The sequence below is a fragment of the Carex rostrata genome, chromosome 23 (assembly GCF_964058835.1).
Source record: "Carex rostrata chromosome 23, lpCarRost1.2, whole genome shotgun sequence".
Taxonomy (NCBI): Eukaryota; Viridiplantae; Streptophyta; class Magnoliopsida; order Poales; family Cyperaceae; genus Carex; species Carex rostrata.
In genome coordinates, this window is record NC_135940.1 from 1,038,925 (window position 1) to 1,110,428 (window position 71,504).

The 71,504-nt window shown below is 32.6% G+C and overlaps 6 protein-coding genes and 2 long non-coding RNA genes across 13 annotated transcripts; 2 read left to right on the forward strand and 6 right to left on the reverse strand.

Moving 5' to 3' along the window:
* Nucleotides 1–392: 392 nt before the first annotated feature.
* LOC144574580 (ethanolamine-phosphate cytidylyltransferase-like) lies at nt 393–6,941 on the reverse strand. Of its 2 annotated transcripts, XM_078324569.1 has the most exons (9): nt 6,442–6,941; nt 5,055–5,290; nt 4,117–4,298; nt 1,995–2,066; nt 1,786–1,853; nt 1,544–1,664; nt 1,298–1,363; nt 1,091–1,213; nt 393–811 (listed from the first exon to the last, which is right to left on the reverse strand). In XM_078324569.1, exons 1-9 carry the CDS (start codon nt 6,747–6,749, stop codon nt 740–742), a joined length of 1,248 nt encoding a protein of 415 aa, XP_078180695.1. In that variant the 5' UTR covers nt 6,750–6,941; the 3' UTR covers nt 393–739. The 2 variants fall into 2 exon arrangements, with proteins under 2 accessions (XP_078180695.1, XP_078180696.1); XM_078324570.1 differs by lacking the exons at nt 1,091–1,213; nt 1,298–1,363 and having other exon boundaries at nt 6,442–6,879.
* Nucleotides 6,942–13,383: 6,442 nt separating this feature from the next.
* On the forward strand, nt 13,384–17,346 carry LOC144574929 (uncharacterized). The gene is made up of 3 exons (XR_013518312.1): nt 13,384–13,861; nt 15,369–15,477; nt 17,078–17,346. It is a non-coding gene; the product is annotated as an uncharacterized LOC144574929 (long non-coding RNA).
* A 7,120-nt stretch (nt 17,347–24,466) lies between these two features.
* On the reverse strand, nt 24,467–28,939 carry LOC144575011 (vacuolar protein sorting-associated protein 32 homolog 1-like). 4 transcript variants are annotated; one of them, XM_078325125.1, is made up of 7 exons: nt 28,767–28,938; nt 28,363–28,482; nt 27,292–27,391; nt 26,976–27,061; nt 26,420–26,511; nt 25,813–25,930; nt 24,467–25,433 (listed from the first exon to the last, which is right to left on the reverse strand). In XM_078325125.1, exons 2-7 carry the CDS (start codon nt 28,450–28,452, stop codon nt 24,870–24,872), a joined length of 1,050 nt encoding a protein of 349 aa, XP_078181251.1. In that variant the 5' UTR covers nt 28,453–28,482; nt 28,767–28,938; the 3' UTR covers nt 24,467–24,869. The 4 variants fall into 4 exon arrangements, with proteins under 4 accessions (XP_078181251.1, XP_078181250.1, XP_078181253.1 ...); XM_078325124.1 differs by having other exon boundaries at nt 28,363–28,939; XM_078325127.1 differs by lacking the exon at nt 28,767–28,938 and having other exon boundaries at nt 27,292–27,375; nt 28,363–28,499.
* Nucleotides 28,940–30,148: 1,209 nt separating this feature from the next.
* LOC144575164 (cation/H(+) antiporter 15-like) lies at nt 30,149–33,821 on the reverse strand. Its single transcript, XM_078325280.1, has 4 exons — nt 33,112–33,821; nt 31,608–32,609; nt 30,860–31,475; nt 30,149–30,765 (listed from the first exon to the last, which is right to left on the reverse strand). The coding sequence occupies exons 1-4, from the start codon at nt 33,379–33,381 to the stop codon at nt 30,149–30,151; spliced, it is 2,505 nt and encodes an 834-aa protein (XP_078181406.1). The 5' UTR covers nt 33,382–33,821.
* A 2,575-nt stretch (nt 33,822–36,396) lies between these two features.
* Nucleotides 36,397–40,463, reverse strand: LOC144575038 (cation/H(+) antiporter 15-like). The gene is made up of 4 exons (XM_078325157.1): nt 40,103–40,463; nt 38,572–39,573; nt 37,744–38,353; nt 36,397–37,649 (listed from the first exon to the last, which is right to left on the reverse strand). Exons 1-4 carry the CDS (start codon nt 40,370–40,372, stop codon nt 37,039–37,041), a joined length of 2,493 nt encoding a protein of 830 aa, XP_078181283.1. The 5' UTR covers nt 40,373–40,463; the 3' UTR covers nt 36,397–37,038.
* A 1,857-nt stretch (nt 40,464–42,320) lies between these two features.
* LOC144575224 (bifunctional bis(5'-adenosyl)-triphosphatase/adenylylsulfatase FHIT-like) lies at nt 42,321–44,892 on the reverse strand. Its single transcript, XM_078325332.1, has 4 exons — nt 44,641–44,892; nt 43,363–43,510; nt 42,866–42,964; nt 42,321–42,773 (listed from the first exon to the last, which is right to left on the reverse strand). Exons 1-4 carry the CDS (start codon nt 44,859–44,861, stop codon nt 42,654–42,656), a joined length of 588 nt encoding a protein of 195 aa, XP_078181458.1. The 5' UTR covers nt 44,862–44,892; the 3' UTR covers nt 42,321–42,653.
* A 12,624-nt stretch (nt 44,893–57,516) lies between these two features.
* On the forward strand, nt 57,517–58,942 carry LOC144575112 (protein LURP-one-related 8-like). The gene is made up of 2 exons (XM_078325234.1): nt 57,517–57,897; nt 58,176–58,942. Exons 1-2 carry the CDS (start codon nt 57,625–57,627, stop codon nt 58,566–58,568), a joined length of 666 nt encoding a protein of 221 aa, XP_078181360.1. The 5' UTR covers nt 57,517–57,624; the 3' UTR covers nt 58,569–58,942.
* Nucleotides 58,943–65,239: 6,297 nt separating this feature from the next.
* LOC144575116 (uncharacterized) lies at nt 65,240–68,498 on the reverse strand. 2 transcript variants are annotated; one of them, XR_013518360.1, is made up of 3 exons: nt 68,372–68,498; nt 65,898–67,987; nt 65,240–65,792 (listed from the first exon to the last, which is right to left on the reverse strand). It is a non-coding gene; the product is annotated as an uncharacterized LOC144575116 (long non-coding RNA). The 2 variants fall into 2 exon arrangements; XR_013518359.1 differs by lacking the exon at nt 68,372–68,498 and having other exon boundaries at nt 65,898–68,367.
* Between the last annotated feature and the right edge of the window lie 3,006 nt (nt 68,499–71,504).

Below are 71,504 nucleotides of genomic sequence, written 5' to 3' on the forward strand. Positions count from 1 at the left end.
TTTGAACCGAACTAGTTTCATTTGTTTCAGAACAAACAATCGAACTAGTTACAAACTTTTTCCGAATCAAACTCAAATCGAAATCACGAACTCCGAAATTTTTGTGGAGCTCTACCCAAAATGTTATCACACCAAATAAATATTGCCTATTTTAAAAGGCACAATGCCCTCTTTGTCCATAATGATACCCCTGGGCCAAGCTTCAAAGTAGTTTGTTCTTCAATTTTTTGTTTTTTTTTTTTAATTTAAATAAAGAAATTGCATTCTATGCATCTTTATAGTAAAGAATATCAAATTTCTTCAACTATTTTGTCATCACCATGTAATCATTTATTTACTGCAAAAGCCTAATAAAACTGCATTTTATTTTTTACAACTGGTTACAATCGCCATTCTGAAATTTCAGATATCATTCAGTGAATTATTTTCAAGTACTATTCAAGTTTATTTCCCTAGCATCTGGATCAAAATATTACACTAAACTATGGTATAAAACAAAAACGCTAAGGGTTCAAACATTAACTATACCATCTAAGATAAAAGAGAGAGAAATGGTACAATATAAAATATCCCTTCTCTCTTACTTGAGGCATATATCTTCTAGGAAAGACCTATACTACTGAAGGAAAAAATTTAAAAAAGAATGAAAACAAAATTCAAACTCTCAGAACATCAGCTGTTAAGATCTCAGGCCTAATAAGGCCAATTAATAATTTACTAAGTAGACCTCGTAAAGTTGTCACTCGCCGGACACAAAAGTTTTGCTCTCGTAGTATTTCATTTCACTTGCTTCCTTCTTTTCATTCCGTTTCTGCACACAATATCATTTTTGCCCATTCAAATTAAATAGTTTCCAGAATTATATATTAATCTAACCAATAAGATCCTAGAATTAAAAAGAATCTAGCATTAAGGATTGTGATACCCACACCAAATATGAAAACCCCAAAAGAGCCCAATAGAAAAATAAAAGAAGGATGAAAGAAAAACAATTTTAAACACAGGATATGCAAGATTATAACATCAGTGGATGGTTATTTTATATTAAATCATGACCATCAAAAGTATATTTATGATCTTATTAATTCACCTGAAAGGCCTCGTGATTAGAAACTATCCTCTTAATAATAGTACTGGTGGTGATGTCTAGAGGGCTTTCGAGCTGCTGATATATTCCCAAAGCCATTGGCACTGCATATGGGTTTGATTCCTCCTGAAATAATCAAACCCATTACCACATTATTAGATTAGTAATACCATATCATTACCAAATTAGGATCAATTTCATGAAGCTTACCTTGAGAAAATCCATATTCTCAGCAATGGTCCCATGAACAACCAATGAGATGTTGAACGTAGTAATCTGCAAAGGGTTTGAAAAGAATTTGAAATCAATAATTAAATCACTGCTAGTTTAACTGCAACCTACATGACAATACCATGTCTTTATCAAAAGCACAGGATTCGACATTTTGTAAGGGTAAATATGGAATTTGTCATCTGCTAATATTTTGAAATAGAGAAAAGAATTTTAAACTAATACCATGTCTTTAGAAACTTCCCAAGGAGCACCAATGATAACCTCATCCACATAACGACAAGCCAAAACACTCAGACTCCTCTCATGTAAATTCATTATTGGCCTGTGCGGGCCCCGAGTGGTACTATAATAAAAAAATGCACAGAGAAAAATCTTTGATCAAGAAACATACATGAGAATTTAAGTGCAGCACCATTACATAACAGAAGCTAGAAAAAAAATAAAAGGCAAACTAGAAAAATTACCTGACTGTGTGGTCTGTGTGAATTCCCACGAGTAAAAAGTCACCAAGTTCTCTTGCGATCCTTAATATCTGATAAAACCCAAAATGGGGTAAAACGAAGAGTCTGTGAAACTCAAAAGTCATTTTGGAGGCTGTCTTTTGGCCAGCTAATTGTCAAATTAGGAAAAATAATTAAAAATAAAATAAAATTGAAAGAGTGAAGAATTGGACCTCAACATGACCAGCATGGAACAGATCAAATGCACCGTCAATGTAAACTATCCTTGAATCTGGACCAGGACCCTGTTAAAAAAAAATCAAGAACTAAGAGAAGAATCATTGCAAAGTATGTAAAACATGCATTGCAGAAAAAGCATTACAATACTAAATAATATACAAGTTTCCTTCTCATAGATTTCTATTTCACTTTTCTGCGATTAGTGCAACACCCTAGTCATATCCTGAATTTCGACATTATAACACCTACGTTAATCCTCATAAACTGTTTTTATACATTATGCAAATTTGTAACCAATAATACTGCATTAAAAAAGGTTCTTTAATTGTTAGCAACAGAAGGACTCACTGTAATAAATAGAAGTTATTTAAGGTTCGCTATTCAATCTGATATGGTCCAAACTGCTTATTAAGCTAAAATTTTTGAAGGACGAATATATGAGTTCAAACTAATATGAGGGTTCAAATGCCTCGTGTCTAACAAGCCTCATCATGCCTCACATCCTTTATCTCTGTTTTCAAAGTTCAAATAGTCGATCCAAATCGCTCAACATGATCTCCATATTAAAATGTGCTTGGAGACCAAATTTTATATTTTTTGGAACTTTTTTACTATTTTGTTTAGATAGGTACAAAATCACTGTTTTTGGATGGTCCGGAACAGTGATTTTGTACCTGTAAAATAGTTAAAAATATTCATTCAAAAAAAAATAAACTTTGGTCTAAGCACACATTTGAATATGGAGATGAGCAGTTTGGATTAACTATTTGAACTTTGATAACAAAGATAAATGGGGATATTTTATAAAACAACCTTTCTTTTCAAATCAACAAACAAAATACCCTTCTCTGAAAATTATTAACAAAATGCCCCTGTGGACCCCACTTCTTCTCTTTTTTCCCCTCCATCCCACTTCTCCGTTTACTCACCTTTATTTTTTTAGTATTTAATTAAGAGCATTTATGAGTTAATGACAACCATTGTGCATTGTTCGATTCGCACAGGAAATCACGTTCATGGGTCCAGTATGTGTTTTTTTTTCTCTCGAAGGAATCGTCCACAAGTTTGTATTTTTTTTTAGTTTCCATAAGCTAGTACTGAACAAGTGCGCAGGACATTACATGTTACAAGTGAACATTACAAGGACCACATAAAATATTACAAGAGCAACACCAGTTTCAGACAAAACCGGTGACGAAATCGGCAAGAGAGGGAAGCAGATGCAACTTTAACAATTGTGCATTTACTTATTTACATGAACAATGCCTTCAAGAACTTTTGTCTTATCATAAGCATGATTTAGTAAATGAAGTTTTCTTTTAAAAACTGAAGTGGGTTTCTTAAAAATTTCTGAGCATGAACATTTGAATGTTGGATATGGTTGTGAGCATTGCATATTTTTAATTTATAATATCCTACTTGATATGTGAACTTATATCTAAGCAATACGGTTTTGGAAATGTTGGTGATCGGAGGCGGAGGTGGAGCACTATAGCGGAGACGAAGGCGAATGGGGACGAGGAGAGGTTCGCTTCCATATTGAAGTGAAAATACTGGAGAGGGATGCAGAGTTCTTTCTTCTTCTTTTTTTTTGGTTGAAAGCCCGTAGGCAATTGCATTGATTCAAAAAAGGTTACAAACTAGCTGTTACATGATATTAGACAACGAGTGTCTTTGAAAGCATTCAGCTATAAACAAATAAACACACACACGAAGTATGTGTATCCTGTGGACACGTGGAGTTCTTTCCTTTTTGTTTCTTTAATCCTTTGAGATTTAATTAGTACATAAATAAATACATATTATAAAAGTATATAACTCTATGTGAGAAGTGGTAGGGAAGGGAAGAGAAGAAAAAAGTGGGATCCACTAGAGCATTTTGTTAATAATTTTAAAAGAGGGGGTATTTTGTTTGTTGAATTGCAAATGAAGGGTACTTTATAAAATTTCCCAGATAAATGATATGAGGCACAATGAGGCATTTTAACTCCCCTCAACTAATATTTATCTAAAGATCAGTACTTTGGACCATGCATTGAATTACTCACATCATCTAACAAAATGAATCCTAATGTTGTAATGGAAAGCCTAAAATTAGGTGGATGATAATATTACCTTCCCATTCGAGAATTGAACAATACGTCGAGAAGTAGGCAAAAAATTCGAGATCTTAGTTAGTGTACCAGTGTTACTGTTATCTCCTGTCTGGCTGTTGCCATGGCTGAATTGCCTCTGAAGAGATGAGTGATTTTGTGCATCTCCAAGGGACCTCTCTCTCATACAAAGGAGCATTCTACCTAAAATTTCAAAGCATGTTAATACTATTAATCTCAAACTAAATAAAAGATGTAAATTTGAGTCTAGTATAATCCAAACCAACCTTCATTCAACAACTACTGTGAAAATAACTGAGGTCAGTTGAAATTTTATCCACCTTACCATCAATGTTAAATTAAAAATCAGTTAAGAATGAATTGAGTCAATTGAACATCATTTTACCTTCAGTTGTTAGATAAAGAATCAGTTAAGCCTCAAATAAGTTTGCACTTTACCATTTATTAACTGAAGTTAGTTTCATCTTAATTTCAGCCCTTTATTCATAATTAATTAGTTAGCAAAACAAAAACCTAATTGCAATAAGACTTCAATTGACTCATTTAAACTCTCTTCGTCCTCAATGTGCAATTGTACCAGTCAACTCAACCAAATTTAGCTTCTATTTACCATGAGTTCTGCAATGAGTCATAAACTCATTGAAACTGAAACCTCTTTTTATCCCCAACATTACAATTAACTTTTATGGAGTTTCGATTTGATCCAAATTAACATTAGCACCCTCAAGTATGCAATTTAGGGATAAAAATATTTCAAATTCAATAGTCAGGCTGTCACTGTTTGGTATACACAGGTACTTAACATTGTGTTAAAAAAGACAATCAAGCAAGGACTAATCCATACACACTATGTATACTACCAGTCTGTATTTTCATAAACAAGAAAAAATAATTCCACTCTATGAATATAACAATTTGAAATTCCTGATAACTTTTTACCAACTATATCTGTTGTTGAAACCCCCTCAGTACGCTTGATCTGCTTGTACCGGCTGGCTTTCTTGGCAAGAGCATATGCATCAGTACCGTCAGGCAGAAGGCAAGGATCATCACCATGTATTATATAATCAATGTCATATTCATTAAATAATTTGTGCATGAACTCTTCAGTTATTGCATAAGGCGCATCAGGTATGACCTCATCCACCCATTTCACTGCCCCTACCATTATCATCCTATTAACAAAAAAAATAAAGATGAACAAATAATACAAATTAAATAATGTTCCACCTGCCAAAAATTAAATGCCCACTATTTCAACTTGTTTGCACAACACATGCACAGTTTTTGGAACTTACCCAGACAGCCATTATCCCTACACTCACAAGGACTCAACTCACTATCTAGGCTATGTTTGGTAAGCATGTTATTTTATCTCTAGGCTAAGAGAATAAGCAGTGGGACTAAGGGGATTACCCATATATCACCTCTCTCATAAGGAGGAAGAGTTGTACCCTTATTCACACACCAAAGATAGCGCTGGGAAAACTACACATCTTACATTATAACAGGACTCAAATCATGATCTATTGCATTCAAGTTCCATTAACTAAGTGACTAAGATGAACTAAAGAGAAGTGAGATATATCATAAGATTCCAAAGAGTGAATTTTAAATTTAAAGAGAAAATCAGTATTATTCACCCCAATTAACATTTCAATAGGTTCAACTTCTGTTAGGAATACAGTATGCTTAGATTCGTGGGGCCAGAATTTTGCAAATATCACAAATCATTTTTTTATTTTTTTATTTAGAAGAATAACAACAGCTGTGAAAGTTTCTTTTTTTCTTGATTTATTCATTTAGATACTTCATTTGAAAAGATCCCTTTGAATTATCCTTCAATTGATTTTTTTCTATAGAATACAGAACTGATAAAGATAGAATCAGCATACATACAGTAAAATAATAGGCACCAGCCAAAGATTGCGTATTTGGTGGTACATAGTGGTACGGAGCCCGACTGTAACTTATGCATTCAGTAAGATACAACGTTTTCATCAGTTCGTAAACCTTGGTTATGCTTTCAATGAAGCATGATACAGGTACAATACCAATATGAATGACCAAGTTGGTACAATATGTTGGTACAGAAACGTACAATCCAGCTAGACAAATAAATCTTAAACAAGATGGCTAATTTCCTGACCTTAGCAGATATGGGAATCTATAGATCAAAAAACAAACTAAACAATTAAAATCTAATTACAGAAAGGAGACACCTTGCATAGGCTGGTAGGCAACTGGTACAGTCTAATGACCATTTATCCATCCAATCAAGCCAAATTATGAACAAATACATCTAATGCTCAAATCAAATACTCACCTTTCATGGAGCGGAGTGACAGGTGGGCCCTTGTTGAGAGTGATCTCGTCGTCGCTAACGACACCAACCACGAGCACATCTCCAAGCGCTCGCGCTTGCCTGAGAGCGTTGCAGTGGCCGTAGTGCATCATGTCAAAGCATCCATCCATGTAAACCCTAACAGGCTTGCGCTTTCCCCTCTTCCTTCTCGCCAGAAATTGAGGAAGAGAGGCGCCGCCGTAAACTTGCGTCGCGAGTACAGCTGATGCGCCGAGGAGTATGATCCCTCCGACGAGGTACGCTGTCGTGAGCTTGGTGGCGCCTTCCATGGATGCGATCTGAGCTGTCTTTCTCTCTCTCTCACCGCTGTTTTCGCTTAGGTTATTATGCAATTAAGACATAATTACATGGAGGGAGAGAGGGAAAGAGAGAGAGAGACACTGGAGAGATCAGTGGAGGGGAGCGTTTTTCAATTTTTTTCGTTTTATTTATGGTGGTTGATTGTCTGTACTATTCTGGACTCTAACCTCTAGGACAGTTGAGACTTTTCAGGATCTAGTGTGACTGTGGCCTGTGGTCTCTGTGTTCAACGTTATTACGATACTTCCGTTACATATTTTTTTGTTACCCAAGGTTAGTGTTGTATGTTTTACTATCACATTTACAAGAATGAGAAAAAAAAAATAGTTGAGAAATTTAAATTAAATATAACAAGTAAAAGTTAAACCTAATGTCTAACTTTTAAAATAGATTTTGAAATTCATTAAACATATGATATATTTGTGGCATCTTATATTAATAGTTAAGTGCTTCATATTTAAATTTGATTTAGCTAATATTCACATCTTCTTTTTTCAAAATCAAAGCGTTATTCATCTGATAATTATTAGACTTATTTTCTAAATTGTGAGCTCAATAACTCTAAATCATATTATTATTTATAACTTTTTTTAAAAAAAGTGGCTTTTGAAATGGACATGTTTCCCATCTCATAATGAATTATTATGATTCTTAATTTTTATTTTGCATTTTTATACTGATGGTTTTCCTACTCAGGAAAATACATGCAAGACTAACACCTCCAAAAAGAAAACATACTACTATATTATTTTATTTGTGCGTTGTAATTTATACAAAATAATATCATCACTATAATCTTCACATCATAACTCATTTGAAATCAATTAAAATATATTGATCTGTCTGTGCACCATATGCAAAATACAAAACTATCAAAACAAGTACGTACTGAACACCAAAGTTTACAGTTTATTGCAATCTAGAATCATGCAAAATCCTAGTAGCAAGTAGCAACTAGCAACTAGCAAAACATAGCCAGGTTAAAATCATAATTACCTACAAGCTTTAGTGCCACAATTAATCAGCATTAATGCATCAATTCAAGGGCAGCCAATGGAATCAGCATCTTACTAGTTACTACTAGTCTACTAGTACTATACCTCTTTTTTAGGGCATCTTACTACTTTTATTTTTTTTAGTTGAAGCATCTTAGTACTATTAGATGAGTTCTCAAGTACTTTGTAAAATAATCTTCTGGTACCAAATTGAATTACATATAATTGCCAGTGGAAGAAGACCCCTGTCTTTTCTGTATAAAATATTAAATGCCCATTTTGGAGAGTGGTATTTTTCTCTTCAATAATTTGGTGTTAGGTATGCTAGTGGATCAATTTCAAATTTATCTTTCTCTTTGTTTTTCTGTTGGTAAAATCCCAATTTAGTGAATATATATATGAGGTTTTTGCTCTTTCCAGAACTTTGCCACCTCATAATCATTTATTCTTCTTGGTAGAATAATTTTTTGCCACCTCATAACCAGGCGTCAGCTTTTATATATTTTTTCTTTCTTTGTTTTCCACGGAATTATTTGAGTTTGTTACTATCATTTCAAAGTCACCCTATATTTTTTACAAAAGATTGGGATAGTTAAGTAATCTAATTGTTTAATCACAATGAATTTTTCATTTGAATTTTAAACTTATAATTTTTTACATAAAACGTATTTTTTCTGCTACTAAATCAATAGTTGATTATCAAAATAAATAATAATTTATTATTTTAAAAAATTAAAGATCATGTCAACTAAGTAGGAAATCAGATATTTAAAATTCAACACGGGCAAAATGATATATTAAAAAATAATCTGAATAGTTGTTTTATATAAAAAAAAAAGTTAGATGCTTTGAAAAGTTTTCAATAAAATTTAATATTAATAACGGTCTGAAACTCTGATCTGATAAGAAAAGTTCACATCAGGAAGTAGACAGGAACCATCCGAAAAGAAAAAGTGATCGCATAGCTGTCTTCTATCTATTTTAGCATCTTTTTTTTTATTGAATCTATTTTAGCATCTAGCCATCTATGTATAGTTCCTAAAATTTTAGCCGAAATTTTTATTAAAATCTAAAAAAGTTTCAAAATTTCAAAATCTTCATCCATTTTCAACTTATTTTCAAGAGAAAAGGTATTTGTCCACTGACTTTTGTCCACGAATTGTCCACAAGCCTTATCCACTTGCCTTTAACAGATATTAACGATGGTCCCCACCTTTCAACGGATATTCAAATCCTTTGCCTATTTAAACCTTCCCGATCAGATCATGGGTTACCTTTTTTGAATCTCATTTCTCAAACCGTCTTCCAGATCAGATTTTCCCACAACTGAGGCAATTTCATTCTCTTTAGGATTCTGTCGCGATTTCTTTCCTGATTCATTTTCTCTTTCTGATAACTCTTCTCTAGTTCGTCGTGATTTCTACGGAGCTAGTCACGATATCATAGCAACTGAAATTGATTCAAACGAAATCGTAATTGTTGTTTTTTGTATTTACCTTCTCTGATTCATTTTTCCTTTGCAATGTCAATTTTAATTGAGATTACTGACTCGATCTCGTTTTTTATACATGATCGCAATGGAACCTTCAATTGTGGAGCGCGATCGAATAGAAGTTGTTTTTGTTAAAGAGCACGGCAAAATTCAAATCTAGTAAGTTATTTCTGTTGAATTTGTTGAATTTGTTGTATGCAGTAACAGATCTAGGATTTCAAATGAAATATGGAGGAAAGAGATAATAGAGAGGCGATATGGAGTATTGATCTGTTAATTTTACTGTATTGCCTCTTTAATTTTACAGTATTCATCTTGTCATTTTACAGTATTCATCTTGTGGAAATCTGGAGGAAATAGATGATAGAGAGGCGATATGGAGTATTGATCTGTTAATTTTACAGTATTGCCCCGTTAATTTTACAGTATTCATCTTGTCATTTTACAATATTCATCTTGTGGAAATCTGGCAGAAAGAGATGATAGAGAGACGATATGGAGTATTGATCTGTTAATTTTACTGTATTGCCTCGTTAATTTTACAGTATTTATCTTGTCATTTTACAGTATTCATTGTGGAAATCTGGAGAAAATAGATAATAGAGAGGCGATATGGAGTATTGATATGTTAATTTTATAGTATTGCCCCATTAATTTTACAATATTCATCTTGTGAAAATCTGGAGGAAAGAGATGATAGAGAGGCGATATGGAGTATTGATCTGTTAATTTTACAATATTTTCTCTGTTAATTTTACAGTATTCATCTTGTGGAAATATGGAGGAAAGATATGATAGAGAGACGATATGGAGTATTGATATGTTAATTTTACAGTATTCATTTTGTAATTTCACAGTATTAATCCTGTGGAAATCTGAAAGAAAGAGATGGTAAAGAGGTGATATGGAGTATTGATCTTGTTAATTTTACAGTATTCATCTTGTGAACAGTTACTAATGTTTAACAATGTGGTTGTGAATATTTGATGTATTGATGTTTTATAGTTTGCATCTGTTAATTTTACTTTTTACATCTTTTAAATTTATATTTTTTAAATTGTATTTTACTCGTTTTCATCTGCTAATTTTACATTGTTGTAAATTTATAGTTTTTACTTTTTATTTTCATAGTTTACGTTAACAATTTTACAATATTGAAAATTGATATTTTTTTAAGTTTTACTTGATCTACTAATTTTACAATTTTGTAATTTTATAGTTTTTACCTTTTGATTTTACAGTTTAATTTGATAATTTTACAGTATTGAAAATAAATATTTTTTAATATTATATTTTATTATTTTCATCTGTGAATTTTGCAATTCTGTAATTTAATAGTTTGTATATTTTATTTTTATAAGTAAAGTGGTCAATTTTACAGTATTCAATATTTTGGTCTAGAGCGCATAGATGCTTTTTTTTTTGTCCTAAAATTTCTGAAATTTTTATTATATCTAAAAAATTGCAGTCATTTTCAACCTATTACTAAATCTGCACAAAACATAGAATTATTTTTGAGATCCAATGTCTCTTTCTAAAAAATAATTCTCCCAATTCAAAGGGTCTCTTTCCAAGAAATAATTCTCCGTTTTGTTTATTTAAATAGGAAATATTATGATTTATTTATTTTTTATATTAAAACATAAGAAATATTTTTATATTTTTTGAAAATATATGGAATACTATATAATTTAATGAAAAAATTTCCGGTATGTCTATAAAAACTTTTAAAATAACCAATATTCCCATGAAAACCACAAAATAGCTAATATCTCCATCAAAACTTAAATTTCTTATTTCTATCCCCTTTTATCTATTTTACCTTTCATGTATTTATTTTAAAATTTAAAAAGACATATATACCCTTTCATCAATCACCGTTAGAGCTCAAATCTCATCAAGATTCCGCGCACACATTTCCAAGTTTGATGCTGGCTTTAAGCAGAACCTAGGTTTACTACTCTCTCATCCCAGTTGGTGATTTTCCGACCACGACCGGCCTAGCTGTTGATAGGATTGGCATCCCCGTGATCTCAAGAGTTGAATGACCCTCTTGTCGGCGGTTGACCTCGTCGGAACGGCCAAATCATCAATGACTTCATTAATATTTCTTATATTTCAATACAAAAAAATAAATAAATTATAATATTTTCTATTTAATTAAAAAAACTAAAACGGAGAATTATTTTTGGGAAAAGAGACCCTTTGAATCCGGAGAATTCTTTTCTGGAAAGAGACGCTGGATCCGGAAAATATTCTCCGGTTTGGGTATATTTGAAAACAAATTGAAAATGAATGCATATTTTGAAACTTTTTTGAATATTAATAAAAAATTTGGAAATTTTAGAAAAAAAAAAAGCATCTATGCGCTCTGGGACCCACTTAATAGGTATTTTCTCTGACAAGGCTGATTTGTTAGGTAAATGAAAAGTCTAACAATGAATAAATGCGGTCATTTTTTTATTAAAATCCTAAAAAAAAAGGTTTTACAAAAGGAGAAAAGGTCTTTGTCCACGAACTGTCCACAAGCTTTATTCACTTGCCTTTAACAACGATGGTCCCCACCTTCAACAGATATTCAAATCCTTCGTCTATTTAAACCTTCCTGATTAGATCATGAGTTACCTTTTTTTTTAATCTCATTTCTCAAACCGTCTTCCCAATCGAGATTTCTACGGAGCTAGTCGATAACCCAAATGAGATTCAAAAAAGTTAAGCCTTTCCGTCATTCTCTTTCCCAATCAGATTTTCTCGATCATCCGATCAGATATTCAAATCTCAGTTACTCACGTATTTGGCAAAAGGTTCTTTCATTTTACTTCTCTCTCAAAGGAGATGCTCTTTTGTTCTTTAGTGCATAGTTCTCTACTCTTTTTTTTATTGCATTTGTTGAATTCCAATGCTTTAAGTAGTTGAGAAGGCAATAATGACTTCTTTCTGGTTTTCTGAGAGCTTAGGCAAAGTTGCTACTTAACAAAAAAAATTTCCTATCTAGAATAGTTTCTGATTCATTTTTCCTTTGCAATGTCGATTTTAATTGAGATTACTGACTCGATCTCGTTTTTTATATATGATTGCAATGGAACCTTCAATCGTGGAGTGCGATCGAATAGAAGTTTTTGTTGAAGAGCACAGCAAAATTCGAATCTAGTAAGTTATTTCTGTTAAATTTGTTGTTTTTCGTTGTATGCAGTAACAGATCTAGCATTTCAAATGAAATCTGGAGTAAAGAGATGATAGAGAGGCAATATGGAGTAATGATCTGTTAATTTTACTGTATTGCCCTGTTAATTTTGCAGTATTCATCTTGTCATTTTATAGTATTCATCTTGTGGAAAATCTGGAGGAAATAAATGATAGAGATGCGATATGGAGTACTGATCTGTTAATTTTACAGTATTCATCTTGTGGAAATCTGGAAGAAAGAGATGATAGAGAAGCTGTTATATCCCGAAATTTTAAAACACGATTAATTATGCTAATTTAAAATTTTCACTCAAGTTAAAATTTTACTAATTAAACTAACAATCATTTAGAATTATATTATCAATTTATAATGTAAACTAAAAATTTCGAGATATAAATAATTTATGAAACTATGTAATTAAAATGAGAATTAGAAAATAAAATAAAATGATTCGTGTAAAGAAATAAATAAATAGATTTGAAATTTGTAGAATAAATATACAAATTTTCATACGAATAATTTTATATATAAGTTACAAATTTTATTTATTTAGGAATTATAAAGATGTGATTTGATAGTTTTGTGTGTGTGTGTGTATATATACTAAATTGAAATCGAATTATTCGGATTATAAAATCGAATTATAAACACTTGAAAATAATCGTACGACACTATGCTAATTTTATGAAACTTAATTTATAAAAGAAACTTAATATTTAAAAGAGACTTATTTAATAAATAAATTTTTGTACAATTCCTTTCTTTTTGCTTCCCGTAAGGTGCAATGCACCATGTATATTTATTAATCAATTAAAGTTTTGCTTTGTTTAGAAAATCTCAAACGTTCACACCTTCTAGCACGGATCTTAAAGCAGCCCAATTAATAAACCCCTCCTCTCCTCTTCTCCTCTCTCTGTGTGTCCGTGAAATCCCCTAAACCAGCGCCCCCCCCTCTGCTTTCTTTTTACGCCAACCCCTCCCTCTCTCTTTTCGCCATCTCCTTCCCCTCTCCTCTCTTCTGTCACTGAGGTGACACGACCACAAACCCCCGCCCCACTCTCTCCTCTCTCTTGGTCCGTGAAACACCACAACAGTGCCGCCCCCCTCTCTCTTTTTCGCCTCCCCTTCCCTCCCGTGAAACCCTAACCCGTGCCGTACCCGCCCTCTCTGTCTCTATCTCTCTTTTCTTCTCTTTTTACAAACTCATGTCACCAAATCCGGTTGGGATTTCCCTCCTCTTTCATATTTTGGGTTGCGGTTTTTGCTCATACCCGTTAAGGGTTTCTTGTGCTTTGTTGTGTGCTTGCGCTTGTGAAGCTTGAGACGAGGCTAGAAGCAAGGTGGAGAAGGCAACAACCGACTACGACTACCAACTCTCGCCGCGACATGGATTTGGAAGCAAAGCCGGTAACTTGCTTGTGCCCTTCTTATCATCCCTCTTTAATTTCTGTTTTGCCTTGTGATGGCACGAGGGCATCGACCCTTTTGACTTGATAGTGTATTGCTTAGTATATTTTGGTTGTTGTCGGGGTCCTCGTATCTAATTTCATTGAGGTGTTGTTAGATTACTTGGTTGTCTTTTGAATATGAAATCGAGTATTGAATTGAACCCATTGATATGGAAATTGTTGTCGATTAGTTGTCACGACTCATTTACTTGTGAATTTGGATGCCGAATGGTTGCTCGGCTACAATTTGGTTCTTGTTTGATTTCCAAAATGTGTGAATTTGCAACTCAAAACCGAGCCCCCTCAATTAGTGTTGAATGCTAAGTTTAATGGTAATGTGCTTGTACTAGTGCACTAATGAATTAACAAGACCTAACTGTGAATTTTTATAAATTAAGGGGCTAGTATGTTAATTTCTAATAGTTATACAATAACCTCTTTCAGAGGGGCTTGAATGAATAAAATACATTTTTATTTTTATTTTATTTTATATATATATGGCTCGGCCTTTGATGGTGTGAACTGTTGGGTTGGACTTAATATATCTTTTAAAAAAAAAATTAGTCTTAACCGGATGCAATTTGAATATCCAAAATAATTTGAATTGAGTCCCTTCTAGTACTACATAAAATAAGTAAAATTGATTCAAGCTTTCTCAGATCCCTGATTTATTCTTACGAATTTGACTATCTATATTCCTTAAAAATTTGTTGATCATTATATGATATTGTTGCGATATATATAAACATAGAACTAAATTGAAAATTTGAATTATAACATGATTAACTATAAGGTGACATAAAATTATGTGCATCATTACATAGTATATTTATTGTTCAAATTAAGTTCACCGTTATTGAAATGTTTGCCTCATGCTGAGCACTTCATTTATTATCAAATAAAATATCGACACATTAAAACATCCAAATCTACGTAACCCAAACCAGTAAATTAATTTAATGAAACTTTAGGTATAAATTAAATTAACACATCTTAATAGAATTAAGGAAGATTTGTGACAATATCATTTTAAATTTTATACAAACCGGAATCAAAGTAACCAAATTTATTTATAATTTTCTTATTAATTATTACAATTAATTATATGACAAAATCCCACTTAACTGAATAAATTTAGATGTTTCATTTTAGACTTGATCAAATTTAGGAAGTTAATTAAAAGTAGCATAACGAAGTTATTTAAATGAAAATTTTGGCTAAGTTATTCATAAATTAAAATTTAAACAAGCAATTCATCTTCAAATATAATTAGATTAAATTAAGTCAAGTTACTCATGACGAATCCGGATCAAGTCAATTTGACTAAATTGGTCCAGTCAGACTGACTGAATCGACAAAATTTTATAAATCGAACTAATCGAGAATTTAACATAAACATATTAATTGGGGCGCAGGTTAGAATAATTTAGAGTAGATCTTAATTAGTTATAATTACGTAATTTCAGATCAGCAGATTTCGTACGAGCTCGATCATTGGGTTGATCCGACTGACCCGCAGTTCGGAGCATACGCGGATCACGCTGATTATTAGCGACATAGACTCCAGCCCTACAGGTGTGGGATATCTGAATTATTCTTTTCGTGGGCGTACTCTTACCAGTCGTTCCATCTGACCTGACATTCGCACTTTATTTTTAAGTAGCTGCATTAAAAATGTAGAGCATGTTTATCCTTTTCTGCACTCTAGGTAGAATTGCATAAACCCTGAAAAATCCGAATTTACTGTATTTTAAGAGTAGAGTAATTAAATAATATTATATATATATGATTAGAATATTAGGTTATTAGTTGTCTTCTTCCCGTAGAAGACAATATATTATTATTCTACGTGCATATGCATGCATTGGTGAGAGCTGAGCAGGGCCGAGTGACTTCGTTCCGTCTTGTGTCACTTGGCATGGGACGGCCTGATAGCCACTGAGCTGAGCGTCACTTGATTCTCGGATGGCCTTAGGATTTATATTATATGTACTAGTTGGAACTATATATGTTTTCCGTTCATTTTACATTTTTACGTGCACCGGTTAGAGTCCGGATGTACGAACGATTCCCCACCTACATTAGGAGCTACATGCCTAGGACGGGTTACCCCATCGGTGGTTCGAGGCCCCGATGGCATTGTTTCAGGGCTGCGCAGCTGGACTGGCAGCCTTGATATTACGCTACACGGTTCGAGGCCGTGGCGTTGTGTTGCACGGTTCGAGGCCGTGGCACTCTAGTGCACTAGTTCGAGGCTGGCACTACTTTTTGATATTACGCTACACGGTTCGAGGCCGTGGCGTTGTGTTGCACGGTTCGAGGCCGTGGCACTTTAGTGCACCAGTTCGAGGCTGGCACTACTTTTGATTGACTTATTTTTACGACCTGCATTGTATGATTTCTCCTATTGGATATGTTTGGGTGATGAATCGTTAGGCGAGATGACACATTGGATTTGATATAACCATCGGCTAGTGTGCTATTATCTTGTGGAGCAATGCTCGATGTCACTAGGCAACGTGTATCATTGCACTCTGATCACAGTCCTTGGATTATATTATTCAGATTCTTTTGGTAAAGGTATAACCATCGGCTAGTGTGCTATTATCTTGTGGAGCAATGCTCGATGTCACTAGGCATCGTGTATCATTGCACTCTGATCACAGTCCTTGGATTATATTATTCAGATTCTTTTGGTAAAGGTATAACCATCGGCTAGTGTGCTATTATCTTGTGGAGCAATGCTCGATGTCACTAGGCATCGTGTATCATTGCACTCTGATCACAGTCCTTGGATTATACTATTCGATTCTTTTGATACTATTGGCACGGCACGGGGTGATTACTTATTCGTATTATTATTATTGTTATTGTATTTGGGCACATAGTGCAAGGAGTACTGGATTCCGACTTGATTTATATCCGATATTACACCTTGATTTTATTTTGGGTTTATTTCGCATGTTGGCATAATAGAATAATCGCATCATGGCATCATTCAAAAGTATTGTAAATTCGATTAGCTATTAATATAGGTTCACACATGTGCATATTTTTAATTGTATTCATTTTATAAATAAAAGTGCTTTGACCGTAGAGGATCCCTGAGGGGATAATTCTGGGTCACATACTGGGCGATTCGTCGCTCACCCACAAGTTGTTTCGTGGGTTTTAGGTACAGGTTCTGGCGGTCCGCAGCAGGAGATGTCAGGAGCTGTCCCCGAGGGCCATACCACTTGACCTAGTTAGGGTTAGGCTTTTGATTAGGTTTACGAGTCCCGTATTTCCTGTGTTATATATACGGGCTCGATAGATTATGTATCCCCTTCTATAGATGGTGTTATTTGGATCCGAGGTGGATCGAATTATATGTTATGTATGTGTATGTTTATTTATTTGCTATGTGACTGATGCTTGACATTTATATTATTTTGCTTCCGCTGCTGTTTGATTTATTATTTATGATTAGCCTTGCGTGCTTAATGATTAATTAAGCATTCATTAAGCACGAGGCGAGGTTGATCACACCTTAATCCAGAATTTCTGGTTTGGGGTGTGACAGAAGCGATATGGAGTATTGATCTGTTAATGTTATAGTATTGCCCCGTTAATTTTACAGTATTCATCTTGTCATTTTACAGTATTCATCTTGTGGAAATCTGGAGGAAAGAGATGATAGAGATGTGATATGGAGTATTGATATGTTAATTTTACAGTATTCATCTTGTAATTTTACAATATAGAAGATTCAATTGAAAATTCTACTGTATACAAGATTCAATTTTACAGTATACAAGATTCAATTGAAAATTCTACTGTATACAATATTCAATTTTACAGTATACAATATTCAATTGTAAATTTTACTGTGTAGAAGATTCAATTTTACAGTATACAAGATTCAATTTTACAGTATATAAGATTCAATTGAAAATTTTACTGTATACAAGATTCAATTTTACAGTATACAAGATTCAACCTAGTGCGGAAGCTAATAATTAACTCTAACTGCCAATAGCCGCTAATAACCGCTAATAACTAACTCTAACTACCAATAACTTCCTATAATTGTAATTTCCAAAAGTACAATTTGAAAGTACATTTATTTTGTCATGTTGTGCAAGTTGCAATCTTTTTCTAACTATCATGGGACCACTTTAAATAGTTGCTGGATGTTTTGTGATTAATTGATATATTTTATGTGATATATTATATAATTATACAGCATATAGAAGTAATTTTACAATATTCGCACAAGTCAAACCTGTGGACAAATGGTGGACAAAAGGCTGTGGACAATTAGACGCTTCCTTACAAAAGTGCCCCTATTCATTTTGTTTAAGCTGTTCCAACCGCCAGGGAGACAGGCGGCTCACAGTCCTAGCTGACCGCCCGGGGTTTTACAAAAGTGCCCCCTGTTCACTTTTTTTTTTAAAACTGTCTCAACCGCCAGGGGGATGGCCCATAGTCCTAGCTGACCGCCTAAGGCAGGGGCAGTCCTTTTTTTTTTTTTTTTTAGAGATCTTAATATTTTCATTTAAATAATTTTGTAAAGTTTTAGTTTTCTTGTTTAAGGTGTATGTCAAAAAATAAGACATTTGATATATTTATGAAGTGATGTCGTAATTCTTTATAACTTTGATTTGATTTGTCAGTTGAATTTCACAAGTCTGAAGATAACACTAATTAAGGACTTAGCATTGATTCTTATTAATTTATTTTATTTAAATATACACAAGAAAATATAGTTAGATTGCCTCAATGATGTCAACTTCTTTCTTTTTTAGAAAATAATTGGAGAGCGAGAGAGAGAATAATTGGATTATTTGATTATTGTCAACATATACTTTTTGCTTGAATAAGTAAACATACACAATAAATAGTAAATGTATTTTAAAATAATTATATGGATAATTTTTTAATAATCTCTTAGGCTTTTGACTAAATAAAATACCGATCATTGCATGTCTATTGTTGATAAAAAACTTAAATTGAATTTTTGAGGTACTAAACGACGTTTTTTTTTTGCAATTCTGATGCTTTAGATGTCCGAAAATTTCCCAAGAGATTTTCCTGGGTGAAATTCGAATCCATCTCGTCCCCCCCTTTCCGAAAAGTGGTTATACGCACAAATCCGACTTTTCTAGCCAAATATGGCTGTTTAATTTTTTTTTTAGAAGCTGAACTTTAGAAATTCATAACTAATTGTAGAAAAATCCAAATAAATTGACATTTGTGTCAATTCTGTGTATTTTTGAATGCTCTACATTCTGGTGTAATCACTTTTGCAGTTTGGTCCCTATATCAGTCCAGACTTGCTGATTTACCAGCAAAGGTGCTTGGCTGCTCAGTCTAGGGTGCTTTGTGCATGGACAGAGATTTAATTTAAGCTTTGAACATATTTTAGTAGCTCTAAACTACTGTTTTATACTAGAAATAAATAGAATAAGATCAAAGCTCCAAGATATCATTTAATCAATTTTTTTGAAATATCAACAAGTTGTCAGAACTTGAAAATTTAAGAATCAATGCTAAGTCCTTAATTAGTGTTATATTTAGACTTGTGATATCCAACTGACAAATCAAATAAAATCAAAGTTATAAAGAGTTACGACATCACTTCATAAATTTATCAAATGTCTTATTTTTTGGCATACACTAGAATAGACAGGACAAGTGCAAATCTCTCGTAAAATGATGATAGGATGCGACCAGCACACCAAGGAGGATGTTGAGCAAATACAACTTGCACTCCAGGAATCGACTAACCTTTTTAGCGAAATGCATCGCTCCTTTATTCCAAAACCAAAGAAACCTGGGGACTTGGGACCACTTATTAAACCAGCCGACAAGGATAGATTAGTACTGGATGCCTTAGCTCAACTTCTCAGTGATGGATTAGATCCAATCTTTGAAGAGCACTCACATGGCTCTTCAACGCAGCCCGTGCCTAAAAAAAAAAAGCACTCTTTTGACTATATATAGTAAGTATCTAATGTGAAATCCGCTTTTTCTCGATTCCGGTATTTATGAAGAAATGCAATCCTGCCCTTCGTGCGATCCTTATTTTGCGTTTCCGGCTGAGGGTAAAGTGAACGGACGCATTCCAGGTAAGCGCTGGAGAAGTAGAGCGGATGAAGGAGGAGGACCCTGGCTCGCTCGTAACGTTAGTAGTTACTCGCTGGCAAAGAATAATAGGGAAAGTACGTACTTAGGTCAAGCAGTTCGAATTAAGGAAAGCATGAGATAGGAAAATACTATGCATATGGATAGAAAGCAAAACAAGAAAACTAAAACTTTACAAAATTATTTAAATAAAAATGTTAAGATCTCTAAAAATAAAAATAAATAAACCGCCCGGCCCCCAGGCGGTAAAGCTAGGACCGTGGGCTGCCCGTCCCCCTAGCGGTTGGGGCAGTTTTAAAAAAAAAGTTAACAGGGGCACTTTTGTAAAAACTTTTTTTTAGGGTTTTAATAAAAATGGACAGAATTAATGAGTTTAGAAGATAAGACAATTGTTGATAAATATTAATGTAGTTTAATTTTACCAAAATACGTAAAAGTTGTCAAATTTTGTTTATACTAAAATAACTAAATATACGTACATTATGCAATAGACAAATATACATTCAATTATATATGAATATGTAAATCATAATATTCAAGTATATATAAAAAAAATATATCAAACATTAAGTGGAGTAATAATATTTATGAGCTAAATTCATAGAAAAAATTATTGGACCCACATTTAAATTATAATAAAAAAATCAACCAACAATTGCTGAAACTTACTAAATTAATTTCTGGAGTTATAAAGAAAAATAATTATTGGACCCACATCGAATAATCTTTTCCAAATCAAGAAAAAGATTATTCGATGGACTAAACTTCTGGAGTTATAAAGGCATTTCTCTGCGTTTTCTCTAGAGAACCTAAAGATAATGCAAAAAAAAATACAGATGTACCAAATTCTTTGCTAGACGGTAGCATCAATTGTTGGGCAAGTATTCTATTTATTATTTGCTAGTTTTGTACATAACTCTTAATTATTATTCATATATATTTGCTAGTTTTGTACATAACTCTTAGTTTTGCTAGACGGTAGCATCATTTATTTATTTTTCTGTGTTAATGAAAGGGTCAGAAAAAAAAGCAGAAGAGAGCAATTTTGCAATTTGATTTGAAGTACAGATGTGTTCTTTAATAGATAGTTGGTGTATGTTTTAAACATATTTATTATTTTTCAAGTAGTTTTATTAATTTATTTTAAAATGTTAAGCTATAATAATTTGTTAATAACTAAATATGATTTGATCAAACTGTTTTGTGATAAAATATGGGATTTTTTACAATTTTTTATACATAATATCAATTATTATTTCTAAACACTGAACTTTTTTTTAATCAATTATTTGATAGATATCATAGTCGGTGTAAGTTTGATAGTAGATTTATTAATTTATTTTAAAACATTAAGCTAAAATAAAACACAAATATTATTTGATCTAACTATTTTGGGATAATATGGTAGCTTTTCAATTTTTAATGCATAATATGAATTACTATTTATAAATAGTACACTATTTTTCCTTCTATAATTTGAACTTTAAGTCTTCATTATAACCGACAATATTATTTTCAAGATCTACATTATCCTCCTAGGTTTTAAAATTCATTTTGTGTTAAAATTTTAATTCGGATCTCTACCGAAAAAGATATTTGTCACTGTTTATTTTTTTATTTTTAACTTTATGATAAACTAACAAAACAAAATAAAAAAGGACAGAAATAAGATAAGGGTGAAGGAAAGAATCTATTTTTGATCTAGTGACAAATACATAAAATTTTTATGTAAAAGATCATGTGTTCGAAACTCACTAATTGAGAAAATTCTCTATATTAATTCACATGGGTTTGAAACATATTGAATAGCTTGACCCAACTCATATTTTAAAACAAGATAAGGGTCAATAAAAAAAAAAAATCCAACGCCGACATTGATTCTTTAGAAAATGGATATTCCTTTCTTTGATCTTCACAAAAGAATTAAATCATGACATAAAGACCGAAAGCAAAATGTTCCTGAGAAAAATTAAAATTTAGAGACTATTCTAGTCTTTACTATGGTGTTGCAAGTGCACTGAGAAAAATTAAAATTTGAAATTTTCTCTTTTTCTTTCTTTTGTTAAAGAAAAAGATGAATTCTATCCTTCTAAATCATAATATCGGTAGTAAAAGATCTTCATTCGGTTTTGTATGTGCGACTTCTCATATAAAAAATAATATCTTTATGTTTCTGACGAAAGTAACTCATTCTAAGAGGGTGATGTTTATGTGAGAAGTCACAATAATACTTCTTTCTTTCATCTGAGTAGGTGTTTTTGTCTGGTGTATTTAGTCACTACTCGTTGTTTTGTCTTCATTTGAGTAGGTGCTTCCGTCTAACGGATCTGGCCATCATTTTTCGGTGCTTCCACTTCCTAGAACTGGTCCCAGCTCTTCACTTCGCCTTTCTGGGGAGTTTTTATTCTTCATGACAAGCGATTCGTTTTTTATTCTCTTCTTCCGAGTTCTTCTTCCTCTCTTTAGCAATGTAAGAGTGGGTGGATTGAGTTGTACATATAGATACTTACTTTATATGTCATTGTTTGTGTTGGTTGTCTGTTGGCGTTTGCTATGTGCTATCTTTCTACTCTTCCTCTTTTCCCTTCCTTTTCTAACTTTCACACTGGCGGTTCTTCATTAGGACCTCTGAGTAGTGACTGTCCCGGTCTGGTTTGATTCAGTGCCTCTCTTGGAGCTTCAGAGTGGTGACTGCCTCGGTCTGATTGATTCAATTCTCAATTCGGTTTGATTCAATGCCTTCTCCGATATAGTCTGCCAGAAGGAATATGACAACTATGTACACCGAGAAAATAGTCATTATGCTCCTATCATTTCCATGAAGCAAGGATAACTAATTTGATCTCAATAGAATGCACAGTCCTTGTGCGTTTTTAGTTTGTTTACAACTATATGCTTTCTCAGACACTCGTAGTCTAATCTTATGTAATAGCTAGTTTGTAACTCTTTTAATTCAATAAAATTTCCTACTAACTTTTAACCAAAAATAAAAAAATATTTTATAGCTAAATTAAAAACTAATTCTCTATAAAAATAAATACTTACGCAAGTAAAATTCTATATTATGATACTCTCCAATTTGTTCTAGGCTATATCAAAGTCATTGTTTAATTTCCTTATCAAGGGAAAAAAAATGTTCTCAAGAAAGTAATCAATTTTGTATGTTGTGTGTGTATTTTTCTTTTCTAATTGAATTCTTCCCTCTTTGCATTTCTTAAAAGAAATTACGTATTAAAGAAAAGGTGCATTTTAATAAAATTGCATTTTCCAAAAGGATAGTATCAACGATATTGTTTAAATAAAATTTAAAAAATGCAAGTGCTTTTAAAAAAAAAATCATTTTAGTATTCGTATGTATCAAATTCGAATCAATATAAAGGTGATTTAATCATTCATCAAACAATTTAATTAAACTTACAACAGCTGATTTTAATGATTGATGAATAAGCAACAGAATTGAAATCAAACCAAAATTTGCATGTATCTTTCTGAAGTGATGTTTGACATATATTTAATTCTAGTTTTTAATTGGGACACCTTTAATTAATATTGTCAAAAATTTCAAAGAATGCATTCTAAATTTGATGTACACTAAAGCTACTAATAAATATATCTCAGTACATTTATCAACTCTGATAGCAATTGGAACTGTAGGGGCTGTTCGGCAAGAGTTTCTTATTTAAAGCTAAAGGAGGTTTTTTTAGTTTTTTTAGCCGCTTAATTCTGTCGAGCATCAGTACCTTAGCACAGATTAAAATTATCTCCTTTAATCTCCTTTTATTCGGATCTTAATCCTCTGCTCAGGGCTTAAGGCACCTCCACCCCTTCCTTTAGTTTCCTTAACTATTACTCACGGATTAAGACAATCGAACATTGGTTTCTTAAACCTTCTTAAGACTTAATCCTAATACGGATTAAGAGGTGTTGCCGAGCCGTAAGGTTATAAAAGCAGGGAGTACACGTAGTGCATTGTAATGACATCATGAAAATGATATCAGTGTATCTTATTAGATTCTCATCATCTGACTCATTTCAAATTATTCTTGTTCATGGCATGGGTTGTATTACAGAGAACTAGAATTTTGTTTTAATCTAAAATGTTTTGCATAATTCCATGAGCTTGTCTAAAGTAAAATGTTACATTGGTTGGGAAACATAATTCTAAGATTACAATCAATCAATCTACCATAAGGAGAAATATCATAATTACTTATTTAACCTTGACAAGTTGACATCCATTCCTTCTCTGTTAGATTTTTGAATCTTGTGCAGATATTGTCCAGCCCATCTTAGAAAATGAACGGTGAAGATTTATCGAGGACTATCGGATGGGACCTTGTACTGAAGAGGAGCCCAATTAAATATGAGGCCAGCTTGTTGGTCAAAGCCCAACAAATGATAAAAGTAATCCAATGTATACAATTGATGAACCCAAGTATTTATTTAAACTTCTATTAAATAAAAGCAAAACTAACGATGATTTTTGACAGATAGGACAAGAGGAGTTTGACTAATATAACACCACTCTCATTTTAGCCTATATAACACCAACTCTAAAACCTATACAGTAGCAGTTAGCTAATAACAAATCTCAAACAACTACAAAGATCTCTTCCTGAAATTACAAACAGGAAAAAAAAATCAAGCAGCTGCAAATATGAGAAAAAAAAAAACTCTACACATGTCAAAAGAACCAGACTGCTGCAGTAATTTTTTCACTCCTCAGATACACATATATACAAGCAAAGCATACATAGAACCATATATCATTGATGTACTACCAGTTAAAAATAAATGTGCTGTGATCCATCTCCATTCATAGTAACTAGATTGACACCATGCTAGTCAACACTTTGTCGAGCTGTTCTTCGGGGAGCCGGACTTGCAAATTGTTCATGCATATTCCTGGTATTGCATGTAACTGGAGTTGCAGGTACTTGAGGGAACTCATCAATTGTTGTGATGCTCTGGGAAGCAGTTTTCAGGGTAGGCACAATACCAGGTAAGTGAGATGAGTGTTGACCCACATTTGTAGCACTGCGTGAAACTGTTTTTCGGGCAAGTTGAGTTACAGGTAATTGAGACGAATGTTCAATCACATTGCTTATACTTCTTGTAACTCTTCTCTGTGTAGGTTGAGTTGCTGATAATTCATTTGCATTGTCTGTGCTCAGTAAACCTGGTCTTTTGGCAGGTTGAGTTGAACACAACTCAGACAATGTATTTGCATTGTTGATGCTTTGAGAAGGTGATTTGGTATGAAGTGGAGCTGTTGGTAACTCAGAGGAATCTACATCAAGTTTGCTGTTACTTTCCGAAACCGTATCGTGGTGAAGTGGAGCTGCGGGTACCTCCCCTTGCACAATTTGCACTTCCAACTTCTCTAATTCAGCTTCAAAATCATCCTATCTCAAGAGGAAAAAAATAAGTACTCAGATAAATTATATATTCTTAAAATCATGAAAGAAGGAAAAAATAATAATTTTTGCACATTACACCTAGTATAGCACTATAATGGAGACCACGCCCAATATTTTTCATCAATGGTACTATGCTCAATTTAATTTGGCGTTGCATACGGTGCTAGGTTTAAGAGTAATTGTCAAGTACGATTGACTAAATTGCCCTGAAATTGTTATTTTGACTCGACCAAATCAAATTATAAGAAGTTCATACAAACTTCAAGATCAGCACACTGGCTTCATAAAAAAGTGGTCAATGGACAAATCAGGCTGTAACTTTGCAAAATACCCAATTATATACAAGATATAGAAGATAATAAACCTCGTTGAAATCTGCCGAATTTCCAACTGGGTTTGATAGCATATCCTGTATCTCTTTTATACTCTCAAAATTTTCTCTCGTGTCCTCTCCTGTGACCTTCTGTATTTCATCTATGCTCCTATAATTTTTTACCCATAATAATAGAAACAATACTTATTAATTTATACCTTGTGAATTTAACCCATGAGCTCTATGTATGGCATTACAGTATAGTTTCGAAAACTACTTTTCTGTGTTAACAAGCATATTTCTCATACAAAATTATTAACTCCCAAGTAATGAGAATCTAACTAATTATCCTTGAAACATCATTCAACAATCTGAAATTGTATGCCATTCTAATTGTAATAATTGTTTTCACTACCAGCATGCAACCATATAATAAGTACAATGTACCAAAAGCTAACTAATTAATATTTGGCATTCATTTTTAATTTCTTCAACAATGCAGGGTCTTTTAGTGCATACTAAAATTTCAGGGATTTCTTTGCAACTTAGAAACTAAATACTCCTCTCTGCAAATTTCTATGAAAAGGAATTCTGGTATCTGGTAAAACTGGTACATGATAGTAGAGCTAGTAATGAGCAAAATGGAACTGAAGCATACAAGCCTTGCTGAAGAGCCTGAACTGCTGCAGAGCCTGATTTGAGAGCATCGATTGTGTCATATGTTGCCTTTACATTCTCCAGTGTTATCACCTGTTTGCATAGTTTAACTTCAGATGTTGTGCTTCATGAAACAATAAGGTACGAGTGAGGCTATGGTACTATGCATAGCACGGATTGGTCCGTAATATGAATCAATATTTTTGTTTTGAAGGTCTAAATAGTAGATCTGAACCGTTCAACATGATCTCCATATGAAAATGTACCTCCATACTAAATTTTACATTTTTTAGAATTTTTTTACTATTTTTTTAGATAGGTAGAAAATCACTACTTTTGAATGGCCTAGAATTGTTAGATCAAGTGATAATCTACTTGTCTAAAAAATGTAAAATTTGATCTACAACTACATTTTCACATGTATATCATGTTGAACGGTTCAGATCGGTTATATGGACTTTGAAAACGGAGATATTAATTCATACTACAGACCAATCCACGCTATGCATAGTACCATAGCCTCACTCATAAGGCATATAAGATGCAAATCCTTGTACCTGATCATGAAGTCGTAACTGAGAGTTCACAAGCTGTTGTATTTGTGCCTCATATAGTTTCTTCTTCTTGAGACTTTGTATTGCAGCTGACAGAAAGCCCAAGGAAATATTTCTCTTAAAATGCTAACTTTGCAGGGACCATTTTAGAAATATGATTGAGTACAATGTGTTTAGCTTATGTTTACTTAAATTTCGGTGAATTTCCTTTGAAATAGTGTAGATTATATTCTTTTCCAAGAGTAAATCTATGATTCAGAAATTTGAATTTTATTTGCTACTAAATATTCTTAATATTACACATATCAGAGTAGTTTACCAGTTTTGTTTTTCAGTTTTGCATATTCCTTGGCCTTTTCAGCTTCTCCAGAGACCTTTTCCTGAAGTTGTTTTTCTCTCATCTCTAGCATATTTAGATTCTACAGTTGTTCAAATAGAATTATAGTAACCTATTGGAAAAACAGAGAGGCATCAAATAGTTTATGCAAAGAGTACTATATTTTGTACTAGTTCCGGTACCAAAGAACATTGGTCCAGTACCATATTTGTACTAATACTGGTACCAAAGAACGTCCAGTGCCTTGCAGAATTGGATTGAGTTCAGCTTTTGGAAAATTTTAAGTGAATCAGGGTGGGTTCCGGTCTTGGGCCACTTTTCTTCTAGTCTTTTGGTTTCAATTTTCTTTTATTATAAGTTTGATCATGGTATTGGTCGGACCAGTTTCGGATCATTGAATATTGAATTTTTTTCAGATCCCTGGTGGATTTTATGGGGCCAATTTGAAGCTTTTTAGTTCTACTTGGAAATGTGAATGTTTTTTTTTTATATATTTTATTTTATCAAACAGACTACCAATTTTGAGAATCCTACTACTCTAGAAATCAGTTGCCTCTTTTCCAGGTTTCTATTTCTTATGGAACTATATATATCTCTTAATTTGGAAGAAAAACACTTCTCTGAGATTTATATTTCAGAACATGCTTCAAATTTATTGAGTCTTTTTTTAAAAAAAATAATAGGGCTGCTATCAAGTAAGTTTTACAGGGCATATATAAACAAAAGAAATGTATCCTAGAGTAGACCAAGGAAAATTCAAAACAAGAATTGGTCAAATTAGAGATAGCTTAGGCAAATCTCTGAACTTTGGCAATTAATTATGATATCTTTACTTCTTGGCGAAGTAAAATCATGAAATTTCAACTCTTTGGTACTTCTATAGTACGTAACACCCCCACACAAAAAGAAAAGAAAAAAAAAAAACAAAAAGGAAAATATAATCTAAAAACATGGAAGGAAGAAAACATACTTCTGGTGTTTACATATCTAAGAGATTTTAACTTGGGAGGTGTAAAGTAAGATCACAAATTTTCAATTAAATAACTGAAGTACCTTACTGAGTTGATCAATACTATCAGCAGCTGAAGGTGCTTTCTTAGTACTCTTCTTCTTTTTCCCTAAAAGCTTCTTTAACAAGTTCATTTTCAAAATCTCAACTGTGATTGTGTGTATCTGCGTGTATGAGTGAGAGAGAGAGGGGGGGGGGGGGGGGAAGAAGAGATGAATTAGAGATGACTGTTTAAAAAAAGCAACATAATTTCTTTTATTTCTAGAAAACCAAAAGCTCATTCAATCAACTTGTAGGAAATAAATTATTTATTTATTTCTAGAAACCCAAGAGATTAGTTTAGACACCATATCTAAATAATAAACCCCACAATATAGCAGCAGGATAAAATGATGGGTTTTGCAAAAAGATAAACTCAGTAATTAATCAAAATTGCTCAAGTGATAACCTCTGAAATTAATATTCTTGTCAAATCTGGCAACCGTTCTTCCTAAAAACTGAAATTTGCATCAATAATTTTCATTGAAGTTGGGTTTTTGAGTGTTTGAATTCTACATAGTACATAAACAAGATATTTTAATAAAACTGTTTGGGGGTGTGACCATGTGAGGAGAGAAAAAAATGGCAGGGTTGGTAGAAATGTCTCTGTGGACCTCCTCATCAGAGAAAATGACAGTGCACCGACCATGGTCCGAGTGTATTTAATAATTAATAATTTGTTGACCTGAAGGAAAGTTCCAAGGTAGAAAAGACCTTTCTATGTCCACATTTCAGTCTTGTACAATCTAGACTTCTACTACTTTGACAATATTTGTTTTTTTAAAGATACTTTGACAATATTTGTTGATGCCGAAATATTTTTTGTTACAACCTTAATAAATCAAAATTAATTGATTATCACTTGTTCGTTCATTTCTGGTTTCCTACGCCGCTACGCGGACTGAGAATGCATACAAATATCAATCAGTTCACAGACTGGATCTGTGCATCAATTCAGTACGCAGACTTACATATGCGCACGGATTTTTTTTTTTTTTTAAACAATAGACCCTTTTTCAGAACTTTCAGAATTAAAACAGAGTATATCTAATATATAGAAATAGAGATAGATGGAAAATTAAAATGGCAAGCGAGATGGTTTGAAAGGTCATATCAGTCAGAAAATTGCAGTGTGTTCTCCATCCTCTTTCAATCCTCTGAAATTATTGGATGAGAATTTTAGTAGAATAGAATGATTGATATTATAGAGTTGAAGCTTGTATGGTTGACGGTAACGGTAGACAAGAAAATTGCAGAGTTCTCCGTTCTCTTCCCTGATAGATTTTGTGGATATTGTCTCTCTTTTTTATAAATTATAAAAAATAAAAATAAAGGTTTGGTATGCATATTGCATAGTAAGGACACGCACTAATATGCACCTCCGTGCACGTCCTCAGTCCGAGTCCTCTGCAATATGCATATCACCATAGCCTCACTCAAGTTTTTTTTATTTTATTTTATTTCCTTTGGTGAAGTAGGTACACAGTCAAATCATTGCATCTAGAGGTACATTGAATGCATAATTACATCACAAAACGAGGTAAAAAATAATTTACCCTAGTTGAATGCATGTAATCTAATCTAGAAAGTGAGAGCTAACATTAATTATATACACAAATTAGCACAACCCGGGTGAGATCACTTGATCAGCCTAATTAACTTGTCAAACTTTTTTTGAGGTCTAACAGCACAGGCTTCAATTGATATGTGCATTTAGTACAGAAGTTGATCGAACGCAGTAATGGTGATCGTTGGTGTACAGCCCCTAGCCTCCGTATTCACTGAAACTATCTAGCTCTGATCAGTCGAAACCCTGTCCCCAACGGATTCCTCGGGCATTGTCCCAGATATTGTGCTATCTGCTAACCCACGGCCACGCAGTGGTGCTTGTATAACAAGAACAGATGCTGTGGCACCAAAATCGGTTGATGCCAACAAATCCCCAATTGGCCCAAGCTCGTGAAATTCGCTCCATTCAGTCATCCCGGCAGTTAGTCTCGACCCCACCAAGCCCTGCTCTTTACCGACTAACAACAATTCCTTTCCTTCTGACTCAATCCTCCTTATTGCCTCCACAGTATCTTCCGCATTCGCTACTACATGCTCACGGTAATCAAACACTGCTACAGCACTTCTTTCTACGAATAGACGGAGGCATTCGTCATCCATATGCCGCTCTCTTATTTCTGCATCCTCTGAATTTACGGAACTTGTGCTTGTGCTGCTGCTGCTGCTGCGGCTCGTAGTCATGAACCGCACAATAGAAATCTCGATGCCAGGGTGGCTCATCATACGACTTCCCAGAGCGAGGGATTCGCGGTCATCTGGGCCACCGAAGAAGAGTACTCCCACACGGAGTGCAGTACCATGTGCGGAAAATCCACCGATGCCTCGATCAACAATGACAGCTGTTGTTTTGAAAAATTAATAATTAAGCCATAGCTCCACAAATTTCACATCACAAGAATATTGAACTGCAACTAAGAATAACATTGTTAGTACCGACTGTGCACGGGGAAAGCTCCATAACTTTCTTGTTAACATTACGGACCGATGGGTGCGACGAAACCTCTAATGAACCATCAACTGCCAATTGCATGTGGAATGGAACCAGCACCATTGCCGCATGACAATTCTCTGCTTCTGCCACAATATCTTCATGCATCGTCAGAAAAGGTGAGATCGCAGCCGAAGTACGAACAAAAACACCACCTGCTTGCTGTGCATAGCATTCAAATGCATGCGCAACAGCTACGGACTGTGCCTGGAGGTGAATCCCGTACTTGCCATGGCCAGACATAATTGGGTCATGAAGTAGGAGCAAGGCAGGTGTGTGACCCGTTAGTTCGATTAGCTGAACTGCTGAGACTGATATTGGCGTGTGTATGGTTGGATAAGTGCAATCTATGACAGAAATGAGTGCTGGAACATCTCGCGGATTGTGAACACAGGCGAGTATGCGTAGCTCGGATCCTTGGTCATTCCAGTGCACCGTCCGCCTTTTGTAGAACACTAATCGTCGCGTTGGTTTGACCACAGAGTTTAGAAAGGGGGTAACTATTGCGGTCAGGACAACAGACATGATGACTAGGATGGTGAATGCTTGAGTTCCAAGGATCTGGGCATTAATAAAATTGGAAAAAAATGTTAATAATAGACAACTTAATTTCTTGGTGAATCATTTCTAAACAAAACAAATTTTGTGCATAAACAATTGTAAAAAAATGTTAATAATAGACAACTTAATTACCCTTTTGTTGAAGGCAACATTGAGCATGGCTAGCTCAATGACCCCCTTGGTGTTCATTAGCAACCCAAAAGATACTCCGTCGTGTACTTGCATGTCATAGCAAGCTGCTATCATCACTCCACCTAACACTTTCAACAGAGCCGCCACGAGCACCAGCGCCGCCATATATAGTGCCAGCTCAACATGCTTGATCGAGGAAATATCCATCATCAAGCCGCTACATACAAAAAACAATGGCAATAATATTCCCCTAACAAGATCATATACCTTCTCCACCAATGATGCACTTATCGGCCCTTGCGGTATTGCCAAACCATACGTGAATGCTCCAAACACTGCATGTATGCCGATTAAGTCTCCAAGGAATGCTGATAACAAAACTCCTGCTAGGACGGCCACCTCCTCGAATTCTCCCACGTTTCCATGCCCCGAAATTGCTCTTTGGGAAAGCTTTCGCATCATTGGCCTTACTAATGCAAAACACACAACATAGAATATGGTGCCTGCTAGAACTGTATATATAGCTGACATGAAATCTTTGCCACTCTCTGATATGGCAACCGCAGCAGACAAACCAAACCAAGCGAAGCTGTCAACTAATATGGCAGCCGAGAGTGTCAACCTGCCTATGTCGGTGCTTACTATCTTAAGCTCGGTGACGGTGCGTGCTAGGACAGAGAAGGCACTAACCGAGAAAGATACACTAATAAAAATTACAAAAGCGACCTGGTTTGTCTGTTCGTTGAGCTTCTTGTGTAATGTGGATCCTGAAACTGCAGCAAGAGCAAATGGTGGGAAGGTGCAAGCAATTGCAAACCAGAAGCAACGCCAGCCTGAACTACGGATCGACGGAACGTCAATCCCGAGGCCGATGGTGAAGATATAGTAAACGAGGCCGAGATAGGCTAGTGATTCTAAGGGAAAGAGGCTTCTTGGAGGAAATAAAGTCATAGCAACTTTGGGTATTCTGCCAAGAACTGAAGGCCCCAGCAAAAAACCTCCCTGTGAGAAATTGAGAAACAAAAGAACTGATGATTAGGTTTGTTCAAAGAAAAACAAGAATGCAAAAGAGAGAGAGAAAATTAGAAGAATTTAGTACATAAATTGTTTAAGCGAGCTCTGAAATGATATGCTACTTTATTAGTTTTATGTGAGCTAGTTTTAACACACTTTTAATTACTTCACAATTGTATATAAATTTGTTGATTTAAACTTTTGTCTGCTACAAATAAAATAACAATAATAAAAGACCATGTCCATGGTGTGCACATTTCACAAACTGTTCATTTTCTTAACATAGTAGACTCAAATGTCTGAAATGATTTCCTTTACTATTTACTCAAACGCCTAAATTTTTCAGAAGATTTTTGAAAAGAAGATAATAAATTATAATAAAAAATAGTCGTCAAAAAATAACCAATCAATTGACATCTTCTTTTCCTAATAATATTATCTGAAAAATGCAAATTAAGCGGCATGTGCATTATCATCGACTCAAACTTACAATGATCTCCGAGACATGCCGGGGGAGCTTGAGAGGTCGCAGGAGGAAGTGCATGCCCCGGCTGGTAGCAATGACAATCAGAAGTTGTATGAGAAACAAGGTGACGGCGTAGAGATACGGTTTATGGTCTGCGCTCCTAAAAATGCCAGGGGTAATGATCATGTTTGGCGAGAAGCAGATCATCGGGAAACTTGCCGAGTTGTTTGTAGGTGGTAAAATGAGGTCCGGTATTACAGAAGACACCGATTTCTCTATTGGAGGAATATTCATTTTTTTTTATTGGATCCTAATTTGTTCCCTTTTCTCCTCTTTCTTTGATTAATTTCTATGTTTTCTTGTTGGTTTTCAGAGGAGTACAGGAACAATGGAGGGAGGTGGGGGAAGGTGGTGGCAATCTGGCGGATAGATTTCATGAAGAAATTAAAGAGATGTGAAACCTATTAGGAGAATTTTGATACAGCGAGTCAGTTTTTATCTGTAACTCTTGACAAGAGATATTATATATTGTTTTTCACAAATATATACAGCACAGTCCATTCAAATTCTTTCTTTTTCTCATTTTTCTAAATTTTTTTTTTTTTAATTTTCGCTATCGAGTGTTAATACCCAGACAATTTCTCTTTTAATTTAATGTTAGATACAGCTTGTCATGGCTAAATTGGTACTTAGCGTCCATCAAGCTGGGTGATTTTTGTATTTAGGAAAAATAATTTCCGGAATTAACAAATCAATAATGAAACAAAATTTTCAAATCAGAAATGTAGTTCAATTATTTAGGGGTCTAGACGTTTGTAATTTCCTATGCTATTATTTTTTTAGTAAATTAATCACACAAATAACTCTATATATAGTTTAGCTCCCGATTTTTTTATTTATATCCAAAAAATAAATCAAATTACAAAAAATAACTACTTCGCGTTGAATTTCGAAAACTATCCAATCCGGTTACCTAGTAACCGGATTTTTATTTTTTTTCCGGTTACCCAATTCCCGGATTAGTGAAATGGGTCCGGTTATTGGTTAACCGGAAATGAGCAAAAAGTTTGGTATGGTATATGTCCGGTTAATGGTGCACCGGTTTTGTTTTTTTTGTTTTTTTAAAAAAAAAACACAAATTATTATTTTTTTTTATTTTTTTAAAAAAAAACAGAAATTATTATTTTTTTTATTTTTTGTATTAAAATATTAGAAATGTTGAATATATTTCTTTGAAAATAGATGAAATACAATATAATTTGATTTATTAGAAAGACTACAACAAATAACCCGGATCAATATTTTTCAGGTCGGATTTTTCGCGGCTGTAAGAAAAATTAATATATTTCTTTATGTGTTATTGGAAAAAAAAATAAAAATGCTTAGATTCCGAGTTATTGATCCCGGTTCAAAAGTTACTTCTAGGTAATCTAGAAAATATTATGATCTTTGTAGTACATTTAATTTATTAAAAGTTGTATCTATTTTGAGAATTATTTTTGAATAATAATCATTAAATAAATTAAAGTTTTTGTTTTTTTTTTCAAAATAGATATAACTTTTAATAAATTAAATGTACTAGAAAGATCATAATATTTTCTAGATTACATAGAAGTAACTTTTGAACCGGGATCAATAACTCGGAATCTAAGCATTTTTATTTTTTTTCCAATAACACATAAAAAAATATATTAATTTTTCTTACAACCGCGAAAAATCCGACCTGAAAAATATTAATTCAGATTATTTGTTGCAGTCTTTCTAATAAATCAAATTATATTGTATTCCATCTATTTTCAAAGAAATATATTCAACATTTCTAATATTTTAATACAAAAAATAAAAAAATAATAATAATTTCTGTTTTTTTTAAAAAAAAAACAAAACAAAACCGGTGCACCATTAACCGGACATATACCATACCAAACTTTTTGCTCATTTCCGGTTAACCAATAACCGGACCCATTTCACTAATCCGGGAATTGGGTAATCGGAAAAAAAATAAAAATCCGGTTACTAGGTAACCGGATTGGGTAGTTTTCGAAATTCAATGCCGAAGTAGTTATTTTTTGTAATTTGATTTATTTTTTGGATATAAATAAAAAAATCGGATTTATCTCATTTATCGTTTCGTTTAAAGTTTTGTATATATTATTTTGATCTTAAAGTTTTTAATTTGTATTAAATTGATCCTACATTTAGCATCCATTAAAAAAATGATATCCTTATCTAGTCACATCATATTTAGTATTGCAAATAGTGCTGATGTAGTCACATATATAAACAATGATATAATTAATATGCAAACTTATAATTAAGATAATAATAATTGATATCTATGCGCGCGAGAAATCACTTCAGTGCCATCAAAGATTAATTGAAAATAAAATTTGCATACATCTTACAATTAAGTATTATTATGACATATATGATGGATTAGACCTTCATCTAGTTTTTTTGTAGCCGGTGATAATAATATATAGAACTAATTTGTTAAATCTAAAACTTTATTGATCATAAATGAAACTTTTATATCTCAACGGATCAAAATAATAAGTAAATAATTAATAAATGGTGATATATTGTGTGTAATTTACTCTATTAATTGTTTTAAAGATATTGAATTATGTCGTACATTTTTGAAGTCATTGTTCTTCGTGTAAAAAGTTGAATATGGAAATGATATAAGTCTTAAACCTGAATCTCATGCTAAAAATAGTGACGAGATTTTCACTTTTGCAATTTTGCAATTTTCCCAAATACAAAAATCATTGATCAACACTTTTATTATCTGCAAGATATATAGACAGAGAAAATTGAAAAACATCTTACATACGATACAAGTAAATCACAACCCCAAAAAAGGAAGAGGAAATACAACAATCATCATAAAAACATCTCAGAACCAAGCATCAGAAACCAGACCTTGTTTCTTTGACACTTATAATTAGATTTAGTTCAGTTCTCTTTTGATTGAATTATCTCTATAGCAAATTCGTTGATGGTTTCTATGACTTAATTTCTTGTGCCTTTAATTTGTTTTCTCATCTGCAGATGCATGAAGCAACCTCCCTAGCTTTAGTTTGTCTCCATCTGCACACTGAACCACGCCTCCATTCCATTGAGGCAGGCACTTAATTAAATTTTGTTTACAATTAATTTAGTAGGCCAAGCCTAATACTTCAAGAAACGGTCTAAACATGGTGTTTATTAGCTGCAATAATCAATGACCCCTTGATTAGTTGATTTAGGGGTGTTGGCCTTTCTGCTGCTGCACACCAGCTGTTTGATGCTGGTATATATTAAGGTACGTATTACATCATGCGACACAAATATAATAACTATATAATTACATATGTACTAAGGCAAATATACAACAAACCATATACTATCTTAGACGGTTTAGCTGATCATTCAATGTTTATACAAGTTCATTAACAAATTTGAACTCGGGCTAGAGTTGTTCTTCGAGTGTTAGCATCTAATGCCGGAGAGACACAACAACTGAAAATTTCCAGTTGGAGCATATGCCATGTGGATCTTAGTTTTGAACGGGCTAAGACTTAATTTTGTTTTGGAACCTAGGGACAGTAAACTGTCCTCACAGTGTGTGTGATTCCAAATTAGTAACAATTATTTTCTATGCACTGAGTACAAGTATAAACCCAGACAATAGAAGCTCCAAAGGAAGATGTAGTAATGCGTAATTTACATCACAAGCAACTTGAAAATACATCCTAAAATATAGTCTAATGACAAAATTGTCGAGGCGAGAGATTACATTTTATACTCAATCAAGCTCGGACTATATATATAGTCTAACATCTCATTTCTCTTTAGAAAAACTTCAATTATTATGTGCAAATTTGTACAAAGTAGATGCAAAAATATGGGTGGGCGGTCCAAATGACTGCTGTCATACAGCGTCACTGTGCTCACTGAACTATCTAACTATCTCGGGTCGAAAGAAGAAAACCTACCCGGATCCTCACGCCTATCGGACATTATCCCAACTATTGTGCTATCCGCTAACCCGCCTCCACTCTGTGGTGCTTGAACAATCAATACAGATGATGTGGCACCAAAATCTGCTGATGCTAACAAATCCCCAACTGGCCCGAGCTCTGGAAATTCACTCCAATCAGTCATCCCGGCTGTTAGTCTCGACCCCACCAAACCTTGCTCCTTACCAACTATCAACAAATCTCTTCCTTCTAATTCAACACTCCTTATTATCTCCACAGTCTCTTCGGTATTGCGTACTACGTGCTCTCGGTACTCAAACACTGCTAAGGTGCTGCATTCTGCGAATTCACCCAGGCATTGTTCGTCAATGTACCGGTCTCTTACTTCGGCATCCTCTAAATTTAGGGAACTGATGCTTGTGTTACTATTCCTGGGCAAGAACCGCACAACAGAAATCTCGATTCCTACGTGGTTTGACATGCGCCCTGCCAGAGCAAGTGATTCGCGATCGTCTGCGCCACCGAAGAAAAGTACTGTCACGTTAGGTGGAGTACCTCGGGTGGAAATGCCACTGAAGCCTCGATCAATCACCAAAGCTGTTCTTGGAAAAAAAAAACCACAAAAAATAAGGCATAATACTAAATTTTTTGCATCACATGGATTTTCTTGTTAATATGGAATTGATAGTACCGACTGTGCATGGAGAAAGCTCCAGAATTTTCTTGTTCACATTTCGGACAGCTGGGTGTGATGCAGTCTCTAGCGAACCGTCAATAGCTAAGTGCATGTGAAATGGAAGTAACACCAGTGCAGCATGGCGGTTCTCTGCTTCTGTAATGATATCATCATGCATTGTCATAAAGGGCGAGATTGCTGTAGAAGTGCGTATCAATAAACCACCTGTAAGCTGTGCGTAGGATTCAAACGCATGTGAAACAGCTGATTGCGATTGGAATTGACTCCCATACTTGGCCTTAATGGATACCGGGTTATTAAGAAGAAGGATGGCAGGTGTATGACCAGTTAGTTCAATTAGTTGCACTGCTGAGACTGATACTGGTGTGTGCTTGCTTGGAAAGGTGCAATCGATGAGGGCAATTAGTGATGGGACGTCACGCGGGTTGTGAACACAGGAGATTACTCGTAGCTCAGATCCTGGGTCATGCCAGCGGATGGTCCGCCTTTTGTAGTACACCAAGTGACGTGTCGGTTTGACCACAGAGTTTAGAAGGGGGGTAGCCAAGGTAGCTAGGACCACTGACATGATGACTAGGATGGTATATGATTGTGGTCCAAGGATCTAAGAATAAGATTGAAGGAAGAAGTTAATACAGACAATCACAGTTTGAACAATCTTTTCTGTGAAAAATTCTAACAAAACAACTTGTGTATCGAAAGTGAACAAATAAGCTTTTGGTGAAAATTTCTGAAAAATTAATAAATTAGGCTACATGTTCTGGAGAGTTTTTTCTGAAAAAAAGAGGTAATTATGTCACAAATTGTACAGAGGGGTGTTACCTTTCTGGTAGTGCCAACATTTAACATGACTAGTTCAATTACCCCCTTGGTGTTCATTAGCAACCCATAAGACACTCCGTCGTGCACTTGCATGTCATAAGCCGCCGCTATCAGAACTCCACCGAGAACTTTTAACAGAGCGGCCACAAACACTAGTGCCACAAGGTATATTGCACTATCAACATCTCTGAGCGAACCAACATCCATCACCAAACCACTTCCTACGAAATACAAAGGCAATAATATCCCCTTTACCAAATCATTCACCTTATCCAACAGCGATGCACTAAGCGGCCCTTGTGGTATTGCCAATCCATATGTGAATGCTCCAAACACTGCATGTATGCCAATTAAGTCTCCAATGAATGCTGATACCAGCACTCCAACTAGGACAGCAGTTTCCTCAGATTCTCCCACCGGCTCATTTCCTGAAAGCGATCTGTTGGAGATCTTTCGCATCATTGGCCTTATAAATGCAAAACACCCAGCATAAAACAAAATGCCTGATATGAGTGTAAATATAGCTGAGATAGTATCTCCACCACTCTCTGATATGGCAACTGCAAGCGCCAAACCAATCCAGGCAAAGCTGTCAACTAGTATGGCAGCAGAGAGCGTCAACCTGCCGATCTCTGTGTTTACAAGCTTAAGCTCTGTTACTGTACGTGCTAGGACCGAGAAGGCAGTCATAGAGAAAGATACACTTATAAAAATTATAAAGGCTGTCCGATTAGTTTGCTCGCCTAGCATTTTGTGTAGTGTGACACCTGAAACTGCAGCAATAACAAATGGAGGGATGGTGCAAGCACAAGCAAACCAAAAGCAGCGTAAACCTGAACGACGGATCGATGGGAGGTCAATATCGAGTGCCATGGTGAAAATATAGTAGATGAGGCCAAGATGAGAGAAAGAATGTAGGGGGAAGAAGCTTCTTAGAGGGAACATGGTCTTGCTAAAATCAGGTACTTTGCCAAGACCCGAAGGTCCCAACAGGAAGCCGCTCTGTGAGAGTTAAATAAAAGAAAAGACGATCATATTTGCACTTTAAAGAATGGAAAATGGAAAAGAGTATAGAAGTTTGTGTTATTAAAAGTATGTTTTTAAACTCTGAATGGTATTGCAATTTATGATTATAATGTTAAGCTATTGTTCACACCATTTAATTTCATATTGTTTTTCAAACCAATTTATTTCACACTGATTCAACTAAATATACTACCACCAATAAAGGATAATTCAGCACTCATGAATTGGTGCACAGTATGCACATTTCTCAAATTATTCATTTTCTTGTCGTAGTCATCTTATATTATTAGTAAATTATTTCATTTCTCAGAAGATCTTGAAAAATATAATAAATAAAAAACCACAAACATCCTAAAATATCCATCCACTTAATAGAATCCAAATTTGATTTCTCTCAATGAAAGTACGTACAACAACGAGCAAGAAATTCCATTCTAATTATTATATCATCCAAAAATGAGGAAAATGAACAACATATGGATACAAATTATTAGATGAAACGTACAATGATCTCGGAAGTGTATCGGGGAAGTTTGAGAGGTTGCAGGAGGAAGCCGACGACTCGGGTGATAGCGATGACCAACAAAATCTGCATGAGAAACAAGGTGAAAGCGTAGAGATATGGTTTATCGATCACCCCGGCCCTGAAAATGCCTGGGGTGGTGATCATGTTAGGTGAGTAACAAGATATTGGGTAATTCTTTGTGCTGTTCATTCGTGGTATAATGAGGGTCGGTAACACCACCGATGCTGGCCTTGCCATTTGTTCAGCCATTATTAGTTGTAAGGTTTTTGTATTAATATTTGGTTCCCAATTCTCTCCTTTCTTTGATTATTGGTTTTTTCCTTTTCCTTTTCTTTTAGGATTTCAGAGAGGAGGGAGGAGGAATAATAGAGGCCAGGAAGGGGAGGAGGATGTGATGCAAATGCAAATAAAGAAGAGATTTTATGTCAAGCATATTATGGGTGCTTAGCTGTAATGAGTCAATTTGTGAAGATTGTGCACATTAATTTACAGAAAACAACATTGTCTCCAATTCTAGCTAGATTACCAAAGTAATTAATTTAAATTATAAACGAAACATTAGCGCCTTGGAGCAATTTATTTAAATTGCGCAAGACTTGGTTTATTATTGTTGCTACCTTTTATTTCTATATTTCAAATTTTCATGTATATATCTATATATGTTGTTCCTCTCCTAAGTGGCTCGTCTCCCTCTGTTTTCTTAATAAAAATAAATTAATCTTGTTCCCCTTTTAGTTATGATTGATAGTTGGAGTAGATTGCTTGTTGATCTACTCGTTTAATTTGTCCAATAAATTTATTGTTCCTTTTTTTTTAATTTTTTAATTTATGTGTAGACGACCTTTAGAAATTCCCTTCTATTGATCTATTTTTAGAAATAGCTTTGTGACAAGTAAATTGGTACAGCGTGGCTTAAACTAAGCAATTATAAGCAATTTTGAGAGAACAAAAAAAAAAATCAGAGATGCTCTGCAAACTGTTTAGTTGCACTCTTTGGACCTTAATTTGATGTCTGAAATTTAAATTTCAAGCTCATTCAGGGCATTGGCACTAAGCTCCTATCTGCTCGTATTTGCAATTGATATCGCTATAGATGGTATATTTGGATGACACAGGAATAACTGCTATTTCTAGCGAGCTATTCTCACTATTTCACGTTTGGGTGAAAAAAACGTTATTCTCAACACAAGGAATAGCTCGGGTTAGCTGCTATTCTGCTATTCCTATAAAATGTTGGGTTAGTGGCTATTCCAAATTTGAGGTTAGCGAGCTATTTTGAGTTATTCTTTGTTTCATCAATTATGAAATTTTAATCTAAGCCTTAACAGTTTTCTCGCTTGGAGCAAGGATCCTAAAAAATGATGTCGATTTGCTTTATCAGAAATAAATCATTACAAATTTACAAATAGCTCCCCAAAAATATATATATATATATATATATATATATATATATATATCTTAAGAAAAATGAGGGTGCGATTTCTGATTATGTAGTTCCTTTTTGCTACTAAAAATATTCTAACCGTACACCAGCTCTAGGCCCAGAAGGGAACCAAGTCTCCAGAGCGAGGCTACAGTACTAAGCATAGCCCGAATTGGTAAGTAAAACGGATTAATATTTTTGTTTCTAAAGTTCACATGATTTCTATATGAAAATGTACTTGTAGATTACTTTATATTTTTAGAATATTTTTAAATAGATAAAAAATCACTATTTTTGAATAGTCTAAATTTTTTAGATCAAGTCAATTTATACATATCTATAAACATGATTAAAAAAAAATCTAAAAAATATAAAATTTGATCTAATAAGTACATTTTCATATGGAGATAATATTGAACGATTTAGATTGATTATTTGAATTTTGAAAATAGAGATATTGATCCATAGTAGGGACCAATGTGGGTTATTTGGATTTTGAAAATAGAGATATTGATCCATAGTAGGACTAATGTGCGATATGTATAGTACCATAGCCTCACTCAAGTTCTCATACCAAATAATCAGAAGAGGGGAGATTACTTGACAATTTGTTATTTGACAATACTGACTTTAACACTGGTAATATAATTTATACCAACAATGGATCTCAAGCACATTGGTAATGTATTTTTCTTTTGTGCTGACTGATTCTGGTACCAAGAGTTGGTGAGCATGACAGCACTTAGCATGAATTTCAGTTAATCTAAATCCATAAGAGAAAAATGAAATAATTTATGATATCATTACAGACAAATAGTGTTCACTTAGCAATCTCTCCTCTAGTATACCCAACATGTGCAAAGCACATAAAAGGAATAAATCTAGATGTTAAGGATGTCTGTAATGACTGTTATTTTTTTCTGGTAATACAAACCTTAGGAGTCACTTCCAAGTTCTAAAAAAATAAATCAAAATATTAGGACTGTCGGTCAAATTAAATACAATTTAAGCATACCCATTATAATCCGTAACTATAAAATAACAAAGAAACAAGAAATTATGATATCCCTGGTCCCTGAATTAAATCATTTTAATACCGTCTACAATTTAGAGGGAGAAGAGAGCACGGTAAGTATCAGCCTCATGTGCCATTTCATCAAGTGTGCGATCCTTCCTCTCTACATCAAGGTCTAGCTTCTCTTTCAATTCTTTCTCTTTCACATCCATCTAAATTTTTTTGTAGAGCTCACTTAACGTTAAAGAATTTAACAAAACACATCATTAACATTTGAAATTGACACCAAAAGAATGTCACATACCGCATTATATATTTCATCATTCTTCTCAAAATCGCCTGATTTTCTAGGGATTACATGGATGTGCACATGTGGGACTGTTTGACCGGCTTGTGGTCCATCCTGGAAAAAGAAAAATGACCTTTTTTTATTTGGTAAATGGAATAAAAATTGAATAACAAAAAGAAAATAAGTACTCAAATTTGGACAGTTAGAGCAGTGAGAAGTCGCCAACTTAGTTGCTAATTTAAGTAAATGTAATAAGCATATTAATAAATTTAAAGACAATTAACTATGCTGCAAGCAATTATTTCAAGAAATTACAAAAAAGCCTATAGAATATTACCACAATTTTTTTGATAGCAAACATAACAATTTTTAGGATTTGCTCTTTATAAGCACCAAAATAATATCTTGAAGCAAAATATAATAATTCAACCTTAACACTTTGATAAGACATGAGAATGCCACTATCACTCTCTAGACAGACTAGAAGAATTGAGTGTCCCTTGGGAGTTTACCTGGATAGCAAGTGTGAGAGAAGAAGCCTTGTGAAATTGCTCAAGCTTGGCACCGATTTTTTGAGCAGTGATCCACAAATCGCTTGTCTCGTCAGAGGTTAGATCAATAAAACGCTTCACCTCACGGCGTGGGCAAACAAGCACATGTACCAATTTGTTAAGGCACACATACACAAATTGCATGTTATAATAACTTTGTCAGAGATGAGGAGCAAAAGGATGATAACATTGTAACATTTTAAAACCAGAAATATTCAACTAAACCAAAACATATATTCAAACTTTAACTTGAAATTACCAATTTTCAAATTGATTGGTTAGAAAGTTGAGAGTTTTTCATCCTACTTGGGAAAAGAAAATACGGGATATGACATTACAAGTGTGTATGTACAATGCACATATCACTTCACTCCAAAAGGATATGACCTGAAACAAGAGAGAAAACACAATTATTCCTGCTTCTAAATCTGTGCATTTTGGTAGTCTAATATAGGAACATTATTTCGCAATTAGGAGACAACAAAAACAATGCATCTGCATGGAGTACATAAAACATATTATATGCTCAGTTACGATGCATCTGCACAGAGTACATAAAACAAATTATATGATAGTGCTTCAATAGGAGATGCATCAATAGGGGATGCATCTGGCTCTTTCTCCACCATTGTATATTTCATAGCCATGTGTAATGTTAACAATCAGTAGAAGTACCACATACGTACAACGCTCTAAAATATAATGAAAAATCAATAAAAAAAGGATGTCACCAATCCTAGTCAACTTCCTACAGCCTTTTACAATAAAAAAAAATGTTAAAGTCATTAAGCTACAATTTTCTAAACTCCCAATGTCGGATACATTTTCAACTCTATGTTTTGTATGTTTTGTATGTCATGTCATCCTAACTCTTAGTTGCTGATTAGTGTTGCTCATCCTCTGATTGTTTAACAATCAGATTGATAATTAGCCTATTAGCTACTGTTATGCTTTTGAGTACTGTAATTGCCAACATGGCACATTTTGTAAAGAACAATTTAGTTTCTAATGAAACTGGTGGCCCATGCCACTTTTATCAAAAAAAAAAAAAAAAGTTCCAATAAAATTTGCTTAACAAGGAGTATAATATTTTAATTTATCTTTAGTATCTCTCTTAAAAGCTACAAATTTTATACATCCAGCAACAAAACCCAGACCCTTGAAAGTCTAAAATTATCAAAATAATGTAACCAATTACACCGACTTCTGTACAATCAGTTCAGATAAAGGAGAAGAGTACCAGATAGGAGAGGTCGGAGGTTGACCATGGCGTAGGAGAGAGACGTCGAGTAGAACACTTCCCTGGGGTCTATCTTGTATGGACCGAATCGGTACTTCTCTCCTTCTCCTCCTTCCATCCTGACACAAGCGAGGCGGCGATCGAAGCGGAGGCGAGGCAAGAGAGAAGAAGCACTGGGAAGAAAGACAGAGACGAGTGGTCTACAACCAAACACGCTCATTTGCTCTCCTCGGTGCTTCTACGCCGAGTGTTTCTGTTTTATCATCTTTTACCATACAGTTGTTAGCTCAATGGGCTTTAGGCCCATATAAAGAGGCTTTTGGGCTCAATATCTACTTGATACCTTTATTGGGCCTTTCTGAATTTATGCTGTAGGCTCAAAATCCGTTAAGGCTATTCAGATATAGTATACAAGGAAATAGATTGTATTGACAATAAATTTGTGATAATTATATTATGACAACCAACTTCATAGTTATTTACATTAAAAGAACCTAAAATTATAAAGTAGTTCATTATGATTTAAATAATTTGACATATCATTTAAAGAGAGATTTAAAAAATTCAACTATCTGGTATTGTCTTCTTCTTCTTTTTCTTTTCTAAAGTAGGTGTAAACTTTCTATTAATCTAAGAAACTTGAACTTGTAATACAAGTGAGTTGAGTTGTTGCATTTCATATGTTCCTTCCTTTAGAAATATAAATGAAAACAAAAAGAGTTTGGGATGTATATAATACATTTCATTCGAAGGTCCAGATAAAAATCTTGAAGTTTCTTTTTTTTTTTTGACAGATTGGTTTGATCTGATACAATTTGATGTTTGGTCTGAGTCATTTGATCTGCATTGAGATTCGTACGAGAAGATGATATTATAAACCATTCAATGAATTTAAATCCGAGATGTCGCATCGGACGCGTTTCGCTGCATTATAAGATGATTTAAGTATATTAATCAAGAAGTCTTAGTTTACTTATCAATAATATATGTTGGGCTTTCCAAAGATGAGATGCAAGTATGCAACTTAAATATCTGTAGAAGAAAGAATTATGAACTGTTCAGAAATCTAATCTAATTTAATTTATTAATAATTTATACAAGTGTCTCAACAAATTAACATGTGTTTTCTTTTCCGGCCAATATATTAATATGCCTGATAAAATGAATATATTTTTGAGAAAAATATATATATATATTTCAAGTGCTATATTCTTCATTAAAGTGCACACCTTGCAAGAACATCAATGGCTGATCCATTTTGATTTTCATTGGAGAGCCACATTGGACTTATTATATATTTTTGGGGAGAACTATTATCTGAATATATAAAATGACAGAATTAAATTTTAATTAGTTGAGTTTATCAGAAATTATTGGATGACGACAGAGTGCCTTTTTGACTCACCAAGCACTATCTATGTTGTAAAATAGAGTGGAAATTAATCTGTCACACAAATAAAAGGTCAGAGAGGTCAACGTTATAGTTTATTTGCAATGTGAAATAATTATATATTATTTTCATTGACTTGGGATAAAAAGCCTAAAGCTAAAGCCTACTATGGAACCTTCCAACTACACCTCTCCACTTAAATATTTTAATACAAAATATACGGAGATGATAATCATCATATGAATTTATCTCCTAAATACTTCTATAAATTCATCTCCTAGATATCTCCGTAAACATTACATTTGTATATTGTGGTAATCTACAAATGCATATTGTATCAATTAGTGTTATAAAAAAGAGTCTTAACGGCCATTTAATCGTTAACGGCGGTTAAACCGTTAAAATACACGTACTTAACGAATACGTGTTTGCGGATGAAAACGATTAATCTGCTGTTTTACCATTTAATTGTCCATTTATTCTCGTTTATTCATGTTTATTTTTATTTATTCCAATGAATATTTATTTTCACATTGATTTTTTTTTTCCAGTGATAATGTGTGATAATAAGTTTTATAAATCATGTATTGTAGTTTTATTTGTGCATGGACATACATCCATATTTTTTATATATGATTTTTCTTCTTACTTACTTTGAAATTGATTAATTCTTCCGTTATTTATATATCATATATTTTTTCTTACTTACTGATGTATTTTTTTCAATTAGTACGACATGTTCATTTATGAAACTAAGATGTTATCATAAACTAAATTTAGTAATTTTATATTATAATGTTTCATTTCTTTCAAATAACATGTTATTAGTATTTGAAAAAACTTAATTCTTGAATTTATTTTTTCATTAAATAAATGCGTTACTTACATATATAAAGTGCTTATGCATTAAGAAAAAATAAGCATAGTGTCATGTTATAGTAATAGAACTAAGTTAAATTAAGTTTATTTAATAAGTTTAATGAGTTAAATAAATAAATTTTAATAAATTATGACATATATACATAAATTTAATAAAAATATTAAATTTTTGCATAAATCTAATGAATCAGCCTCATACCGATTAATTATTTGACAGTACCTCGTCCCTCCGATGATCACATACCGTTATTTACAACACTGGTATCAATACATAAATATATACTTGCGTATAATATTAATTGATATTGGTCTTATTTCAGTTAAGACATAACTGTTAATAGCTATCATGTGATTTTGATCAAGTCAAAATGTATTTTGCCAACCGCCAACAACTATCCTGATATTCCAAACTTGTATTTCGAACTTTTTAAAATACACACCTGATTGTTACTCAATACACGCCTGAGTATTACATAAATACACATTTCAGTATGAGGAGGGTTCAAATGCACCCAAATGCACTCTATCTTTCAAATTCTTTTTCTCCGTTTTTAAAGTCCGAATAGTCAATCCGAACCGTTAGATGCGATCTATATATTAAGATGTGTTTGGAGACCAAATTTTACATTTTTTGGAATTTTTTTACTATTTATTAAGCCACTTTGAAAATCGCTGATTTTACATTTTCTGGACCATTAGATCAGTGATTTTCAAAGTGGCTTAATAAATAGTAAAAAAAATTTCAAAAAATATAAAATTTGGTCTCCAAGCACATCTTAATATATAGATCGCATCTAACGATTCGGATTGACTATTTGGACTTTGAAAATAGAGAAAAATGATAGGGTGCATTTGAGCCCTCCTCTTTCAGTATTTGACTATTACGCAAATTCACATTTACTTATTCATTTTAAAAAAAATTAACCAAAAACAGTTGACTTGTTTAGAAGAGAAGATATAACATTTCCAAAATAAATCCACATACGTATGAAAGGTCAGAGTCATCAAATTTATGTGCACTATGAAATATTTATAAATTGACTTGAGATAAAAAGTTGCAACTTTAACACAGTGGATCCTCCAATTAATTAATTGCACACCCACCTGTTCATTCTCACTGTTATCTGAAAAAAAAAAAAAATCAAAGCTTAGATAGTATTATTGGTTGACAATACAAAGACCGCCTTTCTGACTCACAAAGCACTGTTGTATAAATTCTAATCAAAGCTTAGAGAAGTCAACATCCTAGTTTATTTGCAATATGAATTATTTATTATTTTCATTGACTTAAGATAAAAAAAAAGTTACAGCCTTCACTGGATCCATCCACTCTCCTATTTGCAGAAAATGGCATTAAGCAACCATATATATAACAAGTCAGAGCGGTTAATTTTATTTGCAATATGAAATATTTAATATTTGCATTCACTGGGAATAAAAAGTTTAACTTTTCAATTGTACATCCAACTTTTCCAGCTATTATCCCACTTTTCACAAAGAAAAAAAGATTCTATATAACATACAACAAGTTTGTGATTTGGTAATAATTGGACAATATTTAAAATTTGTGATTTGGTATCCTATATTTATATAATTCGAAAATAATTCATTAATTTATAATGTAAATAAAAGTAGAACTAGGGTGTTCTTAAGCTCACCAAATAATTGGTGTGTTTAACCCAAAAATATATCTAAATAACTTCAAACAACAATTTTAAACCATTAAAATCGATCTACTTGCAAGAGATGTATTTAAATGTCAAATTTATAAGATTTTGATATTTTTTTTATAGTTTTTTTTTTTTATCGCTTGACTTAATTTATACTTTAAGTCAAACTTTTATAAATTTGACATTTAAATGAATTATTTATGAAGTAGATCGGTTTTAATAGTTTGAATTAATCATTTGAAGTCAATACGATAGATTTTTCTTCTTCTTGAAAATAAGAGTGTGTCCGAGTCGGTTAGTACCATTTTGTCTATGTTTTCAATCTAATATATAATAGTTGGATTATATTACTTTTATTTCATGATTAATCATTCATTAAATAACAGTATAAGTAAAGTTATAAAATATTAAATTAAATAAATAAGTAATAAGCTCATATATTACTTTGTCTATGTTTACAGTAGCATTCTATAAAATCCATTATAACATTTTTGTAACCAGCAATAAGCTAGGACATCACTCATTGAACAAACTATATATAAAATAATAAATAATAACATATTTAAGCAAAATAAATGATAAACAAATTCAACTATGCATAACCAGAATTTATTTTTAAATTATGTCGATTCATGTAATTTAGAGGTCTTTCAGAAATTATGAGAAATTCAAATTCAATTGAAATATACGATCAGATCCGATTTTAACCAATATATATGTGGTGGGTTAAATTAAATTTAATCTGTATCTAAAAAGGTTAATGTTTTTAGCACTTTTGAGTAATATTTATATGTATAACAGAGAAACAATATATAAGTATTGCTATAACAAAATGTTAAATAAATACATCAATCAATGCTCATTAATTACCTTTTATGTGATATATTTTTCTTCTTGTAAAGTACATTGTATTAAGTAAATTCTTGCGTTTGTGTGAAGTTATGAGCTTTTCTTAGTGGACCCATTGAGATCCACTTTTAGGATCCTGTAACAAGCCAAGGACATGAACTTTTTCTTTTCTATTGCTTGATTTTTTTGTTACTTAAGCGGAGAATTTGGACAAAATTATTACAATAAGGTTCGGCTACACTAAATTCTTGATTGGAAAACTACATATCACATTCTGATGAGATAAAAAAAAATATATATATATTATTTTTTATTTGCACCCAAAATTTCATTAAAACTGAGGATTTTTTGTTTTAATAGTTGTATGTAGGGTCTAGATCTTGTCAAGTCAAGGTCCACATAATTTCAATTGGATCTAATCAGGTCACAAGTCACAACTTTCAAGTCAGGTCATGTTGCTTTTTGGATTGCTTAAATCAAATGCTATATGTTATATTGACAAAATTGACCTGGAATGATATAGCTATTAAATTATCATTTCAAGTACTTAAACTTTAAATTGATGCTGGCTGAAGCTGAACTGATCCATAATTCCATATAATTCCATTTAAAAATTTTAAATTTTAATTGAGTTGAGCCTGATCTGTTTGGGATTTGGGTTTATCAGATAATGAGATACTAGATGTCAGTCAGCTGTCCTTTATTTTTCCAAGAAATGTGGGGGCCAAAAGTAAGAATAGAACAAAAAAGGTGGTTAGTTTGATAATTCTCCTATGGAGATTTATGCAAATAGGCACCACATGGGCTTGTCAGAGATGCATTAAAGAACAGTTTTAGGTGGCATGTGAGTGTTCCCTTGCACAGAGATAAAGGTCATTATCTCACTATCTTGTATTGTATTCTCTTGTGCAAGTCACATTCTTTTCCTAGCTAGGCTGCTTGGCCCATTTGATTTCTTCAATTTTAGCCTTGTATTTTATTCAAACTACCCTTTCACAAATAAATAAATAAATAAAAAAGGAAAAAAAAAAATTCAAATATGGTCCCAAAAATTGTAATATTAGCCTTGTGTTTTTCAACAGTTAATGATTGATATCAAGTATAGGTTAAGTACAATATTGCATGATAGAGGCAAGGTGAAGGAAGATGTTTAGACACTATCTTTGTTGCTGTCAGCATCACTATCATTCTGTCTCTTCATTTGTTCATGATAAATCATTCAAATAAAACTAACTGAATAATGTAAACTGAATGATAACGCGATTAAACCAAACTTAATTGGTTCGGTAAATCGGAACTCGTTGACGGTCACTTCTGCAATATTTGATCAAGTTCTATTCAAATAAGCCGAATGATAAAGTCGTTAATGAAGCTTAATTTGTAAGGATGATAGTAATTATAGTATTATTAAAAGTATTGGTATATCGGCATCAATCATTTGAAATTATCTCATTTGTTATTTTTCTTACTTTGTCTCAAATAAATTTCTCAAATTGTTCATTCTATATATATATATATATATACTAGAGTAACTAGGCTTTATAATGTCCATTAATAAAAACGCTATGCTAAAGTATGTACTGAATACAGGGAAAAGGTAGGCTAATTGATAAAAAAAAAGGTACCAAAATTAATAAAACATATGAAAAAGTTGTATACTTTACAACAAATAACATCATCATAAAGAGAGATGTCTTGATAACTCACTATCACTGATTGAATAAACCTTTTTTTTTTTTTTTTTTTTTTTTTTTTTTTCTGAGAGGAACATTTCCTTAATTACTATAACATAGGTCCTACATGCTGTTGAAAAGTGTGCATTGTTCCCCTAATAATTAAGAAATTCCACCCAATATGTTCCTTTTAAGCAGTGCTTTTAAGGGCAGTGTTTAATTCCTTATTACAAAATATTGGTGCTTTAATGGCCTTAATGGCTTATGGTACAAAGACGTAATTGGCTTGTCTGGGACATGTTCCCTTGATCTGTGGGTTTTGTGAAGTTAAAGACAACAATTAAGCATAAAATAAAATAAAACACTAAAAAGTGAAATATTAAAGGAGAGCACTTCATTAGTAATTAATGAAAGTATTAATTTCTTTTGATGCCTGATTTCAGGAACAAAGATAAAAAAGTGAGCAATGGAAACTAAAATTATTGAGCACCAAATGCAAATGAGAATTTTATATGAGATTTAATATTTTATTAGGTTTGTTTTTTTTATTCAATAAGCATGATGATTATGTCATTTTTCAATCAATGCTACGTACAATGGGCAGACTGTAGACAGTTGAGTAAATTTCAGAAATAAATTATTGGTTAAATTATAAATTACAAATTAAATACAGGGTGAATTTTGCAAAAATGAAGAAGACACACGTAGAGTTCCTCAAGTAATGTAGCCGTCCATGGTTGACTTGACTTATGTGAATAAGTATAGAATTAATGAATTAACAATGGTTTTTTAACGCTCTAGGAATAATTATTTAACCGGCTGTGATTCATGTGAAAGTGGGTTTGCATGACATGGTGCGCAAAAATCATTATTAAATTCTTGGAGTATGGAACTTAGGAAATGATACATCGCATCGGTCACTAAAATCGATGTGGCTAGATGAAAAGTTTCTAGTATAAAATTGATATCATTTTTTTCCAAGAGAATAGAAAGCGTGTACTTGATTGATTCTAGGCGATCATGCATGAACACAACTCCTTTTATGTTTGTTGTCAAAATATGAAGAAGGATGAAGGCTGATTTTTTTTTTTTTATTTTTTTTAAAAGATGAAGGTCTAACTTTTTATATTTAATATTCATAAATAATTTTCATGCATATTTCAAACTTGTAACTTTTTCTACGGATGATGTTATCTTTTGCTAAATCAAAAACTGTTTCTTTTGAAGAGTGAAAAATTATATTTTCACAATTTTATCATATGATTTTTTTTTTTTTTTTTTTTGTATTTGTCATGTCCGTTGGCTCAAAATTAATAGTTGTAAAAATCAAGACACACGCAGAGGGAAAAAAAAAAAAAAAACTAAATATGTGGCGCCAACACAGCTCTCCTCATTCTTTTTTTTTTTTTTCTTTTTTCTTTTGAAAAGTTTCATGGCAGTTACGGCCATATATGTATTAATGTTGAATAATATATTGTTGAGGAGCTATACAGGGATCATCCCGTATCCTTTGAGTTGGCTACTCAACTACAAACCAGAACACAAAATAGAAATAAGAAGAGAAGTAAAGAACATAAAAAAAATGGAAATTAATAAAAACACACACAACTATCTTAGCGTCTTCATTTCTCTAGCAATACAGGGATCATAAGATAGGCAGTCTTCTACCACATAATTCAAATCTTTACACTGCTCATGATCAACATAACAAAATAAGTATTAATTATTTACGGAATAGATTGACAATCTTTATAATTTGACACGAAATAAAAAAAAAAGTATATATTCCAATTGTTCCATCAAATAATTCCTAGCTAGATAGTGATCAAGAGAATATTCTACAGTTACCTCTTATAATATAATTAATCCAAGTGTGTGAATCATTCTGATCAATTGTTGCTAGCTAGTTCTTTTTAATTGTTTGGTGGTTTGTTTTCATATGGCCAGTTAATTAATTTACTAATTGTTTGATGTTAAATGGAGAACCTTATTCTAAAGGGATAGGAAACATTTTGATTTGGATCCAAATTTGATCTGATGCTTGTTTAAAGTCGTTCGATCTGTGTTAAAACTCGTGTGTCTGATTTAGATTTATTGAACATGTTTTTTTAAGATAAATTGTCTGTACGTATGACTCTTAAAATGAATTAAACAACTTCAAATGAATATCATATCGAATTTGTTCTGAATACTTACACATCACATTGTGCTAGTTGTTTGATGTCAAATATAATTAATTAAGGACCTTAATCTAAATACTCAAGTACAGATAGAAGAAAAAAAACGTGATCTATATATTAATTAATACCTTATAATGGATTAAAGAAAAAAAAAGTATGGCTTTCTCTCAACAATAAAATAAAGGATTAAAGGATTAAAGGATGTTAGCACATATATACCACATATATAGAGGTCAATAAGTCATAGACGTTTATATGGACCAATATCTATCCATTACGTAATACTTGCTCAAATGGATAAATATAGACTAAATCAACTATCCATTTTTATTTTTATGTGCAAGCACGTTCTTAACGCAAAAAATTAAGAACTCATTTTATAATTATATCGTGTCGTCATTGTGTTGATCTGAATCTGATAGATGAAAATTAATGTTATAGCTAGCTAGCTAGGTACAGTAGACACCTGACTGTGTTTTTAATATATTGTATTGATTGTTCTGATTTTTCCGTCTTTTAATTGCTTTGTAGTTAGTCTTAATAATTTATGAAGAAGATAAAAATAGAGAATTATTCAAATGTGATCTCCATTATATTTATTTTTTAATTTTCTAATGAAAGACTTTTTAAAGTTTATCTGTCAATATAAAATCGTTAGATGTAATCTATGTTATTTTTTCTACATATATATAAAAAAAATATCACTTTCCGTTCTACTTATATGAATTAATAAGTTCAAAAATAAATGTCCATCAATTATTTACATTGGTGTATTTTAATAAGATCTTTGTTAACAATTAAAACAAAGTTAAAATATCATGTGAACCAGTCTTTAGTCTAGTGACAAAAACACGTCTCTTATACGAGAGGTTATGGTTTCGAAATCCAAATGAGAGAAATCCTTAGTTACAAAGGTTGGAGCTTGACCCCCATTACTCGATTTAAAAAAAAAAAATATTAGAATGTCATAATTTTTTATATGTGCATGGAGAAAATAATATAAACTATATATAACGGTTTTATTTTGACATTTCAATTTTAAATTTTATGTTATTAAAATTTCAAAAATAAAGATATAACAAAGACATAAAAATGAAGATAATTTAACCCTCCTGAATATATAATATCATTAGCTTAAGCATCCCTAACAAATTGGTTAATTAATAAATTCAGAAAGAAAAGTAATATTATTTTCATATACCAATCTTCGCCAATGGGTGAAAACATGATTCTCTTATCGGAACAAAAAAAATGTCTGATTCGATGCCTGATGATGCGTGTATAGTCATTTTTCAAGGGAATAATAAAACAACCATGATTGGGGGTATCAAACCGCAATATATATATATATATATTTTCAATTCACACCCAGTTAAAGCCGCAATTTCTTTTTATATTATTTTTCCTTTTTTTTCCCTGTGGAATGAATTGCAGAAATTTTGTAACATCATTTTGATATTTTTTTTTCGAGGACAATTTTTTTTTGTTTGTTTGTAAAGCTTTGAATTATGTAATAAATAAACAATGGTACATATGTATTACTTCCTCTCTGTCTCCATCTCTTGATGTGTTGGCAGCAGCAAAAACAATTTTTTAGGTTGATAAATTATTTTGATAATACATAACCCATATTCTACATATGATGATAAATATATTCTTTAAACTAATAAATAAAATAATGGTACTTAATTATTTCACACATTATCACTTCAGTAAAAGTGAGGGGTTATTTAAGCAAGAAGTGTTTCATAATTTCTAAAATTTGATTGAGGTACGTCTAATCAAATCAAATGCTTGGGTAAAAATTATGCTGCCTTTTTGTGGTGCAGAAAGATTCAAAACAATTGCTAATGGAGTTGCCACCATTGTGTTAGATATATATACTTTGCAACATTATCTGATTTTTATTTTATTACACAAGTCAGAATTAGTGGATGTCATGTCCCTATTATTATGTAGATAGCAACACCTGGTGCATTCTATACCGCGGAAGTTATTATTATTACTATTATTATTATTATTATTATTATTATTATTATTATTATTATTATTATTATTATTATTATTATTATTATTATTATTATTATTATTATTATTATTATTATTATTATTATTATTATTATTATTATTATTATTATTATTATTATTATTATTATTATTATTATTATTATTATTATTATTATTATTATTATTATTATTATTATTATTATTATTATTATTATTATTATTATTATTATTATTATTATTATTATTATTATTATTATTATTATTATTATTATTATTATTATTATTATTATTATTATTATTATTATTATTATTATTATTATTATTATTATTATTATTATTATTATTATTATTATTATTATTATTATTATTATTATTATTATTATTATTATTATTATTATTATTATTATTATTATTATTATTATTATTATTATTATTATTATTATTATTATTATTATTATTATTATTATTATTATTATTATTATTATTATTATTATTATTATTATTATTATTATCTTTATTATTATCTTTATTATTATCTTTATTATTATTATTATTATTATTATTATTATTATCTTTATTAGACCTAGGTAAATTCAAATATATACTTCAAATTTCTTCCTTGTTAATTATATCTAATTTGAGTAAGTATGATAAGAAAAGTTGGTGATATTTGTTCCAAATAATAATAATAATAATAATTGTACTTTATTTTCCATCACTATGATACTTGAAAAAAAATTGAATTAATTGAATTGGTTATAACTACTAATATCAACGAAAACCAGGTGTACTCTTTTATGTTTTTTTTTTTGTATTTGTATTGTATTGTACCATTTAGGTAGAACAAAATAGATATTTATAGTGTTTAGGACAGATTAGCAAATAATGACTTGTACCTTACAGATAATAAATTGTGTTGAGATCAAGAATTAATATTAATTTATACAGGCTCTTCTTATTTTTGTGTCAATCCTCGATCGTATCTATAAAAGAATTATTCAAACAATAAAAAAAATCAGTTTAATATATATAAATATTCATAACTAATTTTTATTCATATATTGCCATCTATATCTCAACGTTTTCATCCCAAATTATTCCCTTTTTGTCCTAATTAATTGAATTCCCTTGAATGATTCATCTTCCATTCCAATTAATTATCTTGACCCAAAAAAAAAAATTCATAATCTAACGATCAACAACATCTAATTTTTTAACACATCTCAATCTCAACTCAGAGGCTGCTGTCTGCTGATATATATATTCTCTAATTGTTAAGCAAGTCTCATTCAACCAATCATACAAAAGTGGGGCCCACCTAACCGCCCCTTACCCCACTTTTATATCATCAGCATTTTTTAACACATCTCAATTCATAGACCGCCACGAGTCCTCCCATGAATCGTCATCACGTACAGTACCATATATATATCTTCTGACCTGGAAAACTATCATAATCCTAGCTTAATTAGTTCATATATAATATAATTTTGTTTTACAGTTCTAGCTGGTCTTCTAGCTAGAGAAATGATATGAATCTTCTTCTTTGTCTCTACACTCTTCATCTCCAACAATCAACCACCTCGTAATTAATTAACCTTTTTTTAAAATGTAATTTCTGATACATAATTAATTGTCAAATTTTGGTTTAGCTTTCATGGTCATTAAAAAAAATGTCTTATGTCATAACTAACTAAATTAAGGTGCAATTTGATAAATGTGCTACTGATCTAAAAAGACAATACAATATGTAGATCTTCATTTTTCTCTAAAAAAAAAAATACATTCACAATGTATATACAAATATGTAAAATTTACCAGATTATTTGAAATGCAAGTCATGGTGTTTTTATGTGGGGAAAGGGAGCATTAAAGTGTATCATTTCCATAATATTTCCAATATATCATTTTCTATCATAGCTCAATTATTTAATTTTCATATTAAAGTTTATCTGGAATAGTTCCTGTAGGTATATGCCCTTAAAATCATGGTGCAAGAATTGACAGCGACGATGACATCAACACATATTTTGGGGCTAGTAGTACATGAAGTGGCCATTCAATTTTTTCAATTTAAAAAATAAAAACTAACTAATTCCACGTGGTAACCTTGCACCCATGTAGTTTCAACGGCGTCTTATTACATTAAATGCAAGAATGTACAAGGGCATTTTTGTCCAAGAGGTAATATAAATAGCCACCTGAGGCTATCTCCATCAAACAACCTCTAACCTCAGAACTTCTATCAAGAGACACAAAACCAAACCTTCTTCTCTTCCTCCGGTCACCTGTGAACACAAATACCGCAGCACATTTTAATATTTTATCACCATATATGAAGGCATTCCAGCGAATGAAGAAGGTGCACCCGAGCTTGACTTCTGTGCAATCCGACCTCCGGCAAGTGAACAATCAAGAGAGCAGGAGGGAGGAGGCAGAGGTACTGACTGTGTGGCGCAAATCGCTCTTGTTCAATTGTAGCGGATTTACGGTTTATGATGCAAAGGGCAATTTGGTCTTTCGGGTAGATAATTACGGATCTGATTGCAAGAGCGAGGTTGTTCTCATGGATGCAACCGGCAAACCACTTTTCTCCATTAGGAAAAAGGTATTTAAAGAGTTGATTTATGCAATAACTTAATTTTCTTCCCGCTTTGAAAAGAAATGTTATATATTAATTCTTAAGTTATTAAAATTTAATAAAACAATTAGCTAGAGAGTTTTGACTTTTAAATGTGTATGCAAGACCTAGTTTCAATTGGAGGAACAATAACATATCACAATAAATTTATGCTTCACAATCAACTCTGGTTAACTTTTTATTAATTAATCATACCCAGCTTGAATAAAAAGTAACAACCTGGTCTTCGTAATTAACTAATGCAGAGGCAATTAAATCTTGGGTACCACTGGGTAATCTACAACGGAGAAGACTCCACCAACCCGCTCCTCTCCGTCAAGCGTCACACAACTATGCGCAACAAAAAATCTCTCGCCGAGGTGACGCCCTTTGGCCCCTCATTAAGCACCAGTTCTTTCCTGGCCGAGGGCTCGTATGTGCAACGGTGTTGCACCTTCCAAAATAATGAGGGGACTCAAGTGGTGGAGATCCGACGAAAAGAAGTGTCAACAAGCAGCGGAGGCGTGAATTTCGGTGACGACGTATTTCAGTTGGTCGTGGAGCCAGAGATCGACATGTGTCTTGCCATGGGTATTGTGATTGCGCTGGATCAGATGGCAGCGTCACGACCATATTTAATGCGGAGCTGGTCGTCATGAGACAGAAACTAATTAAGTTGGAAATTATTCTAGTGCATGACAATGGAGATAACGAAATTGGAATACAAATGCTTTGTATTTCAAAAAGGAGCATGCACCAGCACTGGAGCACCTTGAAACACAGTAAAATTGGGCTCCATGGAGAGAAACTTTAATTTTGGGCTGTGAGAATTTTATGGGTTTTTGGATTAAGCCTTTAAATGGATGGATTTAATCTTGGGATAAGGAATTATATGATGATATGTTGCTCCATTTAATCATGAAGGGAGTATTGTTAATAGAGGTTAATTTAAACTAGAAAAGGAATCATTTTAGCTTTCGTTGTATTAAATTTTTCTATATATATATATAGTATATTGCAAGGATTTGAAACAGTTTTTCTTTTTATTTCTGGCGAGGAGGTTATGTTTGTGTATATGATAAGAGATCTTCTACTTTATTTTATGTTATTATGTGTTCGATTAACTTTAAATGTTTACCATAATATATAGCATTTTTCAAAGAGACAACAACCTTGCATTTATTTTTAGTTATCCATGAAAGCAAGACAACAATGTAAGGTACAACAGAACAAGAGAAAAAATTGTGGAAGGTGAACTGTCCATGCTGCTCCATTTTGGTCTCAGTTTTGATACAATTTGAGAATTTGCAATTAAATGTTGCTAAAAACAAAATTATTAGTTTATAGAATTACTTCTTAAATAGATAATTATTTGTCCAATTGGACCAAATTAATTTCATATAGAGCCTTTCCCATGCAAAGAGAACCAATATACAGTTTTAAAATTTGGTCTTTATAAATTGTGCTAGTAGTCACGTTAATTTATTAAAGAGAATCCCAATAATAAAAATAAAAAAACACCTTGATTTTATTTCTTAATTAGCTATTTCATAAGATTCACGGTGTTTCCACCCTGTATCGTAGCTGTGCCTAAAATGATTTTCTTTCCTTAATTTTTTCCTTTCTTTTTCTTGGGATATTTACAGAGCTACAGTTGCTATATACATTAATTTGTTTTATCAACTGTATTCATCATATATAACTCATTAAATATATATCAATAGCAATTTATAATCTTCAATAATGTCAAGAAAAAAAAATGCCACAACGCAACACATGCCAAATTGCCAATCCAGATCAGTGTCGTACCAGTCACAAAGAACATGTCTCAGACAAGCTAATACCTCAGTGTCCCACAAGCTCTTATCAAATCATTAAAACATTTTATTGCTTATTAAAAATATATAACATAATTATACTTGTATAGTTGTGGTACACATGAGTAGAACTAGGGTGCTCTTAAGCTTACTAAAGTTTTGGTGAGCTTAACTCTAAAACTCATCAAATCGATTTCAAATGACGAATCCGAACCGTTGAAACCCACCTACCTTACGTGTGATGCATCTACATGTGAGATTTTTAAACATTCAAATTAATTTAGTATAAAGTCAAGCGGTCAAAAACGTTCAAAAAATGAATGCACTAAAATTAATTTATTAACCTTCTAATTTTGACCGCTTGACTTTATACTAAATTAATTCGAATGTTTAAAAATTTCACATGTAGATGCATCACACGTAAGGTAGGCGGATTTCAACGGTTCAGATTCGTCGTTTGAAATCGATTTGATGAGTTTTAGAGTTAAGCTCACCAAAACTTTGGTGAGGTTAAGAGCACCCTAGTTCTACTCGGTACACATATATACTTTCAGTCTAAAGCTCGATCGGTACCACTAGCTTGGAAAGAAACATATATATGGTGCAATATTTGATACGCTGCTAGGGGACCGATACGCACTGGCTACCAGCAAGAAGCACCAATGATATAGTGCTTCAATCATCATTCGAACTCATATAAGGAAACCAAGTACAGTATTCATCTCTCTCTTTCCAATTTTCTCTCTTTTTCGGCACAGTTGAGAATAATTTTAATAATAAACAATCATATCTAGCTAGTTCAGTGGCTAATTAAGTCAATGCTCTGTCACAGTGATTTGAAGATTTTGATCCATCTTATTGTCATGTAAAATAATAATTTTTATTATAATGAACTATATATACATATTAAGTTTTTTTGTGTGTGCATTCAGAAGATTTTAGGTATATATATTTTGTGAATCAGAAATTATATTATATTTGAAATTAATAAGTTTCTTTTTCTGAATTAAAGGAGAAAAAGTGAGGCGGCAATACTATGCATAGTGCACACTGGTCCGTACTATGGCTCTATATCTCTGTTTCAAAATTCAAACAGTCGATCGAACCGCTCAACATATATCTCTATATAAAAATATATATCTGGAGACCAAATTTTACATGTTTCATAATTTGTTTACTGTTTTTAGATAGGTAGAAAGTGATTTGATCTGAAGATTCTTGACAATTCAAAAGTAGTGATTTTCTACCTATTTGAAAAATAATAAAAAGGTTAAAAAAATGTAAAATTGGTCATCAAGTATATTTTCATATGGAGATCATATTGAGCATTTCTAATTGATCATTTGAACTTTGAAAATAGAGATATGGAGCCATAGTATGGAGCAATCTGTGCTATATATAGTACCTAGCCACGCTTAAGGAAAAATTATGAGGATGGGAGGGTACAAGATGGTGATAAATATCTCCCGCCTTGATTGGGGACACTCACATGGGGCAACTATTGGTGTCCTTTTAATTGCGATGTTAACAAGCCCATGTTCCTATAGGAACACACATTTATTAGTAGGGATGCTTTCAAGTTTCAACTGCCAAAAAAAAAGAAATAAATAAATAAACAGCTGCGCGCTACCCTTTAGTTAATTAATTTGTTTTTTTTTGGACGTACAGTTTCTCTATATATTTTGTTTTATCCAGTATAACTCTTTTAAGTAACAAAGTACGTAATTGTCAATTATAAATTAAGATGATAAATAGTTAATATATTTAGCAATTTTGCTACATTAGCAATCTGCTTAAAATAATACGTACATCAGTTTGCACTTGATTTGTAATTGACAATTAATTACAATGAGGTAAAATTCGAAACTAAAAATTTATTAACATGTACAGTTGATATTAATAGCAGAGATATTAAATGTGCTATAATATTAATTGAGAGATAATTGAATTGCTGATGTGGCAAAAAAGTTCATCTTTAATTAGAGGTTTAATGAGGAATTAAAGCGGGATCAATTAAAGAACTGTCAATAGATAGTTCTTGAAAATTGAAATAAGATGATAAAAATAATATTATAAATCTGTGCGTGTCAATTGATTTGACTCAAGATATGAGCTAGCTAGAATACTAGTTTAATTATAACACCTTGTATAAATCTGTCAATACATTAACATGTATAATACAGCATTTTAGTAATATATATGTACTTGTTTATTATTTTTTAATTTCTTCAAGTATTAGGGGAAAAAGCGTTGAACTACACAAAGCTACTTAATTTGTTGGAAGGAATTTCTCAAATATTATCATCTAAATTAACAATATGAAAAGTATGGATATATGTAGACGTACACTCAATTAATAAATTTAATTGGAACCAAAACAAGAAAAAGGAACCAGTGACCAACAAATTAAATATGTTCAATGAATATTAATTTGGCAAAAACAGAGGATGAGAGGAGGAACCAACTTATCAATTTAACTTTTCCAAATTAAGGTCACAGTGTCTGATACAACAATCTCTCCTGGTGTGGTTAGTGATGAGTGTCTTCCTCAAAAAGGTAATTAATTTAACAAGGTCTTTGTCAATAGTTCCTTGTTAGAAATTGCAATTGCAACTTTTTAGGCCCTCGATCTCTACATATTTTTGTTGGATGCAAAATTTTAAACTGAATTTGATACAAAAGATACATGTGCATCTCGTTTAATTTGATACAAAAGATACATTAAGTGATCATACTTAATTTATATATTGAATAATGATATATAATAGCACAGCACAGCTGGGCAGAGTGTGCATAAATATTTTTTATACTAATTAAAAACTCATAACTACTTACATCGTCAATTAAAAATAAAAATAAAAATAAAAATAAAAATAAATAAAATGAAGTTAGCTACAAAACCAAAGTTAACAATATGTACATCTATATAACCACTTTATATACAGATGACAACTTTTCAAATAGCTGGATAATTAAATCCACAAAATCATATCAAATTAATTATTCCTGCATATATTATTTAATTGATGACAGCAATTGAATCTCGATTTTCTATTAAAATATTTCTCTTAACTGCAGGAATCTCTCAATATATAGGCTATTCATATTACATTCCTTCAGAAGCAATTTCAATCATTCATTTACAAAAGAAATTAATCTAAAAAATCCGCTATAATATGTCATTAATTGTAATGCAATAAACAATAACCAATGATAATGAAAATTAGAATTAAAATTGAATTATGAAAATATATATGCAACAAGCAGTACGTCATATTCAATAAATGTTCGAAATTACAAGCCGTAAAATCGGAATTCCATTCCAATCAAATAAGCCACTCAACTCATCAATTGAATTCAAAAAAAGTTAACTACCTTTTTTCAGTCTTTCTCTCCATTTTTTCCCTTAAATTTCTTGGTCTGTTCTTTTGTTCTCCCAAACAACATGTGGGGAATTGAAAGAAGGGGGTGGGAAAGCACAAGAGAAAGGAATTAGGCGTAAAAGGTGCCATGTTCAACAGGTAATTAGACAGCTGCATGCCAAGGAGAAAAGAATGTGCATGGCTGCTCTTTTTTTTTTTTTCAAAAGTTTAGAGTGATTCATAATTCCACATTTTAAATTATTTATTAGCATAAATATATCAAGAGGACAAAGAAGCAATTGCCATTGGGCTCAATCAAAAAATGAAAATGCATAGTAGGTTGGGATCTATTAACAAGAATGTTATTTGACAAAAATAACTTGATAATTTTAAAATATGGCAACTTGTATGTAATCTATAAGAGGAGGGATCAAGTTATCACAACAATTTTCTACATTTTTAAAGTTCAAATCGTCGATCCAAACCGTTAGATGTGATATCTATAATAAAATGTGCTTGGAGACCAAATTTTACATTTTTTGGAATTTTTTTTACTATTTATTAAGATAGATACAAAAACTAGTCAAATTCAGACCATTGAATTTTGTAACTCAAAAATTGTTGTAACTTGTTGTAACTTTGAAAATGTAGAAAATTATTGTGGTAACTTGTTGTAACTTTAGTGCATATTCTACACATGAAAAATATAAAAGTTATTATACAAGTACATGCAATTAATACACATCGTATTTATAAGATTAACAACATTTTTACAATTATTTTTCTTCTTTGAAAACATTTATAATTTAATTTAAGAAATATGGTCAACTTATCAATTCACTTCTGTAAATAGATCCATTTTTTTTTACAGATCTCTAAGAGTATTTACATCTGATTTTTTTTTTTTTAATTTCAATATCCGTTCTAGCACTTACTATTTTACTTTCAGCCATGTAGATCAATTTCTAGTTATTTTTTAAAAGAAATAATTTTCAAATTATTACACCTTTTTTTTTTTTTTTTTCTTTTCCGTTTTAAAAGAAATAATTTTCAAATTATTTTACTTTCGGCTCTCTTTGTTACCTAGCAGGTTTCAAACCAGAAAGAAAAAAAAGAAAAAAAAAGAAGAGAAAACTTCCATAATTTAAGTTGTAACTCCTTTTTCTGGCCTGTCCACGTGGATTTTGGAGCAGCACTAAACACAATAAATGAACCCAAATTCATCCAATTTGGGAGAAACAATATAACAGAAAATTTTGGTCTGCATCCCACTTATCTTTCATAGATCAATCTTCGCTTCTCTTTGCAAGGAGGAATAAAAGAAGGAAAACATTGGATGGTCTCCAGATGCCAGCATCCATTTTTATTTTTATTTTATAAAGATATTAAATAAATTATCGGAAAGGAGAGAGAGATGGAATTTCTTTTCGATGCATGTATTAAAAGGAACCGAATTAATGTCTTTGTGAGCTCTAAAGAGAAAAATTAGAAGAGAAAACTCATAGGGACTTTATTAGAATGGTCACAGATATTACACTTAATAAGTGCTGTATCACTATAAAATAGTTTGAAGATGGGAACACGTACGTACCCAAGAGGATTTATTGTCAAATCAATTTATAAATTGCTCAACTTTAGAGTGTGTTCCACAAAGCCTCATTTAAGGGAAGGAAAGGGAGATGAGGAAAACAACAGCGTCACCATGGCTGACCGACACGAGTCACCTACTTCAGAGCCAAATTTTTTGAGAGAGACTGAGAGGAAGCGTAGGTGAACCCCGTGTATATTTTTGACGAATTTGTTCTCCTCTATTCTCATCCAAACACTGTAATCCTCACCATGTTTGACTTGTTTTACTTTTTTCAGTCAAGATTAAAGTTTCATGCTTTAATAAGTGATGGAATTGCAAAGTTTGTCTTAGTAAAATAAGAAATAATCATAATATCAATTTTTGGAAATAAATAATAAGCATATGACAAATATCTCTAATAAGTATAATTTATAACAAGGATAACAATCTACAATTATAATTAGGATAACCTGTAATAATTATAATACAAAGCTTATACGTACAATACAATATATGTTTAATATTCAAAATTTAGAGTTGGAATTAAAATAAAGATTTGATCAGCAAAAGGAGACAACTAGTTGATTAAACTGATAGAAAGGTTCATCAATTAGTTAAATAAGAAGTTTTAATCATCCTATAATTAAATACAATAACTAAGAAAAAAGATTAAACCATTGAACTCGTGAAATATTGAAAGATTGTAATCTTCTGTTGATATTTTGTACCTATACTGGAATGGACGTGCAAGTTGTTGCAGACCAGTAAAGTATGTCTCACTCCATACTATGGATTAGGCTAAGTGATATGCAACTAGGTCTGTCCCTGAACCAGCATCTATCATAAATGAAAGTAATTCCTCGGAATTGCTAATGTTGCGCTGCTATTAGCATTTTTTACATGACAATTCTTATATACTCCCCGGAGTCATGTTCTGCAGTTGCTTATGGTCTGTTGATCATAATTCACAGGATCAGGCCTCTTTACAGTCCCACTTAACAAACCTGCTGTGTGTGTGTCAATGCAAGGTCCCAGCTCAGAATTCTCCTTTTATTTTTCTTGATGAATTACTAATTTGAAAGCTATCCCTCCCCACCCGCTCAAACTCTGATCATCCTCGTGTAATATTGTGTTCTGATCAAGGAAAAAGGAAGTGGAAGAGGCACAAATTAATGAGCAAGTAATGACAATACAAATTTATTAGCTTGATTGTTACTATGTGCATGTTTGGCCACTTACTTGGGATGGCACCAGAACACCGGATTGTAGGCACCTCAACGACAGTTAGATAGGTTGTCAGTCAGTTAGAGAGATTGTCAAGATGTTATTTCTACCTACAAATTCCCATCATTGTAAGATGTACAAATATTCAAGAAATAACAAAATCATTCTTTCTGAAAATTCTCTTTCTAACTTCATATGGTATCAGAGTCATAATACTGGCACACACAAGAATCATTTTTTTTAAACCAGAAAATCAGTATCAGAAATCAAACCAGAAACCTTCTACCAGAAAAACAAATTTGTCCAAAACCCTGATCTGAAATCAGAATTAGCAAGAACTTCACATTTTCTACCAGAATCAGCAAACTGTTACCAGTGTCAACAACCAATAAACTCAACAAGACACTCAGCAATCAGATGCCAAAAGCACCAGAATCAATGCACCAGTCTACCAGAAACAAGATATCCTACAAGAATCATACGCAATCAAAAAATACAAAAAAAATAAATAAATAAACAAACAAACAAATAAAAAAAAAATTAATAGAAACTTCTCACTTGCTCTCAGTTTCTTCTGACCAGACTACCTCTTACTTCCTTGAGCATTTGACAATATCTGACAAAGAATTGGTTCCTCAATTATCCTTGAGCCCTAATTCCCTCTCACATAGAGCAATACCTCAAGGTAGCTGAGCAATATCTGGTTACAGAATTTCATCATTGAGCCGTACCAGTTCTCACATCAGCAACAATGCCTTTTTTTGCATAATCCATCTATAAGAGTGTTAAAGGTCACGACATCAGGTTCATACCCTTTACACATCATGTCATGTAAAAAATCCACTGTTGTCTCAATTTCACCATTCTTGTATAATCCATCTATAAGAATGTTATAGGTTACAACATTAGGCTCACACCCTTAACACAACATGTCATGTGGAAAATCCACCACTTTCTCAATTTCACCATTCTTATAAAATCCATCAATAAGAGTGTTATAGGTCACGACATCAGGCTGATGCTCTTCAGAAATCATGTCATGTAGATAATCCATTGCCTTCTCAATTTCAATTTTCTTGCACAGCCCATTTATAAGAGTGTTATAGGTTTATGACATTAGGCTCAAACCCTTTACAAATCATGTCAAGCAGAAAACTCAAGGCTTATCAATTTGAATTTACTTGCATATTCCATCTATAAGAGTGCTATTGTCACGACATTAGGCTCAAGCCCTTTAAATTTCATGTCGTGTAGAAAATTCATTGCCCTCAAAATTTCACCTTTCTTGCACAGCCCATCTAAAAGAGTTTTATAAGTCACGACATGAGGCTTGTGCCCTTTAGACATCATTTCACATAGAATATCCGGTGCCTTCTCAATTTCACCTTTCTTGCACAACCTATATATAAGATTAGTATATGTTACAAATTAGGCTCTTAACTTTTACAAATCATGTCATCTAGAAAATCCATTGCCTCATCAATTTCATCTTTCTTGCACAGCCCATATATAAGACTGTTATACAAGACCACATTGGGTACATGTGCCAGCTCAGGCATTTTATCAAGCACCATAACTGTGGCCTCATCAATTCTATACTCCCAACATAGGCTGCTGAGTAGTGAACTGAAGATCACAATATTAGTTTTGTGGGCCTCTTTGAGAAACCGTACCAGAAAACCAAACAATACTCCGACCTGATTCGTTCTGGCACAGTAGTCCATCAAGATCGCGTATGTATATTCATCATGACTGATTCCTTCAGCTCGAGTCAAGCGGTTGAAGAGATGACAGGGTTGTTTGAGGTTTTGGTATGAACCAAGGCGGCAAAGATATGATTAAATCGACGCATCAAGGATGGAAGGTTCTGGGCAGCCAACAGCTGGTCTAACAGGTGAAGCACCTCAGTGGTATTTGGTTTGTTGGTGATGCTGTATGGTTAAAATTTAATGGGGGGAGGGTGCGGCAGACAAGACGAAGGCCTTGCAAGAAGCCAATGGGGATTGGGATTGGGATTGGAATTGAGAATTTGAAGGTGAAGAGGTGGGGGATGGGGAGACAACACACACACACCATTGTATTCTTATCGATTATGTTTTGTACTGCTGCATTCAGAAATAACAAATAATCAACACAAGATTGCAAACAATAATGCAACTTGGATGTTAAAATTGTCCAGCCTTGTCATTTTCCAAAGGAAAATGAACCTTAACAAGTAACAACAGTTTAAAGTTTAAACTAGTAGCTCTATACAGCCCCAAATTAAATCCATCAAAAGATTTGATATATCTGTCAAGTAAATTATATCCATCTTTTTGGCAACACAGAGTGTGGAGGGTAATTCGAGAGCTGTTCAGACAGAGGCCTACCTTGTGGTATATTTTAAATTTAGAGCACACAAATATACTTAAAATTGAACGATTAAACATAACTGGGAAGAACAAACTATTGGAAAAAACGAAACTAACAAATCATCAGAGAAAACAAACCTCTTGAAGCCCAGCAACAGCATCAGAGAAAAGAGAAGCCGAAAGCGAGATTTGCAGGAGACGAAAAGGAGAGAAATTAAGTGTCAAGACTCAAGAGTCAGAGGTGAGAGAGGAGGATTAGGAGAGGTGAACTTTGTTGGGGCCTTTGCGTTGCTGCCTCTTTTTATTCTTTCAGGTTTATTTCTTTTTCTAAGTGGGCTTGGGCCATATATTTGGTTCAGAATCCATGAGACACTAATTTATAGTGTTATTGTTGCGTGCATTTTTTTTTTAATTATTGTGCGAACCAAATCTGCTTGTACATTTTCCTTCAAAGTTTGAACCAAAAAATATTTATTGAAGTTTTACAAATCAGTTCTGAAGCCCAGCGATTTTTCGTTAGTCATGTAGGAAATTTACAAATCAAGTCAGGCCTGAGATGTCCTGTTGCAGAGAGAGCATATTAGTTAATTGAGAAATTTAGAGATATGCCCATCATAACTTCGTTATTTAGATATTTACCCATTAAAACTTTAAATTTAGTTATTTCCCCATTCAAACTCATTCATTTTACTTATATCCCCATCTTGTAATTTAATCAATTAAATACACTAACTAATACTGATAAAAAAAATAATATGACATTTTTGTCCCTAAAATGGAGAGAACGCTATTTTAACCCTTCTCAGTTCTCTTTCTACATCTAGATTTTAGAACCAAAATAAAAATAAACACACTATGCCCCCTCCGATGTTCTTAATTTTTCTTTCTGCTCATATTTTACCTCCTTGTACCAGGCAATACAGTTGACCCCCCGCATTCCACTGAATACTTCTATTGTGTTTGTGGGTAACTATACGAACAACAACACGTAGCAGTCCAACCTTAACCATATCTCTTCTCAGCTCTGCACTCCAATTCTACTGGTAATGGTTTCGCAGCTGGTACCGTTGGTGCAGTACCAGATAATGTGACGGGTATTGGCCTCTGTCTTGGTGATCACAATACCTACTCTTGCTCCACTTGCCTTTCTCTAATATTAGTAAAAAAAATTGTACTATTCTGTTTTTCCCTATAGAATTTATTTATTTATTTGTCTTTGCTGTTTTCTAATGATGAGGTTGTTTACAATCTCATAGTAATTCAAATTTCTTATAATTGAGTATGCTATTTTCAATAATAGAATTGTTTGGATATAAACATAATTTCAGGCAAGTTAAATTGATTAGAAAGACCAAATTGTTGGTACTTTTCATATCACAGCTAAATCAAGCAAATATATGTAGACTAATTAATCTGCTGTCTATAATAAGAATCAGCAAAAGGCTTCATAGTTATTTCATTCAAACTAGTCTATTTCGACTAACAAAAACTATATGGAGAGAGAGAGAGAATTGTCCTCCTGAATCCGCATTGCACCTCATTTTTCTATGCCCGGTTGCTGTTGAAGTATGGTGTGAGGTGGCTGTCAGGATTGGTTTCAGAATCATGCAACCAGCAGCCTCGATTGAAGAAATCTGGCTCAACTCACTCAGCCAGACTAGGTCCAGAGGTAAAAATTGCTATGAAATGTGGAAAGCTACTTTTTTGTGTGTTTTCTGGCACATTTGGAAGCGAAGAAATGAAACAGTTTTCTCGAGAAGAACGGTACCTTCACATGTGCTGACTGACAGAGTTGTGGAAGACTCTAAGTTGTGGTACGAATATTGTAAGGCTGGTACGAGAAGAATGATGAGGACAAACTTGCTGCCGGAGACATGATGTATTAGATAGTTGTATTTATCTTGCTATGATGTATTTCCCTTTATGTTTTTCTTCTGTTTTTTAACTGTTTTATTGAGTGAGGCAAGTTAGGTTCTGAGCTGCTGTAACAGTGGTACCGGACTTGGTACCATACACGTAGATAAGCCTGAGGGACCTGTGTTTATTTGAGTTAGTTGTGTTGTTCTTACCAGTATTTCTACTGGTAAACAATGGTAGGAGGTTGAAGCTGTAATTTTTATACTTATTTAATCTATTTGTTGACAGCTACTGCCAATTTTTCAAAAAGAGAGAGAGAGAAGAGGGGTTAAAAGAGTGTCCTTTCTCCATTCAAATGACTAAATTGTTCAGCACCTTATTACTGAGAAATGAGAGGACTGGTGATTAACGAAGGGAAAGAAGGGGCAAGGATAAAAATGTCTTTATCAATTTTACTTAGTGTTTTAAATTGATTTAACTACAAAATGGGGATATAAATAAAATGAATGAGTTTGAATGGGGAAATAACTAAATTTTAAATTTTGATGGGTAAATATCTAAATAATGAAGTTATGATGGGTATATATCTAAATTTCTCTAGTTAATTAATAATGCAGTGTTTAAAAATTGTAGTCTCCTGTTGCAGAGCCAAGCTTGAAACCCTATATTTTCCAAAACTCTGGGGTAGGAAGGAGGCGACTGCCTACCCATCTGCCACTGGCTTTAGACCAATCACATTTGCAACAATCTTTTTGGCACATTTTTCAAAAACCAGAATAACTTAAAACTGAACAATAAACAATAATTCATCCATTTTGTTAGGCTTTCTTACAACTTACAAGTAAATATTGTTACTGGTACCACCTGGTATATATATATATATATATATGGTGCACCGGTTTACGGAAGAATTCAATGCTGATTGTGAATCATTATACTGAATGAAGTAGAGATTCCACTATTAAAGAATTGTTCATTGAGAAAGGTTGACTCGCATAGGCCACGGAAGAGTATCCTCTCAGGTAAACAAGCTATATGAGAAAATCTTAGTCGAGTGATTTTTCTTCGAGCCTGCCTTAGATGCACGAGAGATCTTTGAGATTCATGTCAGATTTAAGTGAAGGGTCCAGTTCGCAACTAATTGCATCTGAATTTCATAGACCAAGAGAAAAGCATATGCCGGGCGGATGCAGGATAAAAATCAGATTCAAATATATTATCGAGTTCAAAGCTATTAGCTAATCGGATATTACATAAAACACAATTAACATAATAATAAGAGTAGAACTAGGGTGCTCTTAAGCTCATCAAAGTTTTGGTGAGCTTAACTCTAAAACTCATAAAATCGATTTCAAATGACGAATCCGAACCGTTGAAACCCGCCTACCTTATGTGTGATGCATCTACATGTGAA

Excerpts from the sequence above, each read along its gene's own strand:
- LOC144574580 (XM_078324569.1), bottom strand. The coding sequence starts at position 6,749 with ATGGAAGGCGCCACCAAGCTCACGACAGCGTACCTCGTCGGAGGGATC. Across the intron at positions 1,665-1,785 it reads CACACAGACCACACAGTCAG|TACCACTCGGGGCCCGCACA; the intron begins GTAATTTTTCTA and ends TTTTTATTATAG. Across the intron at positions 1,364-1,543 it reads GGGAAGTTTCTAAAGACATG|ATTACTACGTTCAACATCTC; the intron begins GTATTAGTTTAA and ends AACCCTTTGCAG.
- LOC144575011 (XM_078325124.1), bottom strand. The coding sequence starts at position 28,599 with ATGAGCTTTTGGTTTTCTAGAAATAAAAGAAATTATGTTGCTTTTTTT. Across the intron at positions 25,931-26,419 it reads CAGGCTCTTCAGCAAGGCTT|GAGCATAGATGAAATACAGA; the intron begins GTATGCTTCAGT and ends AAAAAATTATAG. Across the intron at positions 25,434-25,812 it reads ATTCGGCAGATTTCAACGAG|GATGATTTTGAAGCTGAATT; the intron begins GTTTATTATCTT and ends CTCTTGAGATAG.
- LOC144575164 (XM_078325280.1), bottom strand. The coding sequence starts at position 33,381 with ATGAATATTCCTCCAATAGAGAAATCGGTGTCTTCTGTAATACCGGAC. Across the intron at positions 32,610-33,111 it reads GGCATGTCTCGGAGATCATT|GGAGGTTTTTTGCTGGGGCC; the intron begins GTAAGTTTGAGT and ends AATTTCTCACAG. Across the intron at positions 31,476-31,607 it reads ATGTTGCCTTCAACAAAAGG|ATCCTTGGAACTCAAGCATT; the intron begins GTAATTAAGTTG and ends ATTAATGCCCAG.
- LOC144575038 (XM_078325157.1), bottom strand. The coding sequence starts at position 40,372 with ATGGCTGAACAAATGGCAAGGCCAGCATCGGTGGTGTTACCGACCCTC. Across the intron at positions 38,354-38,571 it reads ATGTTGGCACTACCAGAAAG|ATCCTTGGACCACAATCATA; the intron begins GTAACACCCCTC and ends TCTTATTCTTAG. Across the intron at positions 37,650-37,743 it reads GCTTTCTCCATGCACAGTCG|CTTTGGTGATTGATCGAGGC; the intron begins GTACTATCAATT and ends TTCCAAGAACAG.
- LOC144575224 (XM_078325332.1), bottom strand. The coding sequence starts at position 44,861 with ATGAGCGTGTTTGGTTGTAGACCACTCGTCTCTGTCTTTCTTCCCAGT. Across the intron at positions 43,511-44,640 it reads CTCCGACCTCTCCTATCTGG|ACATGTGCTTGTTTGCCCAC; the intron begins TACTCTTCTCCT and ends TAACAAATTGGT. Across the intron at positions 42,965-43,362 it reads CTCTCACACTTGCTATCCAG|GATGGACCACAAGCCGGTCA; the intron begins GTAAACTCCCAA and ends TTCTTTTTCCAG.
- LOC144575112 (XM_078325234.1), top strand. The coding sequence starts at position 57,625 with ATGAAGGCATTCCAGCGAATGAAGAAGGTGCACCCGAGCTTGACTTCT. Across the intron at positions 57,898-58,175 it reads TTTTCTCCATTAGGAAAAAG|AGGCAATTAAATCTTGGGTA; the intron begins GTATTTAAAGAG and ends TAACTAATGCAG.